At 35.8% G+C, this 72,089-nt stretch overlaps 1 long non-coding RNA gene across 1 annotated transcript; it reads right to left on the bottom strand.

Annotated features, from left to right (window-relative positions):
• Window positions 1–18,200: 18,200 nt before the first annotated feature.
• Window positions 18,201–55,453, bottom strand: LOC104668201. Its single transcript, XR_748784.2, has 2 exons — window positions 55,246–55,453; window positions 18,201–18,605 (listed from the first exon to the last, which is right to left on the bottom strand). It is a non-coding gene; the product is annotated as an uncharacterized LOC104668201 (long non-coding RNA).
• Window positions 55,454–72,089: the final 16,636 nt, after the last annotated feature.

Here is a 72,089-nt window from a genome sequence, read left to right as displayed (position 1 = left end):
AAAAGACCTTAGACATAAATGTTTGCTACTAATTTATTTTTAGCAGCCAAAAAAAACTGGAAACATCCATATGTCTGTCAGTAGGAGGATTAATAATCAACCTGCCACATCCGCACAATGGAACACTAATCAGAAATTATAAGAACACACAGTTAAAAATAATAAAATATTAACAAATTCTAAAGTAATTACACTGTGTGAAAAGACAAGTTCTTCCCACTCTCAAAAAGAGTTTATACTGTATAATTCTTTTTATATAAAAATCTAGAATTTTATATCTATCTACCCGTGTGTGTGTGTGTATATATATATATAAATGATATATATAGATACAGATATAGATATCTGATATATATATATCTGATATATCTATATATCTATATCAGACCAGGGTTTTCTGGGGGCATAGTGGAAGTTGGTGGATGAGTGGAAGCACTTTATAGCCTTGAATTATAAAAAAGCCAAAAATTGGAGGGCTGATATGCACACTTATTATCTTGGTGATGCCTTATGGATGTATACATGTGTCAAAACTTATCAAACTTGTCAAACCCTTTAAATATGTGCAGTTTGTTGTATATCAATTATACCTAAATAAATATGTTTTGAAGAGCATATGAAGTTTGTAACATCTCTTAGATTTTATGACCTTTCCACCAATTTTATGGCATAATGATTTTATCAATTTACCCTCTTTACATGTAGATGTTGTTTCTCTTAGTTGTTTAGTATTAGCTAATGACATGCAATTTGCTTTGATTTGTGAAAGTTAAAGAAAAGTATATTCCAATTCCAATAGGAAACTTAATTGAGTGTTTGTTCTTCCCTTTTCTCTCCAATTGTGGAAAAATATGTTAAGAATATTCAACAATAAATCATCTCATAGCGACACCTGTGGTAACAATGACTCTGCAGCCTGGCAGTGTTAGGATTGCACCTAGGTCCCTTTGGTTACATTTGCAAGATTCCATATCAATCCCTCAGTCTCCGCAGCTTTCTTCCACTTGCAACTTTCTTTACAATACTGTCTTTTCAAGCTGGTTCACCCATGGGAGCAAAAAAACTGAACTGCCTGAAAGTTTATATCCTCCAGGGGGTTGCCAATCGCCAGTGAATAACTTTTGTGGGATTCTAAATCACCAACTTATTTCCCTAGATGGAAGAAAAATTATGTTTGTAGCTTATGCTTCAAGATCCTGGTGGGACAGAGCAAAAGCTGCGGTGAATAAGAGTAGAAACCAGGTGGAGGAGGACGCAGCGGCTCTGTGTTAACCTTGTCATCTGATAGGCACAGTGGACTTAGAAGTTATAGCAATATACTCTGTAATTATAAGGACTATTGACATCAATTTTGTTATTCCTACACACCTGCAATACATTGAAAGAAAAAAGACTGCCTAATTACCATTTCGTAACCAAGCATGAAAAATCTAAAAACCTTACAGATACTCTCATCTCCTTTAACTGAGGGCTGACCATACTGGGGATCAGTTTTGAGACCATTGCAAATGTTGAAGAATTCATCTGGATTCAAATCCTCAGTAATTCCCCATCTAAAGATGATGGACCTAATAGAAAAAAGGTAGAACACTGAGTCGTGATTAAACACACTTTAAAAATCTTATTCTCCCAAAGTCCCTTGAAAACTTCTGTGCTTGAACCAATGATTCATTCCTTCTTCCTCAAGTATAGCTTTCTTTATGATTTGTCAGAGGCCTCATCTGATGCAACACAGTGCTTACCCTCCTCAGAATCGATTGCTACTTCTACTTTATATAGGTAAATAAATGTGCTAGGGAGATGTAGTCTGATGGCTGGGAACCATCAGAGTTCTCCCATTATGATGTAAATGATTTGAAAACTTTTTTAATGCTTTGATATAATATTACATATTCACTATTATTTTACAAAACCAAGTCAAGAGGAATATGATAAACTGAGAAGTTAACCAAAATACAGCTTCTCACAGTGGTAATAAATTAGCAGTACTTTTTTCTTTTTTTTGTATTTTTTCAATTTTTTTTTAGGAAAGTTGCTGTTTTCTCCTGGTCTAACTTTTCTATTTACTCTGCTGTCATGTGAATGCCCATGAGATTCTACTGCCTAAGAGAGTTTTTACATTAAACATTTAAGTATCTTGTCATCTACTTTTTGATCTTATAATATTAAAAAAATCCCTTCTGACATTATTTACTCTCCTGCCTATATTCATTGTTTAGTCACCATCATTCTCTTTTGATCTATTGTTTTTAATAGGTCCACCAATAATGTATCTTTCTAGCAATAAAAACAGAATAAAACTAAATAACATTTACAGGTGCGAGAAGAATCACTTTCACCTAGTGAATTATAACCAACAAATAGTCATTTTCATGATGAAATAAAAGTAGTATTTATATGTACAGCATGGAAGACTATACGATACACATAAAATTCCTGAAAAAAAAGGCTATATACTGATTCCCCCCCGTTCTTACACTCTACCACATACAACTTTAAAGCATTTGGGGATGACATGAGATATGAAAAGACAGTTGTTGAGAATTTTAAATTTCTGAATTTACTAAGAAAGCTTTGACAAATAAGTAATAACCAAAATGCCACATTCAATGAGATTCTGTTACCTTTCTGGGACATGTTTAAATTACAAGAACTCAGTGACTGCTGTGTGGGCTGCAACTCACTTACTTACAAGAGTCACTCAAGATGTCTCTTGTACATCTCAGCCAGGTGCAATGGCTCATGCCTGTAATCCCAGCACTTTGGGAGGTGACTTGGGAGAATTGCCCAAGCTCAGGAGTTCCAGATAAGCCTGGACAACATGCCAAAACCCCATCTATAACAAAAATACAACAAATTAACTGGGTATGGTGGCACACGCCTGTGGTCCCAGCTACTCAGGAGGCTGAGGCACAAGAATTGCTTGACTCAGAGAGTCCAATGTTGCAGTGAGCTGAGATGGTGCCACTGCACTCCAGCCTGAGCTACAGAGCGAGAATCTGTCTCCAAAAGAAAAGAAAAAAAAAACTCTTCCATTTGTTTGTGTCCTCTTTTATTTCACTGAGCAGTGGTTTGTAGTTCTCCTTGAAGAGGTCCTTTACATCCCTTGTAAGCTGGATTCCTAGGTATTTTATTCTCTTTGAAGCAATTGTGAATGGAAGTTCATTCCTGATTTGGCTCTCTGCTTGTCTGTTACTGGTGTCCATCTGTGACAGACTGGATTAAGAAAATGTGGCACATATACACCATGGAATACTATGCAGCCATAAAAAAGGATGAGTTTGCGTCCTTTGTAGGGACATGGGTGCAGCTGGAAACCATCATTCTTAGCAAACTATCACAAGAACAGAAAACCAAACACCGCATGTTCTCACTCATAGGTGGGAACTGAACAATGAGATCACTTGGACACGGGAAGGGGAACATCACGCACTGGGGTCTATCATGGGGAGGGGGGAGGGGGGAGGAGGGAGGGATTGCATTGGGGAGTTATACCTGATATAAATGATGAATTGATGGGTGCTGACGAGTTGATGGGTGCAGCACACCAACATGGCATAAGTATACATATGTAACAAACCTGCACGTTATGCACATGTACCCTAGAACTTAAAGTATAATAAAATAAAAAAATAAATTAAAAAAAAAAAAAAACTCTTCTGTACATCTCAAGATGGTCCCTTCCCCCAACCCCTCTAAGTGAATGTAATGTAGAGAAGGGATTCTAGCTGTATTATTCTTTGAATCCGAGAATGTCCATAGTTCTATGAATTTAGACTTTAGAAATAGAGTAGATTCATTCCAAATCCAAATGATTAACTTAATCTCTTCAGCAGTACTTAGTGTAGTGCTCCACCACTGGGGAGGAACTTCTTGAGTAGTCTTCCACCCAATGCACCAGGATAGTTTACTGTTTCCAGTCTAGGGAAAGTGATCAGATGCTAATTTATGTGTGAGTGTTGGGTTTCAATCCCCTGAATCCTTTAAGAAAGTTTTGTTTCTTTTTTCTTCACCTTGGATCATGTGACCACAATTTAGGTGTGAGTGTTGGGTTTCAATTTATGTGTGAGTGTTGGATTTCAATCTCCTGAATCCTTTAAGAAAGTTTTGTTTCTTTTTTCTTCACCTTGGATCATGTGACCTCAGTAGTACACTGGTGGATATATTAGATATGTATTAGATCTGTGTGGTGCTGAAACAAGCCAAAGACAGCTGATGTAATATTTCCAGTACCAGACCAAATCAATGTTTAGGGAAAATAATTATCATGGATAGAACGGGTGTCATGTAGAAAGAGGTAATTATTTACTTGTGATGGTTAATATTAGGTGTCAACTTGATTGGATTGAAGAATGCCTAGATAGCTGGTGAAGAATTGTTTCTAGGTGCATCTTTGAGGGTGTTGCCAGAGGAGACTGACATTTGAGTCAGTGGACAGGGGGAGGAAGGCCCACTCTCAATGTGGGTGGGCACCATTGGCTGCCAGCATGGCTAGAACAAAGCAGGTAGAAGAAGGTGGACGAAGCTGGCTTGCTGAATCTTCTGGATTTCATCTTTCTCCCATGCTGAATGCTTCCTTCTGCTCCTCCTGCCCTTAAACATGAGATTTCAGATTCTTCGACCTTTGGACTCTTGGACTTATGTCAGTGGATTGCCATGGGCTCTCGTGCCTTTGGCCACAGACTGAGGGCTTCAGTGTTGACTTCCCTCCTTTTCAGGCTTTGGAACTTGGACTGAGCCACTACTGGCTTCTTTCTATGTCCTATGATAGGTAATAGCTTGCAGATGACCAAACAAGGGACTTTGCCTTGTGATCGTGTGAGCCAATCCTCCTTAATAAAATTCCTTTCATATATAGGTCTGTCCTATCAGTTCTGTTCCTCTGAAGAACCCTGAATAATCCATTACTATAAAACTAAAACAAGCTGAAGCATGCACTCTAACAATACTCTTTCATAGTTCGCAAGGACATTTTCTGTTCCTATAGTTTTGACTTTCCAGAATGACATATGAATAAAATTATTTAGTATCTAGACTTTTGAATTTGCTACCTTACCAGCATAAGTAAAATTATTTATCATTTTGTTGTCTGAATATTCAGTTTATCACATTTTATTGCTGAGTCATATTTTATTGTGTCATAAATTGCAGATTGCTTATCTACTTCACCTTCAAAATCTCTTTGTTGTTTCCAATTTTTGGTGATGGATGATACCACTATAAAATTAACTAAAAGGCAGGGCATGGTGGCTCAAGCCTGTAATCTCAGCACTTTAGGAGGTCGAGGTGGGCAGATCACTTGAGGTCAGAAGTTGGAGACCAGCCTGGCCAATATGGCAAACCCAGTCTCTACCAAAATACAAAAATTAGCCAGGCATGGTGGTGGTTACCTGTAACCCCAGCTATTCACTAGGTAGGCTGATGCAGGAGAATTGCTTGAACCCAGGAGGTGGAGATTGCAGTGAGCTGAGATCATGGCATTGCACTCCAGCCTGGGTGACAGAGCAAGACTCCATCTCAAAAAACAAAAAGAAGCAAACAAAAAATTCCACTAATTTTTTTAATGTAAACATATGTTTTTCTTTATATGATTAATAATTATTTATAATTTCTATAATTATATCCAATTAATATACAACTACTATCTAGGAGTAGAGTGGCTGGATCACAGGGCACATGTATGATTATGTTATCAACTGCCAAACTTCTTTCTGAAGTTACTGTAAAGTTATTATTCTTCACAACGATGTATGAACTTCCAGTTTCTCTGGATTCTCACCAAAACTTGATAATGTCAATAGTCTCTTTCTTTTTAAAAAGCCATTTGTATAGATGTATAGTTGTATCTCATTGTAAATTTTGCAGCTTTTATTTGTATTAACGTGTATGTTAATTTGGAATACGTTAGGATGAGACAAACTAAGTTATTTATTTATTTATAGAGATGGGGTTTCGCCATGTTGCCCAGTCTGGTCTCAAAAGCCTGGATTCAAGTAATCCACCCGCCTCAGCCTCTCAAAGTGCTAGAAGTACAAGCGTGAACCATCACACACAGCCTACAAGTTATTTTTATTTTCAAATATTTAACAAGTCATACTAGAAATCAGTAGAAATTAGAATTACATTATCTGAATCTGTGGGATGCAGTGAATATGGAAATAGAAGTAAATTATTTTTCTATTATTTAATAAAGTGGCCAAATATTAGTAAGCTAAACATCTAACATAATTTTGAAAAAATAAAATAACAATATTAACCCATAAATTAAAACAATAAACTAAAATAAAGTATTTATTAATATATATGAAAATATGTTAAAAAATGTTCAACAGAATAAAAGTTTGAAAATGGATGAATAGGCAAGAGAAAATTTTGATAAGACAGAAATGTTTACATAAATAGAAAATATTAGGTAGGAAAGAGGGAGGATTGTAAGTAAAACAGATCAAATATATGAAAAGAATGCTGTAAAAATGAGTGAATAAATTTAAAATACGATAAAATGCTTAAAATGTTATAAACTGTAACCTACTAAAACTGGCTCAGGATGAAACAGGAAATTGTTTTCAAGCCTTTAAAATATTTCCACAAAGAGGATAAAAAATTCAGATGATTTCGGAAGTGACTTTTATCAAAAAGACTTGAGAAAGTCACTCCAATTTTTAATAAATTATTTCAGAAAAGAAAAAAGAAAAAATCTGAAACTAATTTTATATGTCTTGTGTAATAATAGAAAAACCAGAAGAAAGCAGTACAAGAAACTATAAATATTATACGATCTCATTAATGACCAGAGATCCAACAATTCCAAAAGAAAATGTTAACAAGGAGGAAAGAGCAATGTATAAAAATCACCGTATAAAATAAGGTTGTTATAACAAGATCATCTAGTAAGGCAATTTTCCACTTTTCCTGGACGATCAAAAAACTTTCTAGTGGTTTCTGTTTTTTTCTTATTTAAAACATATATTCTATGTTTAATTTTCAACACAGCAGTGAGGAATACTTTGAATTAAAGCACATAATCTTTTGTCAGGACTCTGGTTGGAATACTCCAATTCTGTTCCAAATCCAGTTTCTGAACTTTCTTGAAGACCTCATCAACTACTTCCTTTCTCTCTGATGTGGTTTGGTTCTGTGCCCCCACTCAAATCTCATCTCAAATTGTAATCTTCATGTGTCGAGGGAGGGGAGTGACTGGATTATGGGGGCAGTTTCCCCCATGCTGTTATGACAGTTAGTGAATTCTCACGAGATCTGAGAGTTTTATAAGTGGTAGTTTTTCCTGCATGCTCACACTCTCTCACCTGCTGCCATGTAAGACATGCCTGATTCCCCTTCCACCATGATTGTAAGTTTCCTGAGGCCTCCCCAGCCATGCAGAACTGTGAGTCAATTAAACCTCTATCCTTTATAAATTACTAGTTTCAGGTAGTATGTTCATAGCAGTGTGAAAAACAATGCAAACATTCTCCTTCACTTCTCTGCACCCAGGCTGGCAGCTTACTTCTTGATTTCACCTAGTACTTGATTGTATCTGCCACATGGATTTGTTACTTCTTGTTCCCTTCGCCTAGAAAGCCTCAACTCTCTGCCTGGTTGTTTTCCTTATCTCTTTCAGCGAGAATTTTGTTCATATATCTGCTTTGTACTGACCCTATTCCTGACTGCTCTTTTTAAAATGTTTACTGCCTCACCCCTTATTTGTGTGCAGGACACATTCTTTATTTTAATTATTTACTTATTTTATTCTTCTATTTGAACACAGAAGCCATTTGTATGTTTTGTCTTTTCACCATTTGGTGTCTTCTCAGTGCCCAAACAGCACCTGGCTCTTGATTCCTGCGACAACTGATTACCATTGTGGGCAAGTTTATCTCTCTGGCTTTAAATGCTTCTAGGATGGATGTCTTCATACCACTCCTATATCTTTCAACCAGACTACATTTCTCTTGTCATAATTACCATCTCCTTTAACTTATAAGTAGCCTATCTGTTGAGTGATATTTCTGAATATTTCTTTCTTTGAAGTTTATGCCATCCTGATACTTGTAAATTGAAAATGAAAAATCTATTATTTCCATTCAGTCATATGTGAAAGGCACTCAAGCACACTAAGTCAAAGGACAACTCTTCTGTGAGATTGTATATAGCACTACAGCAGGTAATGAGGTAACACTTTTAGGGCTGTGCCCTTAATTTCTTTATCATTTACTTCAAGCAGCACAATTCCCCTTCAGCGACTAGCACCTATCAATATCAATTGTGTTTCCAATTTTGTCTTGTACGTTGTTCAGTGATGAGCAACTGGCAGAAACAGATGCTGCCAGTTCAGCATCTATAGTTATAAATGTCTCTGGGTTTCTTTTCTTTTTTCTTCCTCTTGTTCTTCTCTTTGATGTCTGAGTATCCTGGCATTAAATTGCCTACTCTCGTTTATTGACAGTGTTCAATAATTTTCAATTATTTTAGAACAATTTTCCTTCTCAGGTTATGGTATCAGTGAAATTAACTCTGGATTCCTTTTAGAAGTATGAATTTAATACCACATGATGCTGTTGGAACTATGAAATAATCTGATATAAAAGCTTAAGAACAAGGACCATGTTTTAACTAAACATAGTAACAGTATATACGTGTGACATCTAGTTTGTTTCATCTCTATGTTCCATGTCTTAACTGATAACCCTGATAGGCTTGCATGTCTTGAATAGGTTTCTGTATTAATTCACAGATTTCAAAAAAAAATCTATCTTTGTATGTATGTGACTCAGCCCTTTAAAAAATAATCTACTTTTATCAAATGCTTAAAGTTGAATTTAATGTTTTATGAATGGTGTAAAAATGGACTCTTCACATCAAGAGTTCAAACTTTCTAGAACTGACAATTTAAGTTATCCTATTTACCAGTTTTCCAAGGACCACCGGGTTAGCCCAAGGCAATCCCAATTTTATGCCTTTTGACACAGTGAAATGATTAAATAATATTTCCACTTCATCATCTGCAATGTTCTTGTTTGGAAGTTAAGTTACAAGCTTACTCAGGCTAACATTTGTTAATTCATCGAGCCTTGTCTCCATTCATTTTTTCATTCTCTTAGTACATTTTGTGGAACCTGGTGGAAAACATGCATTCTCTCGTTTAGGATGAGAAGAAGAGACTCCAAATGATATAGGCAAGGTTTTCAGTGAAAACTTACTGACACAAAACTTCAGAGAAAAAAAACTATAGTATAATGTGCAGAGAGTCAGAATGTAGGGATGTGGTGGAAAGAGAAGTGGAGGTATTGCAAAATGAGGAAGAGCCTCCACTGAAAGGTTTATAATTAAATTTCAATGACAAAAATAAGAGGCAGGAGACAGGGGAAAGGTAATTTCTCCTAGAGGAAAAAAGTAAGGGCAAGTGCCGTAAGACTAAAACGAGTGGGGCATGGTGCTGGGAAGAAGAGTTCAGTGTGAATGGAGCATGGTAAATGAGTTTAGAGGAAGGCACAATATGAGTTTAGAAATGCTCATGTTAGCCAGAGTACATTTTGCTTTGTACCAGGATAATGTGAGTTATATAGCTCTTTAGTAAAAAGCAAAACAAAACAGACAAACAGAAAAACAGAACTGTTTCGGCAGGATATGGTGGCTCATGTTTGTAGTCATCACTTTGGGAGGCCGAAGAGAACAGATCACTTGAGGCGGCCAGGTGTTCCAGACCAGCCTGGTCAACATGGTGAGACCCCGTCTCTGCTAAAAGTACAGAAGTTAGCTGGGCGTGGTGGTGCGCACCTATAGTCCCAGCTACTTGGGAGGCTGATGAGGGAGGATCACTTGAGTCTAGGAGGTTGAGGCTGCAGCCAGCCAACATCATGCCTCTGCACTCTAGCCTGGGCAACAGAGTGAGACTGTGTCTCAAAATAATAATTATAATGATAACAATAATAATCATAATAGAACTGTTTATTTTAGATAACACTTTTTCATAGTAGCCAACAAAGTAAAACAATTAAGTCATTAAAAAAATGTGGCCTTGAGAGGCAAAAACTGATAACAAAGGATCAGGGATAGACTTTTTCCATTTAGAGATTGTGGTACAACCCTGGAAAGAGGATGCTTTTATGGCAGGACGAGCACTCACAATGATGTGTATAATACAGATAATAGGGTTCTTTTATTTTCACCATAATACTTTTGAAGATAAATATCTTTGTTCATAGGTTGAGTCATTTAATAAATACTTATGGAGATACAAACCCCATCCTATGCCATGTATATGGAGGCAAACAAGAGAGGAATGGCTCCTGCCCTCCTGCAGAAAAGGCTGCTGGATCCATCACGACAAAGACTGAGAATTTGAAATTAGTACAGTGTTTTCTGGATTTAAATAACCTGTTCTAAGACATGGGAGAGGCGAGAGAAAGTGTCCCTGAGAAACTCAGAGGTAATCATGTAAATAGTTGTTGAATTTTGAAAGTAAATTACTAGTATTTGTTAACCAATTGATTTACTATTGGAGTCATTTGGAATGTCAGGCTGCATTAAAAGTGAAGGGGAAAAAAATCTGGGACCCAGCTAAACATGACCATCGTACAATAGAAGTTCTCCTGCATCAGTTTTACAAATAAAGTCCTTGTCAATTATTCCCATACATAGTAATTTCGAAGCTGGCTTGTACCAAAAACAAGTGCTAAAAATCCTAGAGTAACTAGAGATTTGGAAACTGCACTAATTTATAAAGCCGTTAGGGTACGATGATTAAATAAATAATGAATAATGAAATAATGAAAGCCCCAAGGAACTATGAAGTTTTGAATGAAATTCTAAATTTTCTTAACTTAAGCTAAACACTTTCTTTAGCATTTTGAAACAGCTGTGCTATATATTGATGATTTTATAATAGATTGTTTACTGCACTACAAACAGTGATAATCAGCCAATCACTTGTTAATGCATAGTTTCGTAAAGCCTTAGATTTGAGCCATTATATGCTATTTCCATTTTGACAAACAACAATGGTTCATGAGATTTACTTTAGGAGTGGAGAAGAAAATTAATCTAAAAAATTGTTTCTTCACAGTTTCAGTGGCTAAGCAATAGACATGGTTTGGCATTAGTGAGTAGTGTGCTTGAAACAAGGGAATTTCATCAGTTGTATTTATTTAACGTTGTTCTTTCTTTTAAGTTTTATACAAAAAGTTTTCTCTGAAGGGTTATGGCCAGGCACACTGGCTCATACCTGCAATCTTAGCACTGGGGGTGGATGAGGAGGGAGGATCACTTGCACCAGGAGTTCAAGACTAGCCTGGGCAACACAGTGAGACCTCGATGGCTACAAACAACTAAAAGAATTACCTGGCCATGGTGGTGTGCACCTGTAGTCTCAACTACTTGTGAGGCTAAGGTGGAAGAATCTCTTGAGCCTGGAGGTCGAGGTCATAGTGAACTGTGATCAAGTCATTGCACTCCAGCCTAGGTAACAAAGCCAGAAAAAACAAAAGCAAAAACAAAACAGCAACAACTCAGGATACTTGTAGAATATGAAGTAAAATAAGAGAGGTGAAATTACCTTATATTAAGTAAAAGTAAAATGTTTATGTTACTTTTATGTTGAATAAAAGTGCAATGACTTTTTTACGTTGAGTGATAAGGTTGTCATTAATGAAATTTATGCATAATAGATTATTCTTTTCCATGGGCTTCAAGAATGAGGGCACAAAATATAAGGAGCTGACGTATGCATATTTCAGCCACTTTTCTATCATCCTCTACCCTTCTGTCCTTTCTCTCTTGAACAGACATTGAAGTAAATGCATACACTAAGTCATAGCTCTAATAGGGTTAGAAGAGAATGATAAATAGGACATTGCACATGTACAAACAGATCTTATAAGTAAACAGACGTAGCAGATAAAGAAAGAAAGATATAGGCCAGGCACAGTGGCTCATGCCTGTAATCCCAGCATTTTGGGAGGCAGAGTCGGGCAGGATAACCTGAGGTCAGGAGTTCAAGACCAGCTTGGCCAACATGTTGAGACCCTGTCTCTAATAAAAATACAAAAATTAGCCGAGCATGATGATGTGTGCCCATAATCCCAGCTACTCAGGAGGCTGAGACACAAGTTTATTTTTTGAAGCCTTTTGCATTTTGTAGACATAGCTATGCTTGTGTTTGTAAGGAGAGGGGAAAATTAGAAATAGAAAACAAACAATAACAACTATGTCCCCTAATCTAAATTAAGTATTCAAGTATTCAGCTGACAGGTAAGTAGTTTTCATTATCTTGGAAAGCATCCCCAACTTCTCTATTTTTTAAGGAAGAATGAGTGTTTTTTCAGGACCTAAACTGTCAATGATACTGTAGCTTTTGACCTCACTTGTTTATTCTCCCCCATGTGCCTTTTAAAAATTTCTTTTCTCATAGTTTCTTTCACACATTCTATTGTTCTGGGATAACCCATATTAATTCTTCTTTGGTAATACTTCTAAATTTTCTCAATATCCAATTGTTTTTAATTCTCCAAACATAGTCCTTAACTATTTGGTTATTCATTTATCCTGAATCAATTGGACATATTTTACTTTTTGACTATAAACTTCAAATCAGTGAATACACTGCTCCCCCCTCCTCGTTTGGTGTGTTTTTAGATATACTTCTATATTTTTAAATGCTTTTCAGGACATCTGCTAATATTTATCTTGTTATCAGTTGTACATCTTGGTACTAAACTCCTAAGTGTCCACATCACAGCAATCGATACTGATGAACTGTCTTATAACCATCATTGACATTTTCCTTTATCCTTTACATATCTGAAATTCCTATGTCCTTCATCACATGCTTTTTCTTCTCCCTTCCATGGATCTATCAATAATTACCTAGAACCAATTTTTTTCTAATAGATCCCTATTTTCCATTTTTTTTTCTCCCACACTTCTGTCATCCTAGCAAAAGTTTGTTTACTGCTGGTGAAATCACTACACAGCAGATTCCTATCTGCGGATCATGCACTGTTTCAAATTATCATTCCCAATTTAGTTGCAGTAAACATAGAATAAGTAGCACTCTATGTCCTCCATATGTGTTATTGTAACAGTAGACTGAAGATTTTAAGGTTCAAAACCATCTAGATGCTTAACTATAACCTCAAGAGAAGGGACCAATCTTCAGATTATAGTTGCAATAATGAGAAGAAAAAAAAATCGACCATAATGAGCATGTGGGGAATTCTTATGACTGTGCCTGGAATTTACTGACTAGGATCTCTTCCCATAAATGGTGCATCCTCCATGTAATTTGAAGACTTTACAGGCAAACCATATTCTATGTTTTAATAATGGCAGAGCGTTGAGAACCATTCTACATCTACATCTATGTTATCCTCTCATTATTTAAATCATACACAAGACTGAAATTCTAGGTGAGGTCTAAACTCCTTTCAATGACTTTGCTAACAGTCCCAACACAAAGACACTCAATTACCCTTTTACAGTTTGTGTAGGCTTTCACCCCACACACTTTTATAACTGTAAATATTCTCAGATACTCTTGCTTTTCCATGTGTTTTTAAGTACTCTGTTTTTAAGTAGCATTAAACAAAATTCACCCACCTTCACTTTCAGTGTAATATTAGTCACCCATAAATAATTTATTTAAATTCCATTATATAATTAATACATATCTACTACTCACACTAATAATTACTTGGAGTTATTATGGAGAAATGTTAACATTTTAAAATATTTGAAGTTTCTGAAGGAAAAGAGAAGGAAATAGGAGTTCTTCCCATTACGCCACATCTCTTTCACCTTCAAAATCTTTATCAATAATTTAGAGCATAACATTTGTCTTTTCCTCTTGTACTAATGCATTACATTGTCTCCTAGTGCCCTCAAATGTCAATGTGCCTCTCTAAGGTATAAAATTAGCAACAGGGGCTTAGACAATTTAAAATTTGAAAGTCTTAAAAAGTATAATTAAACATAGGTGTGGAAGGTTAAGCCATCACTTTTGGAGAAAAATTTACTTCAGCCTTTAATAGAAGACATTGGTAGTACTTACACGAAAACCATATTCTGGGCTAAAAGGGCAAGAAAAACATGAAATCCCCGTGTATTTTTTCTTCCTTAATTGCTCAATAGCCACTTTTTTCAAATTGATTCCATCATAACCATGCAATTTAACATTTTTAAAATTTTAATTGATTTTAATATTGCAAGTTTCTTAGCTGGTTCATTGCTCCCAATGGCATTGCAGAGATATATCTCAATAAAGGCTGTTGCTATATTAAACCAGTATATCAATACACCTTACATTAAGAAGCAAGAGCCTTAGAGAATGTATGAATCAAAGCAGAAAGAAAAATGGTTGCTGAACTTCATCTTTCCTAAAACAAACACATTAATGGAAAAACATCATAAAAAGTATTTTTTGTGTGCTGAGGGATACATAAAACAAAAATGCATGGCAGAGTAAATATTTCCCTTCCATATATTGATATAAAGCACTAAAATATTTTCTCCAGGGCAGGAAATTCAAATGCTTACATCAAAATAATGCATAAAGTATGTGAATAAAAAAAGTGAAGACCCTGTTTATGACAATCACTTCCTCAATAAATGAAGAAAGTAACTGCAGTACCTGTTTTTCTCACAGGGATATAGACAGTTCCAATTTATGACTTGCTTAGGCTCAAAACTGATATGTAAGGAAATCTGTAGACCTTTGATTGCACTTTCACTTATGGGTTAGAAGTACTGGTTTATGAACAGATTCTCCAAAAACAGACAATGTATTCCTGATCAAGTGAAAGCATAATACAAATTACACTACCCTATGTTTTAATCAGGATTTACTGAAGAAAAATGCTTAGCAAAAGGAAAAAAAAGGAAAGAGGAAGGAAGGAAGGAAAGAGGAAGGAAGGAAGGAAGGAAGGAAGGAAGGAAGGAAGGAAGGAAGGAAGGAAGGAAGGAAGGAAGGAAGGAAGGGAGGGAGGGAAGCAGGGAGGAGGGAGGAAAGGAGGGAAAGGATGGAGGAAAGGAGGGAAGAAGGGAAGGAAGGAAGGAAGGAAAGAAGGAAGGAAGGAAAGAAAGAAGGAAGGGAGGGAGGGAAGGAGGGAAGGAAAAACACTTTCTATGCAAAACTGCATCTGCAATTGCCCTTCTACCTATTGTGACTCTGATAATGGTAACAAGATTAAATATCTACAATCTATTTTCAGATACTAGAATACTTCCCACACTTTTTTTCCCTCATGATGCCCATTTGTACTGGCATTATTTTATTTATGAGAAAATGCTTGATTTGAGTAAGTAACATGCTCAACTGCAAAGGGTGGAGCAGTGTTTTTCTGTCGAGTCATTAACAGGCTTATTATTAACTGGCTATGCTGTTGTGAATAGGAGACTAGTCTCTCTCTGCTGATTGATGGAGTTGACAGAAAATAAGGCTCAAGTGGAACTGAGAAAATCTTTCCTTGGAGAAGATGTATTCCTCTGGTTGTTGTTCAATGATGACTTACATGACCATACTAGGGGTGGAACAGAAATTGGTGCTGTGAGCACAATTTTGCCAAAGTATTCACATAAGTGCTCCCAGAAACTGTGAGACCATGAGGGTGAGAGAAAGGGTAAAATTCTGCTGCTAAGACTAAGCAAAAAAAAAAAACAGACCAAAAAAACCCACAAAAAAAAAAAAAAAAAAAAAAAACAAAAAAAAAAAAACAAAGGAGAAATGGCTGTGTGTTGGAGGGATGGCAACAGCCATGAGAGATATTGAATATTGGTTGTAATAGTGCTTCAAAAAGTTGTATGAGAGATGGAACACACAGTTATAAACCAAACAAACATGGACAGTTTTTATTAAGAATGTGTAATAGGGAATTGTTTCAAAATGAAATGTATTTTAAATGTAGGATGAACCTTCTCCAGATAAAGTATTGATACATTTAATGCTTTCTATCAATATATGCAAGAGAAATATTTGTTACTGTAGTATCAGGGAAAAAGTATTAGGCTTATGTATCTCTCATGTTTTTATTTATATCTAAAAGTTGTTAATTTAAATTGTTAAAAAACATGTAAATAAGGAAATGCCATGTTTTAATTAATGAAATTGGTGTTAATTTCAGATCGATAGATAAAAGCATGTTTCAACATGGGAACAGAAAGACCATGAGGCCAGTAAAAGGAGGAAGAGTTGTTATGGTTGGAGTAAAGCATGTGGACTATTTACTTAAACAACTAGGTTTTATTTGTATAATCTGTGTGTGCTTTTTAAATGGCGAAAACTGTTGAGAAAATTGTACAATATATTACATAATTACCATAGAACCCTAATAGGTTGCCTTATTACAATCATTTTGTAAATAAAGTTGCTAGCTAGTTAATGGCAGAACTATAATTTAGAACTAGTACTTAGAAATTTTGTAGCTCATGGTCTTGCAACTGTATCGTAAAACTGCAGGGAACATTTCTTTATTAATAGCTCAGACATCATACACTAATTATTTTTAAAATACCAAAATAAAACCAGAAGTTGGTCAAGAGCCAATATTTAAGAAAAAGTGTCAGTCTTCAAAGCTACAGGTGGAAAATACAGTCATTTTGCTCATCAGTAAGAAAGAAAGCAGAAGCCAGGGTACGTAATGATCAGTCCAAAAGATTGGATGAGATTCAAGGTCAGGACTGGCTGGACAAAATGAAGCCGAAGAAAAAAATGGCAGAAGAAGAGACATAGTTCAACCCATTTCCAGTGGAAGGTATCTTGATACTGGATTCTACATGTTTATTTGTATTTACTTACCTACTGTGTGCAAATTTTTAAAATATATGTGTGTATGCACATTTATGTTTATAAAAGTTTCCCTCTAAGCTTGAAAATTATTCTACGTTTTTATTTGCACTTCTGAAAAGTCTTACAAACAACCCTGGTCTGCTCTCGTATCTCCAGAGTCTGATTTGGGGTAGAAAAATGCCCTGATTTTAAAGCATGCTATCTATTTTATTTTTTAATTTTTATTTATATATTTATTTTGAGACAGAGTTTTGCGCTGTCACCCAGGCTGGAGTGCAGTAGTGTGACCTCAACTCCCTGCAACCTCTACCGCCGGGGTTCAAGCGATTCTCCTGCCACATAGACTGCAGAGTAGCTAAGATTACAGACTCGTGCCACCACACCCGGTTGATTTTTGTATTTTTACTAGAGACAGGGTTTCACTGTACTAGCCAAGCTGATCTCGAACTCTTGACCTCTGGTGATCCACCAGCCTCGACCTCCAAAAGTGCAGGGGTTACAGCATGAACCACCACATCCAGCCAAAAGCCTGCTATTTAAACCTCCACGACTTTCTTATTTGGCTCCATTCTTTGTCTTTATTCACATATTTTATATCATTCTTTCCATATCATATATATAAATGCAAATTAACTGTTTGCATTTCTTAAAATATGCCTTATGTTTTATAGTCTCTGTGATTTAGCTCAAACTATTCAATCAGTAATGTCTGTCTCGCTATTTACTTTTCACCCAAGCTCTATGAATTTGAACAGTATCCTCTTATATAACAACTACTTCTAGTTACATATATTTCTTATTTGCTCTTTCTTTTTTTTTTTTTTTTTTTTTTTTTTTGAGACGGAGTCTCGCTCTGTCGCCCAGGCTGGAGTGCAGTGGCGCGATCTCGGCTCACTGCAAGCTCCGCCTCCCGGGTTCCCGCCATTCTCCCGCCTCAGCCTCCGAGTAGCTGGGACTACAGGCGCCCGCCACCACGCCCGGCTAGTTTTTTGTATTTTTTTAGTAGAGATGGGGTTTCACTGTGTTAGCCAGGATGGTCTCGATCTCCTGACCTCGTGATCCGCCCTTCTCGGCCTCCCAAAGTGCTGGGATTACAGGCTTGAGCCACCGCGCCCGGCCCTTATTTGCTCTTTCTAACACACTCTACTGGATATCAATTTACATGCACAGTTGTCTGTATCCATTCCAATTTTAAGCGCTTAAAATGTAGGTTCTGAGTTGTTTGGTTCCGTGGAACAAATGTCCCAATAATTCAGTTATCTTTGCGACATTTTTGAAGACTTGGAATTAAAAATTCAATGAATAGAAACTGATTTTGCAAGTAATTATGATACAGCACCTGCAGGAAGTGGGTAATATACACATTTACTTCATAAAAGGTAGATATCAAAATTCAGCAATCTGATAGGAATATTTGTGCATCAGAAGCTTCTTTATTTTAATCAATTCAATTAATTATCCCTGATAAACCTAATATCTAATTTTATGTGTATCCCATGTAAGCTAATACAAACAATATTATCCTTTTAATTTCTGGAAGAAGCATGTAAGAATGTAAGATTTAAATATGTCTGCTAAGTTCTATAATTTCATACTTGGGCTAAGACAGCCAGATATCAGTGTTATTGTTGTATATGTTACAGGGTTAGTCTTCCTTTCTACTACTTTTCAGCTGAGTTGTTACTGTACTGCCATTGCTTGGAGTGGATTTTACAGAAGCGGGAGTGAGAAGGTATTTTTCTTCTTTTCATCTTCCCTTCTTCCCTGCATCCCTCCCTCTTCCCACTTTCTCTCCGTCCCTTCTTCATTCCTTGCATTTTCATTTCTGGGGAGTAAATTACATACATGGCACTTCTTACATGAGTGAGCTATGCCTATGCCCTTAAAAATTAATTATTAACCAGAAATTAAACTATATTTTACTTATCATTTTCAAAAATCATGCATTGGGAATTTAATTTTACATGTCTTACATCATCTCTTTCAACCCTATATTTAATTTACAAAAAGTAATAAAACTTTTATTGAAGAGTTTATAGGGTTATTTATCTTAAAAGGCCCTAGAACATTTGTTCATCATTTTGACTACATAATCTGATTAATTAAAGAGTATACATGTGTTTGCTACACATTGATTTTAATTTTAGATCATTTACAGAAATTCAAGGTAACTTCTTATTTTCATTCAAGTAGAAAAATTATTAATAAAATATGATAAATATTTTATTTGTAATGTATTGAAAAGTCTTCACTAAATCACACACTATAAAACTTTATTGACATAAACATGTTTTTAAGATCATTTTCCAGAGATTTCCATATAGTGTACAAGTTATAGAGAACTTTATTCGTGGACTTTGTCTTACATAGAATAATGTGTTTGGGAGGAAGGCTTTCCTAAGCATCTTGGAGTTGGGGTGATAATTATGATTATTTATATCTGCTTCCTGAGTGGACTGTGTTGGGGATAAAAGAAGATAACCAAAAATATGTTATTATTAGATGTTAATGGCATCACGTCTGTTTTATAGCTTATGTGTGTTAATGATAAATTACTGTAAAACGGATTTGATGATATGAACACCTAATAACAAACAAATAGCTCTTAAATGATTTTTGCCAGATTGAGGAATAAGTAACCTATGGCTCCCAAATAAAAGTAAGAGAAAAAAAATTCTTGTTGTATTTTCTCTTTATCATATTGGAAAAAATTTCACAGTCAAGAAACAACAAAACAAAAAACAAACAACAATTCCCACAATCCAAAACTCTTTTACTCTTTCAGAACTGTGGTCTCATAATGACCAAGGAGTGCTACTCCACAGCGCTTCATTTCCATTTGAGCAGCAGCAGCCATTTAAGAGCGTGCCTCTCTACACTGATACACAGATGGAAAGAGGAAAGCCATTGTATTCCTCTTTGTATATTTTCACTGTCCCCTTGTGGGTTTGTGATACCCTTCATCCTCTCTCTTCGTAACAAGTGTAAATAGGCTTACATTTCATGCCCCAGTCAAATCAATCAAGAAAACAAAACAAAGTCACGCATTGAAAATAGAATGGGACATTAGTGTTGGGTCAGGCTTTCTCTATTTTTAGGACAGCCTAAGGGAAATGTTCCTGGCAGAATCAAAACGTATGAGATCAATGGATGTTTTCTTTAAAAAAAAGAGAGGCAGTACTCACCTTCATGCCTTCATGCAGAGTTACCGGCTGTCACTGACAACTAATTGTCATTAAATTCTCCCTTTGAAACATTAAATGGAGTACAAGCGTGTTGAAGATTATTGGGAAATTAAAAGCATGATATATTTGAAACCTGTGATTAATATCACATTTATTGCAAAACTCAGTTAACAGGGCTCTTTGGAAGAAGTTTTATATCATATCAGGTTATTGATGAATAGCAAATTGAAATTTTCATTATGCTGAGATTATATTTAGAGTTAGGGAAAATAATTTGCTATTCATTATTTAACCTCTCCAATGGTAAGTCAAGAACAGTAATTCTGAAAAGGTACAAATTTTATAAACTTACACAGATAAATCTGCGATTTTTTTTTAACCAAATTTAGTGTAGAAAAACTTACTTTCATTCCAAGTCTGTCATGTAAAATGGGCAATATATTTTAGGAGAAAAACTCTGAACTGAATGATTACAAATTGAAGTAAAAAATAGAGGATACAAAATTGAATTCAAAATTTGTTTCTAAACTTGTCTGAGCACTAAAGACTTTTTTGTTTCTGTGAGTCAGAAATAAAAATATGCAATATGAGCATAATATTAATAAAGACTTTGCAATATTATTGTGAAAATCAAACAAGGTAACACAAGCACAAAAACTTTCATCAGTAAAGCTCAACATAAACTGCACCAATATCTTCAATCTGTTCTAGTGACTGCAAATGTATGGAATTGCTATTACTAGGACTTACTTATAGGATTACATACACTTATAGACTTTAGACTATAATTTTCGTTTGTGGGTCAGTTGTGGCTTTGTTAGTTGGTGTTTCTAATTTTTTATATTTCTTCAAGATACTGAAATGCATTCTAGTCAAAACAGCTTTAAATGGACTAGAAACAAAGACATCTGAGGAAAGTGTTTCTCCTTTCTAATGTAATTCATGCTGCCACATGAGTAAGATAATATAGTTCAATATTCTGGCAAAGGAGAGCTAGTTTCAACTGATTATGTAAGCAGACAGAAAACATATAGACACCACCAATGCTAGAGGGGAGATGTCCAGAGAAAAAACAAATGTCCAAAGTACATATAGAATGTAAATGGAAATGAGATGATCCAATTTTAAATAACACATGTGTCCAAATAAATAACCAAAAAATTTTAGAAAATATTTTCATTGAATGATTTTTTAAATTCTGTCTATCAAAATTCATGTAATGAAGGTAATGCAGTACTCTTAGAGAAATTTAAGACTTGCAAGACTTGTCTTCAGATGAAAGAGATCCTTAAAATTGATTATCTGCTATTTTATCTTAGGATTATAGAGAACAGCCAAATGAATCTAGTTAGATGAAGCCAAGAAATAATAAAGATAACAAAAAGCATTAAACAGAAGAATACACCACTTCATGGGTGATGGGTTTAAACACACTCCAAACCTCAGCATCATGCACTATACCTTTGTAACAAACCTGCAATTGTACTCCCAGAATCTAAAATAAAAGTTGAAAAAATTACATAAATTAATAACACCCAACAATGGTTTTTAAGAACATTAAAACTGAAAAAGATATATGTAAAATGATGAATGGAAAAAGAAAAAAATAGCATTAACAGTAATAAAATAACCTTTTAATATTGTTTTGTAAGCATTCATAAAATGATGACAAAATATGACTAACTTCGTATCATTGAATTTCTCAATTTTAGTGAGGTAAACAAATTCCTTGAAAGATATAACTTAACAAATTAGACTCAAGAACATATTGCAAATATAAACAGCTTTCTTTTATTAGAGTAATTACATTCATAAATAAAACCTTCCTTTTCCCTTCCCAATAAAACTTGCAACACCAGATGGTTTTATTGATGAATCCTATTTAACATGTAATAAAGATATAATAACAATCTTACATAAATTTTGGGGAAACTCTTTTCAACTTACTTTATAAACTAAGATATTAATACCCAAACTGCAAAACAAAAACAAAAACAAAAACACTAAGAAATGACAAAAGCCACTAAGAAATGAAAACCACAAGTTTGTTAATTGAAAGAATAAACAAGAGTGATAGAGTACTAGCTAGATCAGTGGTCCCCTACATTTTGGCACAAAAGATCGGTTTTGTGAAAGACAATTTTTCCAAGGATCGGAGAGAAAGTGGGTGGGGTTTGTGATGAAACTGTTCCACATCAGATCATCAGGCATTAGTTAGATTCTCATAAGGAGTGCACAACCTAGATCCCTCATGTGTGCAGTTCACAGCAAGGTTCACGATCCTATGAAAATCTAATGCTGCTGCTGGTTTGACAAGAGGCGGAGCTCAGGTGGTGATGTTCACTTGCCCCCACACTCATCCCCGGCTGTGCAGCCTGATTCTTAACTGGTTGGGGACCTCTGAGCTAGATTATCAAAGAAAACAAGAGAGAGGATCAAAATATGGACATTCGGAAACGACAAAGGTGAAATTATGACTGATAACACAGAAATACAAAATATCTTCAGGGACTATTATGAATACCACTATGCACATAAACTAAACATCAATAAAATATGAATAGATTCCTGGAAATACAGTCTCCCAAGATTGAATCAGGAAAAATTGAAACCCCGAACAGATCAATATCACGTTCTAAAATGAAATCAGTTAAAAAAAAAAAAAAAAAAAAAAAAACTACCAACCATACCATGTAAAGCACTGGACCAGATGGATTTACAGCCAAATTCTACCAAATGGGCACAGAAGAGCTGGTACCAACTGTATTGAAACTATTTCAAAAAACTGAGCAAGAGGGTCTCCTCCTTAACTAATTCTATGAGGCCAGCATCACCCTGATACCAACACAGGATAAAAAAGAAAACTGAAGGTCAAGATGAACATACATGCAAAATTCTTAACAAAATACTAACAAACTGAATCCAGCAGCAAGTCAAAAAGGTAATTCACCACAATTAAGTTGGCTTTATTTCTGTGATGCAGGGTTGGTTCAACATACAAAAGTTAATAAATGGGACTTACCACATGAACAGACTTAAAAACAAAAATTGAAACACCATCTCAGTAGACACAGGAAAAGTCTTCAATAAAATCCAGCATTCCTTCACACACACACACACACAAACCCTCATGAAACTGGGCATCAATGGAACATACTCCAAAATAGTGAAAGCCATCTATGGCAGATACACAACCAACAGCAAACTGTATGTGCAAAAGCTAGAAGCATTACCATTGACAACTGGAAAAAGACAAGGATGCCTACTGTCACCACTCTGCTTCAACATAATACTGGAGGTCTTAGAGCAATCTGGAAAGAGAAAGAAACAAAAGGCATCTGAATAGGAAAAGAAGATGTCAAATTATTTCTCAACATATGATGTGCTTCTATACGTAAAAAACCCAAAGGATTCTGCCAGAAGGCTCCTGGAACCAATAAACGACTTTAGTTAAGTTTCAAAAAACAAAATCAAAGTACAAAAATCAGTAGCATTTCTGTACACCGGTAATCTTCATGCTGAGAGCCAAATCAAAAATAGAATCTCATTTACAATGGTGACGAAAATAAAATAAAGTAAGTTATCTAGGAATATAGCTAACCAAGCAAGTAAAACATCTCTACAAGAAGAACTACAAAACACTGATGAAAGAAATTATAGGTGACACAAACAAACAGAAAAATATTCCATGCTTATTGATTGCAAGAAATAATATCATTAAAATGGGCATACTACCATTGAATCTACAGATTCAATGCTATTCAAACTACCAATATCATTTTTCACATTTTAGAATAGAAAAGATACTATTCTAAAATTCACATACACCAAAAAAGAGCCCAAATAGCCAAAGCAATAGTAAGCAAAAACCACAAAGCTGGAGGCATCACATTACCCACCTTGTACTACATGGCTACAGTAACCAAAAGAACATGGTACTGTTACAAGAACAGATACATAGAACAATGGAACAGAATAGATAATTCAGAAATAAAGCCACATACCTACACCAATCTGATCTTTGACAGTCAACAACAACAACAAAAGCAATGGAGAAATGATTCCCTGTTTAATAAATGATGCTGGGATAGCTGGCTAGCCATATGCAGAATAGTAAAACTCAGCACCTACCTTTCACCATATACAAAAATTAACACAAGGTGGATTAAAGATTTAAACTTAAAACATCAAACAGAATCCTAAAAGGAAACATAAGATACACTATTCTGGACATTGGCTTTGAAAAGAGTTTATGACTAAGTCCTCAAAACCAATTGCAACAAAAATAAAAGTTTGCAAGTAGGACCTAATTAAACTTCTGCACAGCACAAGAAACTGTCAGCAGAGTAAACAGGCAACCTAAAATGGGAGAATATATTCACAGGCATATTCATATTCATATGCATTTGACAAGTGTCTCATATCCAGAACCTACAAATAACTTAAACAATTCAATAAGCAACAAACAAACAACCCCATGAAAAGGTCTGCAAAAGACATCAATAAACGCTTCGCAAATGAAGGCATACAAGTGACCAACAAACATAAGAGAAAATGGTCAACATCACTAATAATCAGAAAAATGCAAATCAAGACCACAAAGATGTATCATTGCATTCCAGTCAGAATAACTATTATTAAAAACTCAAAAAAATATAACAAATGCTTGTGAAGCTGTGAGGAAAAGGAAACCCTTCTACACTGTTAGTGGGGATATAAATTAGTTCAGCATCTGTGGAAAGCAATTTGGAGATTTCTCAGAGAACTATCATTTGACCCAACAACCCCATTACTATATATATATCCAAAAGAAGATAAATTATTCTACCAAAAACACGTGCACTCATTTGTTCATCACAACACTGTTCATGATAGCAAAGACACAGAATCAACTTAATGTGGCTATCAATGGTGGATTAGATAAAGAAAATGTGGTACATATACCCCACGGAATACAATGTAGCCATAAAAAATTGCCAGAATAACTGAGAACATTATGTTATTTTACAATAAATGCACAGAAAGTATTTAGCAAATGTTGACAGCTATAAATGATTGTTCAATATCAGAAACTATAGTTAACATCGTTAATTGTTAAAGACTGAATGCTTTCCTGTTCTCCCCAATTGGACTGACAACAGAAAGGTTTCCTGCATTCACATTTTTCTTCAGTATTGTATTAAGAGCACTAGCCAGTGCTGTACAGCAGAAAAATGGAAAAATTGGAATTAAAAAACTTAAATGGAAGGGAAAACTGTCTCTATGTGCACATGGCATGTGCATAGAAAATCCCAAATGATCACCAACTAATGCATACAATAGAATTTTTAAATAAATTTAACATAATTTAAATACATACTTATTATATAATACCTGCAAAAATAGAAAATGCAAATAAAAGTACAATTAATACTAGCATTAAAAACATATAATATTTTCGTGTGAATTAAATACAGATTTGTAAAATACACTGAAAAGCACACCACATAAATTTATAAATGTAAGACCTTAAAGAATCACAGGACATATTTTGTTGTTAGATTTGAAGGCTAAACATTTTTAAGTGCCTATTGTTCCCCAATTTTTTTAAATTAGTCACAATCAAAATGAAAAAGGATTTTTTTGTATAAAATGATAAGCTGATTCTAAAATATGTATGGAATTGCAAAGATCCTAGATTAGTCCAAACAATTTTGAAAAGGACGATAAAATTTGAAGAACATATGCTACCTAATTTAAGTCTTTATATATAGCTTCACTTATTACCACAATATGGCATTGGAATAAGCAGACAAAGAGAAACGAAATGCAGATGTGGTCAGTAGATTCTTGACAATGGTACTAAAGTAATTCAATGGAAGAAAATATAGTCATTTTTTGGCAAATGATATTAGAACAACAGGATGGTCATATAGAGCAAAACGAACTTCTACTACTATCTTACACTACACAGAAACACTATATTTATAAAGAGTTGTATATTTAGAGACTAGCCTAATACTTATACTGAGTAAAAGTACACAGCAATACAAAGGAATAAGCACAGCAATATGTATGAATCACAAAAACATGCTGAGTGGCAGAACCCATAAAAAACTACAGTATAGTGTATGATTGCATTTATATGACAATCTAGAACAACCAGCACAAATCTACAGTGAACAAAATCAGATCAGTTGTTTCCTGGGGCAGAGAATTTCAAGAATTGTATAGAGAGGGTTCAAGGGGAATTCCTGAGTGGTGTAAAAGTTCTCTATATTAATGGACATGCATCTGGTATATACTTTTATCAAAACTTATCAAATGATATATATATGTAATTCTGTATATAAATTATAATCAATATTTTTTTAATTTGAAAAGAATATAAATATAGACAAGAAAGGTATCTAATAAGTTTCTTTGAGAGCATACACATACAAAAGTGGAATGCAAAGTATTGACTCAAAAAAAAAAAGACTAGATAAACATACTTTCAAAAGCATAATATCCAAATAAATGGTTTATGGTGATTTATAATGTGAAATTTGTGAAAGCTCTTTGATATGTTTTGGCTCTGTGTCCCCACCCAAATCTCATCTTGTAGCTCCCATAATTCCCAGGTGTTGTGGAAGGGACCCAGTGGGAGATGATTGACTCCTGGGGGCGAGTCTTTCCCATGCTGTTCTCATGATAGTGAATGGGTCTCACAAGATCTGATGGTGTTAAAAGTGAGAGTTTCCCTGCACACGCTATCTTTTTGCCAGCTGCCATCCACATAAGATATGACGTGCTCCTCCTTGCCTTCTGCCATGATCATGAAGTTTCCCTAGCTATGTGGAACTGTAAGTCCATTTAAACCTCTGTCTTTTGTAAACTGTCCAGTCCCGGGTGTGTCTTTACGAGCAGCATGAAAACAGATTAATACGCTCCTATAATATGGTAGATCAAATTCTGGTTTATAAGTCCATTTTATGTTCTTTGCATTTTATTAAAAATATTTATTCCTGGAAAACACGAATTTATGGCCATTTTAAAATAATTGACTAGGTAATTTCTGAAATCATTACAGATGTCCTAAATTTGTTTCCTGGTTGGCTAATATTATTAATTTATTATTTATGATACTAATTTATCATTAACTATTAGTGGTATCTAAAGTTTCTAATACTTAGTTTTAGATATCTTCTCTAATTCAGATATTTGTTTTTCTATAAGCTTTTCATTTCTCTGATTGCTTTCAAGATGTTGTTTTTAGTTATAAAATTTGTTGTTTTCTGAAATTCTGAAGAAATGTGTGACTTGGTGTCTGTTTTTCAGATGACCATTATTTTTCACATATATTAACACACATCTTGGCCATTACTTCTTCACATATATTTCTGCCAAATTTTAGTTCTTGAACTTCTAGACTTTCAATTACATATAAATTTTAACATTTGATCTTGCATGCTCTGTTTTCTGTGTGCATGTGATTCATTTTCCTCTTTAACTTTTATGTGTGTGCAAATAAAACACTTTGAATTGGCCTCTTTTCAAGTTAAATGACTATTTTATAAACTACTAAAAATATATTGATGAACCTGTGGTCAACATTTTCCATATCCTTTACTATGGTTTTCATTTCTAGCATTCCCATTTGATTATTTCTAATAATTTCCATCTTTCTGATAAAGTTAGCTATCTGGTTATTCACTATGCCCACTTTTTCTGCTATAGCCTTCAATATATTATTCATAGTTATTTTACATTCTGTCTTGGATAACCCCAATAGGTTAGTCATGTTTCAGTCTGGTACTATTGATTGCTTTCACTCTTGAAAAGATTTTTCAGTTACTTTTTTCTTGTTTCAGTTTCCAAAATTATTCTTATTAATTTCTATTGATTTCTAGTTTTATTACATTGTGGTTAGAGAACATCCTTGATGCTATGTCCATTTTTTCTTTTTTTTCTTTTAACATTTTCAGACTTGTTTTGTGACTGGTATAATTTGGCTCTGTGTCCCAACTTGAATTTCACCTTGAATTGTAGTAATTCCTACATGATAAGGGTGAGGCCAGGTGGAAATAATTGAACCATGGGTACAGTTGCCTTCATACTGTTCTCCTGTTAGTGAATAAGTCTTATAAGATCTGATGGTTTTATAAATGAAAGTTTCCCTGCACAAAGTCTTTTGCCTGCTACCATATAAGACAAAACTTTGCTCCTCATCCACCTTTAGCCATTATTGTGAGGTCTTCTCAGCCGTGTGAAAAGGTGAGTGAATTAAAAGTTTTTTCTTTCCAAATTACCCAATCTTTGATATGTTTTTATTAGCAACATGAAAACTGACTACACAGTAAATAGGTACCAGGAATTGGGTGCTGCTGCTAAGATATCTGAGAAAGTGGAAGCAACTTTGGAACTGGGTAAGAGGCAGAAGCTGGAACAGTTTGGAGGACACTGAATAAGACAGGAAAATGTGGGAAAGTGCAAAACTTCCTAGAGACTTGGAGGGCTCAGAAGACACAAAGATATGGGAAAGTTTGGAACTTCCCAGAGACTTGTTGAATGACTTTGACCAAAATGCTATGGTAATGTAGACAATAAAATCCAGGCTGAGGTAGTTTCAGATAGAGGTGAGGAACTTGTTGGGAACTGGAGCAAAGGAGACTCTTGTTATGCTTTAGCAAAGAGACTGGCAGCATTTTGTGCCTGACCTAGAGATCTGTGGAACTTTGAACTTGAGAAAGATGATTTAGGATATCTGGAAGAAGAAATTTCTAAGTGGCAAAGGTTTCAAGAAGAAGAAGAGCATAACATTTTGGAAAATTGACAGCCTGATGATGTGATAGAAAAGAAAAACCCATTTTCTAAGTAGAAATTCAAGCATGGTTCAAAAATTTGCATAAATAACAAGGAGCTGAATATTAATCAACAAGACAATGGGGAAAATGTCTCCAGAGCATGTCAGAGACTTTCCTGTCAACCCCTCCCATCACAGGCCCAGAGGCCAGGGAGGAAAAAATGGTTTCGTGTGCCAGGCCCAGGGTCCCCTTGCTGTATGCAGCCTAGGGACTTGGTGCCCTTTGTTCCAGTTACTCCAGCCATGTCTAAAAGGTTCCAGAATACAGCTTGAGCCATGGCTTTGGAGAGTGCAAGCCCCAAGCCTTGTGGCTTACATGTGGTGTTGGACCTGTGAGTGCACAGAAGCCAAAAATTGAGGGTTTGGAACCTCTACCTAGATTTCAGAGGATGTATCAAAACACCTGGATGTCCAAGCAAAAGTTGGTTGCAGTGGCAGAGCCCTCTTAGAGAACCTGTGCTAGGACAGTGTGGAAGGAAAATGTAGGGTGGGAACCCCCACAAAGGGTCCCCACCAGGGCACTGCCTAATAAAGCTGTGAGAAGAGGGCTGTCATCCTCCACATTCCAGAATGGTAGATCCACTGGCAGCTTTCACTGTGCACCTGGAAATGCCACAGACACTCAAAGTCAGTCTGTGAAAGCAGCCGGGAAAGGGGGTATACAGTGTACACTGCAAAGCCACAGAGGTGGAGCTGCCCAAGGTCATGGGAGCCCACCTTTTGCATCTGTGTGACCAGGGTGTTAGACATGGAGTCAAAGACAATCATTTTATAACTTTATGGCTTAATGACTGTCCTATTGGATTTTGGACTTGCATGGGGCCTGTAGCCCATTCATTTTTGCCAATTTCTCCCATTTGGAATGGGTATATTTACCCAATGCCTATGTCCCCCAATGTATCTAGAAAGTAACTAACTTGCTTTTAATTTCACAGGTTCATAGGTGGAAGAGACTTTCCTTGTCTCAAAAGAGACATTGGACTGTGGACTTGTAAGTTAATGCTGAAATAAGTTAAGACTTTAGGAGATGGTTTGGAAGGCATGATTGGTTTTAAAATGTGGGGACATTAGATTTGTGAGGGGCCAGGGTGGGAATGATATAGTTTGGCTGTGTCCCCACCCAAATATCACCTTCAATTGTAATAATCCTGAGGTATCAAGGGCAGGGCCAGATGGAGATAATTGAATCATTGGGGTGGTTTCCCCCAATGATTCTCATAGTAGTGAATTCTCATAGTAGTGAATAAGTCTCATGAGATCGGATGGTTTTATAAATAGGAGGTCCCCTGCACAAGGTCTCTTGCCTGTTGCCATGATGTAAGACATGACTTTATTCCTCATGTACCTTTAGCCATGATTGTGAGGCTTCCCCAGCCATGTGGAACAATGAGTCAGTTAAACCACTTTCCTTTATAAATTACCCAGTCTATGGTATGTCTTTATTAGCCACATGAGAACAGACTAATACAGTGACCTAATAAATGGTCTATGCTTGGGAATTATGTATGTGCTGAGAACAAGAATGTGTATTCTGTAGCCACTGGATAAAATCTTCTGTATATTTATATTAGATCTACTTGTCTATAGCTAATATAAAGTCCAGTGTTCCTTTGTTGATATTCTGTGTGTAAGATCTGGCCAATGCTAAAAGTGAGTGTTTATGTCTCCAATTATTATTATATTGGAGTCTACCTGTCTCTTTAGCTCTAATAATGTTTCCTTTATATATCTGGGTGCTCCAGTGTTGGGTGCATATATATTTCAAATTGTTATATTCTCTTGCTGTATTGACCCCTTTATTGTTAGTCACCTTCTTTGTCACTTCTTAGATTTTTTGTCTTGAAATCTACTTTTTCTAATACAAGTAATCCTGCTCTTTTTTGGTTTCCATTGGCATGGAATATCTCTTTCCATCCCTTTATTTTTGCTATTTGTGTGTCTTTATAGCTGAAGTGTGTTTCTTGTAGGCAACAGATCAATGGGTTGTTTTTTTCTTTATCCATTCAGTCACTCCATGCCTTTCAATTGGAGAGTTTAGTCCATTTACATACAATGTTACTGTTGCTAAGTAATGATTTACTTCTGTCATGTTGCTATTCATTTTCTGGTTGTTTCATGGTCTTTTCTTCCCTCTTTCCTTCTTTTACTAGAGGTGGTTTTCTCTGGTGATATTGTTTAGTTTCTTTTTGCTTTTTTGTATTCATTGTGTGCTTTTTGGTTTGAGGTGAACACGAGATTTGCAAATACTCTCTTATAACCCATTGTTTAAGCTGATAACAACTGAACACTGTTTGCATAAACAAACAAATAAGCAGAAAGAAAACTAATAAAAATATTTATGTCTTAACTATGTCACCTGCTTTTTAACATTTTGTTGTTTCTATTTATATCTGATCATACTATATATGTCTTGAAAACTTGTTGTAGGTACTATTTTTGTTTATTTAATGGTTTAGTCTTTCTACTTAGCATACAAGTAGTTTATACACCACAGTTACAGAATTATAATAATCTATGATTTTTCCGTGTATTTACTATTACCAGTGAATTTTGTACTTTTAAGTGATTAGATATTGCTCATTAACATCCTTTCTTTCTGATTGAATTATTCTCTTTAACATTTCTCCAAGTCTGGTGTTAATGAAATATCTCAGCTTTTGTCTTGGAAAACGAAACAAACTTATTTAAGGGATATTTTTGCTGCATATACTATTCTAAGGTAATTTTTTTCCTTCAGTACTTTTATTATGTTGTGCCACTCTCTCCTGGCTGTAAGATTTCAACTAACAAGTATGCTGCAAGACATATTGGAGCACAATTGTATGTTGTTTCTTTTTTCTTGTTGCTTTTGGGATCCATTCTTTATCTTTGATCTTTAAGAGTTTGATTATTAAATACTTCTGGTAGTCTTCTTTGGGTTAAATCTGCTTAGTATTCTATAACCTTCTTGTACTTTGATATTGATATCTTTCTCTAGGTTTGGGAAATTCTGTTGTCGTCCCTTTGAATAAACTTTCTACCCCTATCTCTTTCTCTACCTCCTCTTTATGGCCAGTAACTCTTAGATTTGCCCTTTTGAGGTTATTTTCTAGATCCTGCAGGTGTGCTTCATTTTAAAAATTCCTTCTCTTTGCTTGCATTTTATGGAAGATGATATGTGTTCAAATTAATTATATAATGTATCAATATTTTATTAAATGTAAGAAATAGAGCTCATGCCAATTAGAGAATTGAATTACTTTGAGCTAAATAAAAATAATCAGCACATCCATCAAAAATGTGCTTTAATGCAACTCTACCTGTATATGTATCTACATATTTATTTACATATATAAATTTAAGTAGAGAAATTTATCTTTACTGAGAAAAAGTTTTAACATTTTTAAACTATACAAACTGTTGGGAACAAGCTCCCCCAAATCTGTCCATAAACTGGCCCCAAAACTGGCCCTAAACAAAATATCTGCAGCACTGTGACATGTTCATGATGGCCATAAAGCCCACACTGGAAGGTTGTGCGTTTACCTGAATGAGAGCAAGGAACACCTGGCTCGCCCAGGGCAGAAAACCACTTAAAGGCAGTCCTAAGCCACAAACAATAGCATGAGCAATCTGTGCCTTAAGGACATGCTCCTGCTGCAGTTAACTAGCCCAACCTATTCCTTTAATTCAGCCCATCCCTTCATTTCCCATAAGGGATACTTTTAGTTAATTTAGTATCTATAGAAATAATGCTAATGACTGGCTTACTGTTAATGAATACACGCGCAAATCTCTGTTCAGGGCTCTCAGCTCTGAAGGCTGTAAGATCCCTGACTTCACACTTCACACCTCTATATTTCTGTGTATGTGTCATTACTTCCTCTAGTGCCTCTGGGTTAGAGTCTCCCCAACTGAACTGGTCTTGGCAACAAACTAGTTGATTTTTTTTACAATAAAAATATATAACATTCCATTATTTCTCAGCTCTAAATTCCAGAAAGAGTATGTAAACCAAAAAATATATATATATTTTAAAAGTAAAATTATTATAAATATGTTCTTTAATTTTCTTCATTTTTATTCCTGACAGAGTGATATGGTTAGCCTTTGTGTCCCCACTGTGTAATCCACAGGTGTTGGGGGAGAGACCTGGAGAAAAGTGATTGGATTATGGGGGTTATTTCCCCCATGGTGTTCTCATCATAGTGAGCAAATTCTCACAAGATATGATGGTTTTATGAGTGGTAGTTTTTTCTGTGCTCACACACACTCTATCTTGCCTGCTGCCACGTAAGTCATGCCTGCTCCCCCTTCTGCCATGATTGTAAGTTTCCTGAGGCCTCCCCAGCCATGTGGAACTGTGAATCAATTAAACCTCTTTCCTTTATAAATTACACAGTCTCAGGTATTTCTTTATGATGGTGTGAGAATGGACTAATATACAGAGAGAACAAAATTTGTCTCTCATAGAGACAAGTAAATTTAAAATTCCTAGACACCCTGTGGCTTTTTAGTATACTATTTTGAGACTTTGACAGTGTATGAAATGTAAATGAATTCTTGATAATAAGATTTTATGTATTATCAGGTGCTAATGGTTGATAATCACTTGTTGCATATGAATATATCAGACCACAAACTAGAATTTAGTATTATTTCATCAATAACACAATATTGTTTTTCTTTAAGGTATTCCTCGTGTTTGTTAACTGTTTATTATTTTTAAGGTATTTCCCTTGGCTTTAATTGTCATATCATACAGGAAAACATTACCTTTTCCTTTTCCCCCCAAATAGGAAACCAAAGCTTAAAAAGGTAATGATTTGCCTTACATTATGCAATTTAAAATTATGTGAGCTACAATTTGAACCAAAAATATTCAAGTCAATCTTCCGAACCATTTCTAGAAAATACCACATTTTAGTGATTCTGAAATATATTCATTTACCTCACAGAAAAACTCTGACATTATAAAGCAATGATATATCATCTCTGTTTTAAGCATGATTCAAACTAACTTATGTTAAAATATAGAAAGTCTCTCTCTCTCTCTCTCTCTCTCTCTCTCTATATATATATATATATATACTTTTAAGTACAAAAGTTTTCTATTGTTTTTAATTTGGAAATTACCTTTTCTTCTGATTTTAATTTTGCTAGTTGTTATTAATCAAATTAAAACACAAAAATTTAATATTTATGTGTCACTCAAGAAAAATAAAGCCTAATCAAAAAATGTTAATATTAGCACTCATATAAATTTATTTCAGCCACAACCTAGAGATATTTTAATATAATATGAGATTTAATATTTAATGTAATGTTTTATCTATACTTTTGACAAATATTTTATTTATTTTGGTTGATAACACCAATTTTTCAAGTTAATGTATTCCAGGTACCCATGTAGCAATCAGGAGACTATTAGATCTACATAGTTTTTCTAGCCAAAGATTGATAACATAAGAAACATTAGGAATGGAAGTTATATTAGTTACCTACTCAATGCTGTTCCTAATAAAGGAATGTTCCCTTTAGGGTGTTGTTAAGTGTTCAATTTACTCATTAAATGATTCAGAGTTCAAAAATCTACAGCCATTCCCTGAAGAGCTCAGTCTGCTGCCGAAAAAATTCCACAGTAGTACAAATTATCTCCAGGACTTGATCTATTTTTAATAATTGAATTAATTAATTAATTATATTTAATTTTCTACTTGAGTACCTGTTTGGCATTTCTTTCATTTTTATTGGGTTTATTATAGCACCTTCCTTTTAATGATTAAGTACTTTGCTGTCATTCCTAGTCATTTATATTATTTTTAGAACATTTTCCCAAATTACGCTGCCAAAGTGAGTCATGCTGTATACATTTGTTTAATATTCCTTTAATTATTCAAAAGATTTTTAAAATCCTGCTTCTACAAAGTAATTAGAAATTGTTTTGAGAAAAATTTAATTATATCCTTTTAATTTCACATCATTATTGCAATACATTTTGGAAGTTCAGTCTATACTTCTAACATGAGTCCTAACTGGCTTATTCCCTGCTGATTTAATCTTCCATGGTACTCCTCTTTAACTGATCAATTCACGTACCTCCTCCATAAGGATTTACTGAATAAATACTGTTTTATAAATATTGTTTTATAATATGGGGACACAGTACTCAGGATGATGGGGGAGAATCACAAATTGCCTAAATTCACGTGAGGGAGCATAAAATAAATCACTAAATGTATCAACAATTTTCTTTTAGGAAGTGAGAATTCATATGATAACTTCTCTGTCCAATCTGCAAATTCTCTCTTTCCCTTGCTCTGTTTCTAGCACTTGTGTTTGGAAACAACCATGTCGGAGTGCTGAAAGTGTTTCTCTGTGGGTTCATCCACACAGCATTCAAATCCATTTTCCTTTCTGATCTCACCAGTTTCTTAGGGGTATTAGGTTTTTGCTGTCAAAATGGTATTATGTGTGACGTATTATGTGTGACATATTATGTGTGACATGGGCATTATGTGTGATGTTTTCATATTGACTATCATTATTTATTCGAAACATATGCGGTATCTATGAGAAATCTATGTTCTAATCTATCGTATCACAAAACAACAACAACAACAACAACAAAAACCTCAAAAATAATTGTCAGCATCCAATAGAAGGAAACCATTAAGGGAAAGCACAAGCAGTTCTATGTGATGACCACATCTGAGAGTCCACACAGAGCTGATTCTCTCCTGCTTCCATTTTAAGAACATGTGTTAAAATGTGTCATATCTTTATGTAATGTTTATAGCAACATTTTAAAATGTTGCTTTTCTAACCTCATATACAACAAAAATAACTTTATAAGATGAAGTGTTTGAACACTGATTTCCTAGAACTCTAGATTTCTCCAAAGAATATTTGGGAATATCTATTACTTTCAACAATTATGTTCTTACATAACAGTGCAAGATGCTTCTCATAGAACAACAAGATTCCTCAAAGATTTATTTTTCATTTCTACAATTTAGAAATAATAATCAGGTTTCCATAGCACTTCTTGACAATAAAAGCCTCATGATTTTCTAAAAAGAGCATAGTCTTATGGAATCATAGAACATTACAAACCAAAGGGATCTTATAAATCATCAATTTCAGCATTTCTGTTAGCATACATGATAATCTCCTCCAAGGGAATGAATGGAAAAGACAATACCTTAAACTCTTCATTCTATGTATTTGTTACTTGCTAATGGTCTATTTGGAATAAAACATTCTAATGTATTTAAAACAAGTTTGAAATGTACTGATGTAAAGTGACCACTCATTTTATATGTTAGGGAATTAAATAGAACTTGTACATCATTTAAAAAAAAAAGCTTTTTTTTTTAATCAGAAACCAAAATTACAAAATGGAACCTTATTACGTATATGTATTTTATGTGATACTAAGTTTTAGGAATCTCTAGAAGGTACCCTCTATTCTAAATTTATTATTTAGGCAAAAGTTTCTTGTCTAAAGACTTCTTATATGAAGGATTAAAATCCATTCAGATTTTTGCTGTTGTTGCTTAGCACGCAAGTAATCAGCAGGAAATTAAAATTATCAGCTGAACTAATGTAACTATGAGGGGCTGAAAGACACCTGAGAAGCAGACTTTGAATAAACATTATATAAAATTTAACTCTACTTTTGGGTGAACTCGAGTGAACTTGGGATCAGATTAATTTCAATGCTTGGCCAGTTCTAATGTAAGTCCCTCCCCTAAATAAATGGGGAGGGGCTGGGAGCAGTGATTCACACCTGCAATCCCAGCACTTTGGTAGGCTGAGATGGGTTGATTACTTGAGGCCAGGAGTTCAAGATCAGCCTGGCCAACATGGCAAACCATGTTCTTTACTAAAAATACAAAAATTATCTGGGTGTGTTGGAACATGCCTGTAATCCTAGCCACTTGGGAGGCTGAGGGAGGAGAATCTCTTAAACCTGGGAGACAGAGGTTGCAGTGAGCCAAGACTATGCCACTGCATCCAGCCTAGGCAAAGAGTGAGAATCTATCTCAAAAATAAAATTAAAATTAAAAAAATAAAAATAAATGAGGAGAGACTCCATCCCAGATATTCATTCTTTAAATGAGTCTTTATTGAGATGACCTCACTTTATAACAGTGATTACTCTCGAGACACTGGGGATAAATCAAAATACAAAACCCAGAAATTTACTGCTATTATGAAGCATACATTCCAGGGCAGAGGTAGGCAATTTACAAAGTAATTAAAATGGAGGTTATTTTAAGTATATTATCTTGCTGTGGCACATATTTCAGAAACAACAAGAATGACAAAACCAAAACGAGGAAGAAGTCTGAGTGACTGACAAAACAAAGTTATATTTCCTTGATCACATGTAGTTATGAACTAACTGCATGTACTAATATAAGGGAGCATTTCTTTAATTGGAGGAAAGGGCTCTCATGGCAGAACAAAAAATTAATAGTGAAGGCATATAATTGTTCTTATTGTTTCTACTTAAATGTAATGTATGTCACCTTCTCTTAAACCCCACTGGACAAGTGAGGCCACTGGAACAAATGGAAGGGAGAGATGCATTCTCCAATCATGGGAGACTGTCAAGCACCTGGGAGTAAACAGATATATATATAGATATCTTCACACCAGGAACACTGAAAGTTTGCAAACAGTACTTCAGACTAGTGGTAACAAGTTTTCGGGTAAGAGCTTTACAGAAAAAAAAAAATGGAGACGGGACTGAGGCATACCAGGAGTTAGGCATTGTGGTATTAAAAATTAAGTAGATGAGTCAAAGGAGACCCAAGATAGCAGCTTTGGAGTGAAGTCTTGAGGGAGGTGAAGGAGTGGAGCAGAAGCACACTCTGCAGGACGAGCCCATGTGGAGCCCAGTGTGGGTGAAGCTGACTGAGAAAGGGTGGGAAGAACAGGAAACAAAAAGAGGTTCAGAGAAAAACTGTCTGAGGCAGATCAAGTGGGATTTGGAAGATCAGTTTGAGGGATTTGACTCTTACTCGTAGTGAGATGAAAAGACATTGTGGGGTTTTGATCATAGAAGTGCCAGAGTGACTTAATTTTTTATAAGACCACTCTGGATGCTTTGTGAGTAAACTAAAATTTTCAAGAATCAAATAAGAGGACAATTGGGAAGTTATTTTTTTACCAGCTAGTAGAGATGACAGTGAAATATGCCAGAAAGACATCAGTGAGAAGAGGAATTTTTTTCTGCCTGTATTTACCAAGTGTGTTTATAGAAGTAGGATATTAAGGAAGGCATAGTGTCAAGCTTCCAAAAGAATGGACATGAAAGTGACTACATCAATAGGAAACTGTATATAAAAGTTGGAAGTTCAGAGGAAAGGTCTAGACTTTTAGGAAACTGAAATATATATATTTTTAATATAAACACACACATACAAATATATATAATTTGTATCTATATTTTACTTTATTTTTGTCCCTCCTTAATAGTTTAAGGATGTGGCCATAGTGATCATATTTTTCAAAAAAGATCCAATAATAAATGTCTTCTTCAAAGAAGATATGTAACTCAAGTTGAAATCTACCAAAAAAAAAAAAAAGTAACTTATTCATAGAGAGAACACTATGTATTAGTCTGTTCTCACACTACTAATAAAGACATACCTTAGACTAGGCAATTTATAAAGGAAAGAGGGTTAATTAACTCAGAGTTCATGACTGGGGAGGTCTCAGGAAATATACAGTCATGGCAGAAGGGAAGGCAAACACATCCTTCTTCACAACATGGCAGGAGCAAGAAGTATGAAAACCGAGCAAAGGGGGAAGTCCATTATAAAACCATCACAGGAATCACATGAGGGAAATTGTCCCCATGATTCAATTACCTCCCACTGGGTCCCACCCACAATGGGAATTATGGGAACTATAATTCAAAATGTGATTTGCGTGAGGACACAGTCAAACCATATCATTCTATCCCTGGTCCCTCTCAAATGTCTTGTCCTCACATTTCAAAACAGTCATGCCTTTTCAACAGTCCTTTAAAGTCTCAACTCACTTCAGCATTAACTCAAAAGTCCAAGTCGAAGGTCTCATCTGAGACAAGGCAAGTCCCTTCTGCCTATGAGCCTGCAAAATCAAAAGCAAGTTAGTTACTTCCAAGATACAATGGGGGAACAGGCACTGGGAAAATACACCCACTGCAAATGGGAGAAATTGGCCAAAACAAAGAGACTACAGGGCCCATGCAAGTCTGAAATCCAATAGGATATTCATTAAATGTTAAAGTTCCAAAATTATCTCCTTTGACTCCATGTCTCACATCCAGGTCACACTGATGCAAGAGGTAGGGTCCCACAGCCTTGGGCAGCTCCCCCCAATGGCTTTGCAGGGTATAGCCCCCTTTCTGGCTGCTTTCATGAACTGGCATTGAGTGCCTGTGGCTTCTCCAGATACATGGTGCAAACTGTCAGTGGAGCTACCATTTTGGGGTCTGAAGGATGGTGACCCTCCTCTTACAGCTCCACTATAAAGTGCCCTTGTGAAGACTCTGTGTGGGGGTTCCAACCCCACATTTCCCTTCCACACTACCCCAGCAGAGGTTCTCCATGAGTGCTGCACCCCTGCAGCAAACTTCTGCCTGGACATCCAGGTATTTCCATACATCCTCTGCAACCTAGGCAGAGGTTCCTAAACCTCAATTCTTGTCTTCTTTGCACCCACAGGGCCAACACCATATGGAAGCTGCCAAGGTTTGGAGCTTACACCCTGTGACGCAATGGCTCAAGCCTGGATATTGACCCCTTTTACCATGGCTGGGGCTGAAGTAGCTGGGACACAGGGCACCATGTCCTGAAACTGCACAGAGTGGGGGTGCCCTGGGCCCAGGTCATGAAAACATTTTTCCTTCTAGGCCTCCAGGCCTGTGATGGGAGGGGTTGCTGTGAAGGTCTCTGACATGCCCTGGAGACAATTTTCTTATTGTCTTGGTGGCTAACATTTGGCTCCTCATTACTTATGCAGATTTCTGCAGTGGGCTTGAATTTTTCCTCAGAAAATGGGTTTTTCTCTTCTATCACATCATCAGGCTGTAAATTTTCCTAACTCTTATGCTCTACTTCCTCTTGAATGCTGTGCCACTTAGAAATTTCTTCCACCAGATACCTAGATCATCTCTGTCAAGTTCAAAGTTCCAGGGATCTCTAGGGCAGGGACAAAATACTGCCAGTCTCTTTGCATAGTGAGAGTGAACTATACTCCAGTTCCCAAGAAGTTCCTCATCTCCACCTGAGACCACCTTAGCCTGGGCTTTATTTACATCACTATCAGCATTTTGGTCAAAGCCATTCGACAAGTCTCCAGGAAGTTCCAAATCTCCCTACATCTTCCTGTTTTCTGAGCCCTCTAAGTCTAGGAAGTTCTAAACTTTCCCACATTTTCCTATCTTATTCTGAGCCCTCCAAACTATTCCAGCCTCTCATGTTATCCAGTTGTAATGTCACTTCCACATTTTTGAGTATCTTAATATCAGCACCCCACTCTCTGTGATACCAATATAGAATATTAGTCCATTCTCAAACTACTAATAAAGACATGCCTGAAACTGGGTGATTTATAAATGAAGGAGGTTTGGTTGACTCATAGTTCTGTATGGATGGGGAGGTCTCCCTAATCTTACACTCATGGCAGAAGTGAAAGCAAACACGCCCTTCTTTACATGGTGGCAGGAGAGAGAAAAATGAGAACAAATTGAAGGGGAAAGCCCCTCATAAAATCATCAGATATCATGAGAACTCACTCTCTATAATGGGAATAGCATGGGGGAAACCACCCCCAAGAGTCAATTACCCCCCACCAGGCTTCTCTCACAGCACATGGGGATTATGAGAACTATAATTTAAAATGTAATTTGGAGGTCAGGTGCAGTAGCTCATGCCTGTAATCCCAGCACTTTGGGAGACCAAGGCGGGTGGATCATGAGGTCACATATTCGAGACCAGCCTGATCAACATGGTGAAACCCTGTCTCTACTAACAATACAAAAATTAGCTGGGCATGGTGGCACATGCCTGTAATCCCAGCTACTTGGGAGGCTGATGCAGGAGAATTGCTTGAACCCAGAAGGCAGAGGTTGTAGTGAGCCAAGATCGTACCACTGCATTCCAGCCTGAGTGACAGAGTAAGACTCCATCTCGAAAATAAATAAATAAATAAATAATGAAATAAAATGTAATTTGGGTGGGGACACAGCCAAATCATATCATTGCATCCCTAGGCCCACCAAAATCTCATGTCCTCACATTTTAAAACACAATCATGCCTTTTCAACAGTTCTTTAAAGTCTCAACTCATTTTGACATTAACTCAAAAGTCCAAGTCCAAGGTCAGACAAGCCAAGTCCCTTCCGCCTATGAGCCCACAAAATCAAAAGCAAGTTAATTACTTCCTAGATACAATGGAGGAACAGGCATTGGGCAAATACACATAGTATGGGAGAAATTTGCCAAAACAAGAGACTACAGGCCCCATTCAAGTCTAAAATTCAAAAAGGCAGTCATTAAAATTTAAAGTTCCAAAATGATCTCATTTGACTCCATGTCGCACATCCAGGTCACACTAATGCAAGAGGTGGGCTCCCATGGCCTTGGGCACTGGGAAATTTATAAAGGAAAGAGATTTAATTGACTAATAGTTCAGCATACCTGGGGAGGCCTCAGGAAATTTATAATCATGGTGAAAGCAGATGTGAACATGTCCTTCTTCACATGGCAGCAGTAGAGAGAAGAATGAGAACTGAGAAAATGGGGATGCCCCTTATAAAGCCATCAGATCTCATGAGAACTTACTATCTCGATAATAGCATGGGGGAACCACCCCCATGATTAATTATCTTCCACCGGTCCCTCCAATGATAAGTGGGGATTATGGGTACTACAATTCAAGATGACTTGGGTGAGGCCACAGCCAAGCCATATCACACTAATATTCACTAACAACTGTGTTTGTTATCTTCTTGCTGGGAAAATGTCAGTCCCGTGTATTTCACTGATGATTATTAAGTGGAGCTGGAGATCTGATTTCTGGATGCAAAGAGAAAAGCATGGGCAGTCTCCAAGTCTGGCCTCTAAAGTGCACATTGCACAGTCCTCTTTTCTCACCCCAATTTGCCCTCTCTGATGCAGAAGAGCTGGTGGAAAAATCCGGGGATTAATGGACAAAGAAACCATAGGATGGAAAGAATCCCGTTTGTCATCTTTCATTGGACATCGATACAAGATAAACAGCAATCTTTGCTGTGTTAAGCTGCCAAGATTTTGGGGTGAAGGTGGTTGTTTCTTATAGCCTCTGGTGGTACACACGCGGAATAAATAAGATTATGTATGAAGAAGCAAGTGATAACAAGTATTGGTGAGAATGAGGAGGAAAGGGAACCCCTACACTGTTATGGAAATGTACCTTGTAATAGCCATTGTGGAAAACAGTATAAAAATTCCTCAAAAAATTAAAAAATAAAGCTCCAGTGATCCAGCAGTCCTACTACTGGGTATATATTCAAAAGATAATAAATCAATATGTTGAAGAGAAAACATCTCTTTCATATTCATTGCAGCATTATTCAAAATTTCCGAGATATAAAAACAACGTGAGTATCTCTAGGCAGATAAACGGATAAAGAAAATGTGGTGTGTATATATACACACATATATACACACACATGTGCTGGAATAATATTCAGACTCAAAAAAGAAAACAATTCTGTCATTTACAAAATCATGGGTGAAACTGAAGGACATTATACTAAGTTAAGCCAGAAATGGAAAGAAAAATACTGCATGATGCCACTTATATGTGGAATCTAAAACAAAACCAAAAAAGGTTTAATACATAGAGACAGAGAATGAAACAATGGTTAACAGGGGCAGGGAGGGAAGGGAATTAGGAATGTGGAGATGTAAGTCACAAGGTAAAAGTTGCAGTGATGTGGGTTGGATAAGTCTGAAGATTAAATCTATACATAAAGACTGCAGTTTAAAATATTGTATACCTGAGATTTGCTAAGAGAAGATTTTAGGTGCTCTTACCACACACATTCACTTTCACACCCCCACATACACACACACAGTTACTATGTGAGCTGAAGGATTTGTCTATTGCATGATTTAAAATTTCACTATGTAAATGTGTATCAAAACTTCATGTTGTCCACATTAAATATATGTGATTCGAAAATAATAAAGGCATGCATGCATAGTGTTCATGGTGGTGCAAACTGGTGCTAACAATGTGGCACTATTGCTGAAAACCTTGCAAAAGTGTCCTTGCCCTTTGATCAGTTACATATTTTTAGAAATTTTTGGTAAAGGATAAAATCAGATATGTATCTAAGGTTTTAGCTCAAAGTCATTCACCTCAGATAGTTATAAATATTCTTATAGCACAAAAAATATAATAATGTCCAATAAAAAAACTGGCTGAGTAAAAAAAGAAAATAAAGACTTTAAGATTACATCTTATTCTGAAATATGTTTTGAAAACATGTACAAATACTTCATAAATAATCATTGTAATGGTTTTGTTTACATTAATTTGCTTTGGTTAAACATATTAGTGCGGTTATTGTTTTTTCAGCTATGAATAATGAAATCCTTAAAAAACTGTATTTGAATTATAAAACAGAAAGAGCAAGGTAGACAAAAACCAATGTAGCAGATTTTCCAGGAACAAATTTATACAAATACACAAAATAATCCATATAGAACCATGGCTCTATATTTTGTATAATATAATATAACACTAATTATAACTATTAACAGTCATTTTATTTGTGATGTATTTTTTAGTACTTTCTTTGCAATATGCAATTTTCCTTAAGAACAACTTTATGGATTCTTGTGTTATTTAACGTTGGAAGAATGCTTTGACAGTCTGAATATGTGGGCCTCTCTCCCGTCATTTTCGGTAGTAAAGTGAAATCATTTTCAGTTTCCAGTGAATTCACTACTCTCTTAATTGCCCCCTGAGGAGCAAAGTGTCAGCAAGAATTTCTACCGAATCTTGCATAATGATTAAAAATGGAGAAACCAAGGCAGCTACAGAAAAGGTCACTGTATAATCTCCTCTTATTGAAACAGATAGATTTAATGGAAGTACTCCATCTTTTCGGTAGATACTGGCGACTTTTCTCAGTCTTGAAGAAAAGATCCCTTCCGATTTTATTACGCTGAATTAAATGCTATCTTTATGAGTTTCTTCTTTTCAACAGTAATGGGGTGAGAGTCTTTAACTTCCATTTTTTTCATCATGAAAATTAACTTAAATAAGGCTTAATTGTACTTTATCAAAGACTAGAAAAATATTCATTTCCACAGAAAAAGATTTGTATTCTCTTTTAGTTTCAGAGCTTAGGAATAAAGCCTGCTCAGCCTCTGAAAATAGCTGCCCACATTCCACTGTTTTGAGTGTGATTGAATATACACTCTTTTCCTTTAATATTTAGAAAATGTTTTCTATTGCAGAAAATGTAATTAACATGAAATTGTAGACAGTTTATTATAGGAAGTTACCAAGTATACCTTATTCAAAACTCCTATTTATAGATGAGAATTAAATTGAGTAATTGTAGAGTCCCCTAAATAATAATGATCATAATAATGACATTGTCAACAGCCAATATACTTTCTGGATACTAACAATCTTCTGGCCAATCTGATAAACACTTTTTGCACGTATTCAACTAATTTAATCCCCATATGTCTTTTACATAGCAGTTTGTTACTCCCATTTTAGAGGGAGCAAACTGATTTTTATCAAGGTTAAATAATTTTTCTAGATCCCACAGTAGGCAAACTAAACTCTAAAATCATGGTTCAGGTATTTGAGGAAATTCATGAAATTTAGAGGCTGAAAAATATAGAACTTAAATTTTTTCATAATAAAAGCTACTCATCGTGAAAAAATATTTGCCTATGAACATACATATTTGTGCTTTGGGCACTGTAAACTTTAAGCTAACTGTATAAAAAAAATTTCTGAGAGGCAAATAATGTCTACAGAAAAAAATGTTTGCAGTAATGGTGTCATTTTACAGTATTTTACAAACTAGCAGTCCTTTCATTTGAGGTTTAGTATGCTTAAATCTAAAAACCAAAATGGAATTCTGTAAAATAATTCTATATAAATTAGCTTACTTTAGTTCACTAAGATTTTACTGATTGCTTTGTTTTATAAGGAAAATAAACTCATATATGAAGTTCTGGCTCATAATTCCTCAAGAGATTTGCTTAAAAAAATTGTTCAAAAGACTGTGCTTAAAGTTTGGTTTACTTAGATATTGTGAAAATAATTTGAAATCAAAACACTTCATATGTAATAATAGTTATAAGAGTCCCAATGTTAAAAGAAGCAAATCTATTTAAAACTTGTACATATTTTTCATGTGTTAAACAAGCTTAGAAAATCATACTATAAAATTAATTCATATGGCTTAACTTGGTTATAAACTTACCTTTTTAAGAAAATTGAGTTTTATTCTCTTGCATTAAGACAACACATGATCTTTCAGATAATTGTAAGTAGTTACAAATATGTAAGCCCCAAGTATATATCTTAAATACATAATATATATTACAGATTATAAATATGTATATACATAATTTTGTAATGCTTATTTTAAATATTTTAAAGTTAGCATATGTTGATGTAACTAGTTTCTAAATATATCAATGGTAATTTTCTAGTTTTTCAATGTCCCATAAATTATTTAGCCAGTTTCTCCTTGTTCGGATATTTAGAGAGCATCATTTGATGCTATTGGGGAAAAGTCTAAGACATTTTTCTACACTGAGCAAAATAAATTTTAGGAAAAGCTTAATGGTAAAGCAAATGTGTTGTTGAGATAGTATCTTATATCTAAGATTAGTCGAATGACTAAAATTGTATCATCCCTTTTTACATCCATATGTTTAAAAGGGCCAAGAGGAAACTTCCTAATGTATGAAATTGTACTTGTAAATGTTACCTCTCTTCGTCAGCTTTCATTTCCCTGATTAACACTCTCTTACAGGTGGAACGGACTATCACTTACAAAAAAGCCTGAGGCTTGAAATCCATGGTTCTTTGAATGTCAGATTGAGTTTATTCCTCAAACGTATGGTTTCTTATTTCGAAGAGAATATATACTTACATTAGTCACACAAAATTCTTACTATGATTTTTAATTGTTTCTTTGTTTTGACAGGCCAGAATAACAAATTCGGGTTGATTTGTACCAGTTATTCTACAGAATCTTATCTCTAAGAAACCTTCTCTACCTCCTAAATTTTAACTTTGTTCATCTCCTTAATATTTATAGAAAGCCATGCTTCCATTCTGCTACATTGTGTAAATAAACATAAAAAATTTCTTGCTCAGGCACGGTGGCTCACGCCTGTAATTCCAGCACTTTGGGAGGCCGAGGTGGGCGAATCATAAGGTCAGGAGTTTGAGACCAGCCTGGCCAACATTGTGAAACCTCGTCTCTACTAAAAATACAAAAATTAGCTGAGCGTGATGGCGAGTGCCTGTAATTCCAGCTACTAAGGAAACTGAGGCAGAAGAATTGCTTGAACCTGGGAGGCAGGGGTTGCAGTGAGCTGATTGTGCCACTGCACTCTAGCCCAGGCAATAGTGAGAGACTCTATTTAAAAAAAGACAAAAAGCCCAATAAAATGTCTTACATAGTAAATAAATATGTGTATCAAAAATTGATATTTTAAAAACTATCATAAAATTTCTAAGTTATTTATATTTTAACATCATAGGATAAAAAATTCTCCACTAGGTTTGTTGATTTAGTCAATATAGTAGATATTTGCCTTTATGTGTTGTCTAGCATATACAGTACTCATATTTCACAAAGGTATCAAGTTTCATTTGAGAGAAGTTGTTTCTTTCTGGCTCTGTATTGTGTTTGGTAACTATTTATCCCATTTTTTATCCTTCCACTATGGAATCACAAAAGTACCGGATCCTTCCCCTCCTCAATTTCCAGGAAAATAAATGATAGATGGGCAGTAGTGGGGGAGAGGGGTCATAGTAATGCCCAGCACATGCTGTCTCCCAGGTCTGAATTTTGATTAAGCAGCTAAGGATAAGGTAACTCATCCCTGAGTCTTATCAGTGGCTGTGATGGCAATGTTCAATGCAGCTGTCAGATAATTGCTATTTGCAACATGAATCAATAATTTGAAAGAGCTCATACATTCTTAGCCCTTGGTTGTAATTTATGACCTCTAGTTTATAGAAATAGTGCAGATAATTATACTGTTAATTCATCATAGTAATGTAATATTACTTAAGACTTACCTTAGGCTATGTTCCCTGACAACTATTTTGCATGCACTATCTCACTACCTGTATTGCGCAGTGTTTGAAATAGTATTTAACTCTCTAAGGGCACGCATGCTTGGATTCATAGCTCTAAATCTAGAGTTCCAGCTCTAAACCCTTCACTGTCCTATCTATTGTCAACCTATTTAGTTTCTTATCTATTATTTTCAGCTCATGCAACATCTCTTGAGGACTTCATTTCTATGAGACAGAGCACTATACACTGGATTTACACAGTTTAATTTGATATTATCCCTGCCTTCGTTGCAGTTTATTAAGAAGAGACTGACATTTAAGCAATGAAGTGAAATTGAATATGGTACTCACCATGATAGATGTCAGGGATAGGGAGAGGATTAATTAAAGATAATGGTCAGTTCATGGATCAGGGTCAGAATAGGATTTACAGCAAAGTGGCCTGCTAACACTTTAAAGATTATGAGGTATTTTGTGGCAGCCAAAATACAGGAGAGATTTTAAGAAAAGGTAACACCTTGACTAAATTTTTGTAGCAAGGAAACAAAGTGCCATATGTTAGAAATGGAATTTAGATTGTCCTGAATAGAGAGAGGGGAAACACCTATGTAGGAAACAGCATGTGAAAGTTTAAAAGGTGGGCAAAGGCCAGATCATGGAAAGTGTCAAAGGTCATGACAACAATTTACACTATTTTGCTGCATTTAATAATAATATGCAGATATTTTTGAAAATAGATAATAAAATGATCAATTAGAAATTTTGGAAGGTGTGTTTATATTTTAATTATATACTGAAAAGATTATAAAATTATGATTAATCTTTGCAACGGTAGCCAGTATTATATCTAGTGCATTATGACTTACAGATTCTAAGAGATTGAATGTAGATCCACTCCAAGGAACTAAGAGCTTTTAAATTAAGTATAATATTGCTTTTTATTCAAACTGTTGTGTCTTTCTGAGTTGTAGAATTAGCTCTGGGTAAATCGTTTGTAGAGATTTGTCTTGACAATATTTTCATCTTCTGCATTCTCTGAAGTGCCCTCTCCCTCATCGTACCTTGTTTTCTCAAAATTCCTTTTGTAGTTCAATGATACTTTTAAGCATTATCCACATATAGTTCTCTTGGCACATGGGTTACTCCCCAGTGGCAGCAATCACAATTAAAAAAAAAAAAAACAACTTAGGTTAACAGTAGAGGCTATGTTTATTGGGGCTTTCTTTGTTTTTGTTTGTTTGTTTGTTCTGAGACAGAGTCTCACTCTGTCGCCCAGGCTGGAATGCAGTGGTGCAATCTCAGCTCACTGCAAACTCCACCTCCCAGACTCAAGCAATTCTCATGCCTCAGCCTCTCTAGTAGCTAGGATTACAGGTGCCTGCCACCATGCCCGGCTAATTTTCTGTGTATTTAGTAGAGACAAGATTTCAGCATCTTGGCCAGTCTGGTCTCGAACTCCTGACCTCAAACCATCTGCCCTCCTCAGTCTCACAAAGTGCTGAGATTACAGGGAGGAGCCACCATGCCTGACCAAATCTATGTTAATATAGTATCTCCATCTGAGTTTTATTATTTGGATAACCTAAAAAGTAGCCTTAATTGTTGAAATTTGAGTTGCAGCATGTGATTTGATAAGTTGTGACCTTATTAATAAGAATTTTTCAGCAGCAATTAAGAGTGTAGACATATCCAGAATATTGTGTTGAATCATTTATGGCTCCACAGTTTTCTGAGATTTATTATGCATCATACTTCACTGTCCTTAAAAAATTTCTTCCAGAAAGATTAATATGGCAACATCATGAAAAGCTGCACCCAGACAGATTGGGTAGTGTGATCATAATGTCAGGGGAAATGAAACAAAATCTAGTACTTTGAGGGTCCAGGATTGAGGAAGTGGTCATGGGAACAGAAAGAAGCTAAAAGTTGCAGACATTACAAAAAATACATATACATAGGTAATCTCTTTCAACTTACTGAAGGGGAGATAAGAGCCAAAATTTGTTCTACATTTTTGGTCCTAGGCTAATTAATTGAGAAGTCTTTAGGAGTGACAGGGGTAGGGGAGAGCGTACGGGTTTGATTTTAAACATAGATGAATGGGGACGACCACCTGGCAGAAGGGCAATGCCATGGTGAAATAGAGAAATTTGGAAGTACTTGCCAATAGAGAGACAAGACTAGAGGGATGAAGGTATAGTTTTGAAAGAAAGAACAAACTAGTATTAGAAAATGAAATAGAAATAAATTAGAAAGGGAAAGCAATTCCTGAAAAGTATCCCGCTAACAAAGACAGAATACTAAAATCCAAGGGAATAGGATATTTCTTAAAGGAGATAGTGATCCATCTAGACTCTAGAATGTTGTTGTTGTCATATCAGAGTGTTCGGAGATTGTGGAGAATGAATAATGAGAAAATGCTTTGGATTTTGCTAGACAGGTGTCATTAATTATATTCAAAAGTACATTTTCAGGAAGCCACAAGGGCAACCGCTAAATGAAAAGAAGGAATCCATCCTGAAAGAACAGAATAGATGGTGAAATAATGGATGTAGGTAGGAATGCTAACTAGACTCTCTTTTGGTTATCATTGCAATACATATTGAAAGTATTTATTTTTGCCTCTGCAGAGAGTCTGGTACTCAACCAAGGGCCTCTGTGTCATTATTTTGTATATCTCTGGAGCCTGACACAAAGCCTGCACATAGTGAGCATTTCAGGCATGCTTTAGAAGGTCGTCACAGAATGTAAGGAGAGAAAAGGAGAGGAATAATGGGGAGACATTAAAGGCAGCCAGCCAGTCAGGTAGCTAGCTTCTGTCCTCCTTCCCTCTCTCCCTTCCTTTCATCATGTTGTCTATACTTTTCCCAATCCGGGTCTGTTCCATCATCTTATCATATTTCATTTTTTTGGGGGGGGGGGGGATGAGGTCTCTCCATCGCCCAGGCTGGAGTACAGTGGCGCGATCTTGGCTCACTGCAACCTCCGCCTCCCGGGTTTAGGTGATTCTCCTGCCTCAGCCTCTCGCATATCTGGAACTACAGACATGAGCCACCACACCCTGCTAATTATTTTGTATTTTTAGTAGAGGGAGAGTTTCACCATGTTGGTTAGGCTGGTCTCAAACTCCAGACCTCAAATGATCTGCCTGCCTCGGCTTCCCAAAGTGCTGGGATTGCAGGCGTGTGCCACCGCGCCCAGCCATCTTATATTTCTAACTGCACCTGAATATGAAATGTTTCATCAAATCAGGGCTTCTTTATCCAACCTCCAATTATCAATGCCATTCTTGTTTCTTTGCCTTTGAAAATTAGATAAAGCCTGAAATTCTTATGCCACCAATCTTAAACCTGAAATTCTTGTCCCACTAGTCTTTGCAAATTTTTAATCAATGCTCAGCTGAAACATTACCTCCTTCTTGTTAATTTCAGCTACATATCTTTTTCCACAACTCCCGAAATACTTAACTGCCCTATAGATTTGACTGCCCAGCATATACTTAACACATATTCCTGCATACCTGCGGAATGTCAGGCTTGGTAACACATCATTTAGCATAAGACAGTCTCACTCTGTTACCCAGGCTGAAGTGCAGTGGCGTGATCTCAGTTCACTGCAACCTCCACCTCCTGGGTTCAAGTGATTCTCCCGTCTCAGCCTCCCTGAGTAGATGGGACTACAGGTGCCTGCCACAATCCCTGGCTAATTTTTTGTATTTTTTAGTAGAGATGGGGTTTCACTGTGTTAGCCAGGATGGTCTCAATCTCCTGACCTCGTGATCTGCCCCCCTCAGCCTCCCAAAGTGCTAGGATTACAGATGCAAGCCACCATGCCCGGCCCTTACTTACCTACTTCTAAGTCAACAGTAAACTCATAAACCTTGTATAATGACTGTCTGTTATCAGCTGCCAAAGTGAAACACTAAATAACTACCATGGATTGATAAGTAATCTAAGCTGGGCTGATAAGCAAGAAGGGGATTGGTCTGCTTCTTCACAAATTGGCTGTAAAATGAAATCACCTGAGGAGCTATAAACATCTTGAAGCCTGGGTTCCACTCCAGAGATGGATTTAATTGAAGAGGAGTGAGGCCTGGACATAAAGAGTGCAAGATCTTCCCAGGTGATTCTAGTATTCACTAAAGTTTGAGAACCCCTCAATTAGTGCACAGTCAAGAAAAAGTTTTCAGTCTAAGAAAATCTTCGTGGTAAACACTGAAAACATTCTGGAATTCCCCGATTTAAGCTTTCCTTGGCCCAGAGCTTCAATATGAAGAATTGATTGTGATAACTCCTTTGCATTCCTTGTTTTCAAGAAGCTTTTCTATGAATGGTTCACTAGCTGCACAACTATCCACTCATAGTTTGCAGGCACCGCAGGCAACTACCACCAACTGTAAGTCATACCGAGCTACTCAGTCTTCTTCATGAAGACTGTTAGATGCTGATTCAGCTCTCTAGCATCCTGCTTGGAAAGGCTGGGGCTTGCTCACTAACCAAAAGGTAGTACACATTGCTATAGGTAGTACACACTGATTTAATAAATTATAATTAATAAATCTACTCTGACATCTATAGAACATTTAAAGTTTTTTTTAAATCCCCTGTGACTTCATTTAGTAAAACAAATCATTTAGGTAAACACAATAATTGTATGTGAAAAATGGAGAAACTGAAGCTAAAAGTGGTTAAGTGACTTTGCTTTTCAGCTAGTTATTTGTCAAAGTAAGATTAGAAGTTGGATATCTTCACCAAACTGCCAATGCTTTCCTGATTTCACAAGACTCCTTCCTTAATATCACCTACCGTGTGCTAGAGGACTACGCCAAGTGCTTCAGGAGAAGAAAGAAATATATAAATCTCATTGTTCCTATTCTGATACTGTTTAAACTTACACTAGGAAGATAATATGCATATATCACATACTTTAGTCATAATTAAACAGACAGGAAGGCAGAAACACAAACACCAAGCTAGACATCCTGTTTTTCCCAAAGTCTAAAGCATCAGAGTTCTAAGTTTTGAATACAATATCTCTTTTAGACAATTGATTTTTGTTACTTCTTTAAATATAAATGCTATCATAAGCCTGCTGTATGTGAACGCACCTGAGAGCAAAAACTTACGCATACCCCAAGAATGACCCTGTATGGCAGAGGCAGCTGAATGTGTTTGCTGAGCTAGGGAATCTGGGAGTGGCCACTCCAGAGAGTCATTCCTTGTTTATGAGTAACATCTGAGCCCCCAGCCCAGCCCGTGGAACATGCGGTGTAGAGGGGATGGGGGGGGGGGGGTTGATGAAGGTTGCCAGGTGAAGGATGTTAGGTAAATGGTGCTACGTGAAAGTGCTATATGAGCTGCGTGCCTCTCACAAATGGTTGTGGTTCTTCGGCCCAGCCTGCTGCCACTGGACTTCTCCCTGTAGGTAAGCCCCCCAATAACACTCCCTGTCTCAAAAAAAAAAAAATTCTTCCAATTTCTCAGTATTAGTCATGGTATTTTCTTGATGTAAAATGTGTCCGAAAAACAGAGATTGAAAGAATAAATAAAAAAGTGTCAGAAAAACAGGGCCTGAAAGAATAAATAAAATAAAACAGTACTTCAGAAACAGGCAAGCGGCATAACACTTCCCATTACTGGTCCTTTGTTCTTCAGGATCTATTTATTAGCTCCCTCCCTCTGCATTTAGAGTAGAATGAGAACTAAATATCTTATAAAATGGAAAATAAAATGAAAAACATGAAGTCCAAGATAAAAAAAAAAAAGGTAACTGCAGTGTGAATTCATCTTTCCTCCTTGTGGTTTACTTCAATTGCCACTAAAATGAGTGCTTGTACTGCAAATAATCTCTTCATTCTTTATCCCTTATAGATATGTTCTGTACCTTTTGGGAGCATTGTGAAAATAATATTTATGTTGGGAAAGTAATCTGCTTTGACATTACAGAACCAAAGCATTTTTAATGAGCACCAAGGGTATGTCTTTCTATAGGAATTTTGTTATAATACATATTGTTAGAAAATCACTAGGACATTGTCTCATAAGTTCAAGGTAAAACCATTTATTATATATACCAGTTTACATATATCTAGTTAGATGTATGATTCATAACTTGATTACAATAGGAATAAAACATATCACTAAAGAATTAGATAACTTTTCTACAGCATAACCATATTTTGATATTATTAGGTCTTTTAAAGATTTGTTACCTCTCGTTTTTTATATTCATTTATGCTGCTCAGATCAAACCAAGTAGGACATTTGCTGCTCAGTTACTAAGGAAGAAGAAATTTTAACAACTTGCCAAGTGTAGAGCTCCATTAAGTGACCGTGGGACTCCTTAGAATTGAAGAGGCTCCAAAAAAAGAGTATAGCATCCTGCTTTGATAAGCAACCTAGAATTTTTAAAAAGAGACTTTTACTTATAAATTGTTGCAGGTTTTATTTAGTTTACAGTGTTGAAATACTATTTGTATTTCGAAGTGTTGTATACAGTCCTGTAACAGGTACATTTACTAAAAATCCGTTCTTCAAGATGTTATACAGTCTTAAGCCATAAACTAACTGCTGTGTTCCAAACTTGCTACCAAAAAATAAGTAAAATAAAATAAGACCCAATTATCCTCCTTTACATTTGAGGTTTTAATTTCAGAAATATTTCATTCAGATTACTTAGTGGAGAAAAAAAAATCCAATTTGTAACTCTACCAGGACAAAATGTGATTTTACTTTTCACACGTTTGCATGGCAGCGAGATCTCACCAACAATGCTGATGATGCTAGACGGTGCATATCCCAAAAGCTAGGACAGCTTAGTGCATCAGAATCTCACATTTTCTCAAGGTAGTTTTTCCCAGAAAGTGATCATTATTGCCTCGTGTTCTGCTCAGGGATCATGAAGTCCTTCAAGAACATAGCTAGGTCTAATTGACTGTTATATCATTGACAATAATCATAAAAGGTATGTAAAGGTGTGTTAAATAACACAGTATTTGCTTTTTTTTTGACTTTTGTAATCCAGAAATACATGAATGCCTTAAAAGTAGTTTTTCTAATGAATGCATAAACTCATCAGTGTGATTATTTGTGTAAGTTACTAATTTACTTTTTAAAATATTTTATTCATTGAAAATATATATTTTTAAACAATCACTTATATAATTTACACATTATTAATTTGATTGATAGAAACATACTCCTTAAGTAACCTTTTATTCATACTCATTTTTTATCCAAACTATAATAAATATTTATAAGTAACATTTCTCTGATGGGAAATATTGATAAATATTTTTAAGACATTCTTTTATTCTGTAGGTCATTTAATTATATTTCACATGGAAAATGCCTTTAGTTCCAAGACAGATACCTGACAAGTAAACAGTTTTAATCTGATCTTTTTTAGCTACATTTATTAGAATTCAGAATTGGAATAGTCTAAGATTTCCTATGTCTATGACGGCTATTTTCTACCCTGACTTCTCTCAGAATTCAACTGGTCTTAGATTTAATTCAGCTTTTCATATTCCCATCATTTTACTGTCAAAGTAGGCTGACAGATTCATTTTATCTAGATATATGCAGACTTGGTGCAAGGCACAGACGGAAAGGATCTGGACTAATGCACTCAGCTATCAGGCACCTTCTATGCACTGCTGAACAACCCATTCCAGGCAGGGTTCAATGTCATGATTCATTGAGAGTTTGGCCCACCCAGGAATGGGGGCAAGGCAAAAAATGACAATACTTTTAACAATATTTCAAGAAGACAATTGTTGAAATGAAATACTCAAATCAGTTTCTTTGAATTCGTCCCAGTGGATTGGTGACAGGTAGAATGCTGCTCTAATGAATTAGGGGAAAGTGATGGTTGCTTGAACTATATTGATGTGGTGGAGACACAGAGAAGAAGAGAAATTGGAAAGCTATTGAGGAGAAAAATCAATAGGACTCGACCAATTGATTACGCAGGTTAAGCGAGAAAAGAGTCAATGATGACTTTTAGATTTTATATAAATTTTCATCCATAATTATCCATAAAATTGTCTGACAAAACAAAATGATCTACTCAGTAGAACCTGAAATATAGCTCTTGTGCTCCAATAAAATTCTGTTCACTATAATGCAACTTACAATAATGTGAAATGTTGGAAACAGGAATACTACTGGATCATCAAGGAGTCAGTCTTCTGAAAGAGTTCAAATAGTTTCCCTAAAGAGTAAATAAGGCGTGAGTGATGTTGGGGCTATTCTGGTACAAGTGAGTCAGGCAATAAAGGCAGGGCCATTTGCTATCATGTGCTATCCACTCACATTCACATCGAGTGCTCACAGAAGTGTCTTCAACTCGGAATGTACACGATGCTGTGTTTCAGTCTCAAAGTTCTGATACAGTGTTTTAGTCTCAAAATTCTGTCTCTGAACACTTTTGCAGTCTTAAAGAATATTGACACCTCCAAACCATTGTTTTTTTTAAATATTATGTCTCTTTATATTTCCCGTATTTAAAATTAAAACTCCACACAAACACACACGCACAAACACACACACACACACACACACATTATTATGTATGTCAGTGAGAGCGGTGACATCTTCTCTCACCATGTAGCCTCAAAGAAACTCTACCTGTGTGAGAGAAAGAGAGTAGAAAAATTCACATAGCAAGCAGGTTAGTACGAAAGTAGCACAATCCTTTAAAAGGATGGCATGGATCATCAGGCGTCACCACACAACACTTTGAGAACCACTGCTACAGTATTAATAAAATGAATGGTATTTATTGACCATCTACTGTGTATGACAAAATATGCTAGAGCCTAGTCATATATTGTTATTCGATTTTCAATAGCTTAGAGAATGTTATTTTCATATAACATTTGGGCAATTGATGTCTAATGAGAAAAATGTTATTTGTCTAATGTAATGTTAGATAGGAAAAGAATTTCAAAGCCAGATCAATCTGCATCCAGAATCCATCTTTCCCCTATACATTATAATTTTACCAAGTAACAATTAGTCAAATGGTGTTTGTTTAGAAATAATTATGAAAATTGCATTGGGAAACAATGTTGCCAGTACAAGATCTCTAAGGTTTCCTCCATATGTTTTTTTCTGCTTCTTATATAAGTGTCCAGTACTTTTTGGGATTAAAAAATCAAGTAATTAACTAGGCATCTGGAACTGACATATTTAGTTTTGTCTAACTAGTGGAGGTTTATATATGAGAGTTTCTTCATAAATTTATTTCAAATTTCACTTACTTTTGTGATAAAAACTCATTTTTCTAGAATCACATGTTACAGCCCCCAAGTTGAAAATCCAGGAGTGTGTGTTTGTATATGTGTGTATATTTTTAAAACTTAATTAAGAAAAATATAGTTTAAAATTTATTCTAAAATACTGGTAATAATGCTAATATAAGACATGCCATGAGCAGAAAAAAAAATGATTTCTTGAAATACAATTTAATAAAGTTTGGTCTTAAGTTGATTGGCCTAATTTTAGTGCTAACATTTTAATTTCTGGATTTCAATTTAGAAAGACAGCCAAAAATTATTCTTCTTCTATCATAAACTGTTGAAACAGTGTAAGATTTACTGGTGAGAGAGTTTATTAAGTATTAACTTATACGATCACAAGGTCCCACAGTAGGCTGTCTGCATGCAGGGGAGCAAGAAGAGCAAATCCCAGTCCCAAAACTGAAGAACTTGGAGTCCAGTGTTTGGGAGCAGGAAGCATCCAGCATAGGAGAAAGATGTAGACTGGGAACCTAGCCCAATCTTCACGTTTTTCTACCTGCTTTATATTTGCTAGAAGCTGATAGATTGTGCCCACCAGATTAAAGGTGGATCTGCCATCCCCAGTCCACTGACTCAAATGTTAATCTCTTTTGGCAACACCCATACAGACAAACCCAGGATTAATACTTTGTATCCTTCAATCCAATCAAGTTGACAGTATTAACCATCACATTGTCTGTTAAATGATATACATATTCTGATGATTTAACCGTGAGCACACTCAAACCTTGACCTCACAAAGCACACCCTAGTTGAAGACATAGGCATTAAGCTAATAATCACAAAATAGGTACATATTTATTATAGCAGTGGTGTACTGCTACTAGAAAATACTCTAGGTTGAGAATCACATACTTTTACTTTAGAGATAATTTAAATGTGATGATATACACCAGATTGTAAATAAAATTTGAGAAGATTATGCTATCAATTTTGAATTTGTATTTATAAGGAAGATGACAGTAAATTATAGCCAGGTATTTGGTCATTGTCATCTGTATTCAACAATTTTTGTCTGCTTTTCTGTTGATTTTTGCTCTATTATTTATGGGTTTTTTGTTTTTTTCTTTTTCCTCATTTCCATGTGTGATTTCCTTGAAACAGGACTCAAACTTTGGGGACTAGAACTAGTTACTTTGTGATCTTGGATTAAAGTCTTGACCTGATATAAAGACTTGTGGTGGATTAAATTCAATGGATGAAAAAGCAAAGGTTTGTGGGAAGAGAAACCTAGCACATTCTATTTTTGCATCTTTAAATAGTAATAGTTCTGAGTCCCAGTTTTCTATAAAATTATTAATGGATTTATTGTGTTTGTATATATTCAGAAAGAATAAATTGGGATTTGGAGACATAAATTACATTTACATCATGTAATAGTGATGTGATCGTAACGTTTCTGAATTAATTGAAAAATTATTAGAGTGCAGGATAATGAATAGTCAACTACTAAACAGATCTTTTGTTATTAATATCTATGTATTTCTTTAAGATTGTATCAAGTTCAGATTTCTTACAAAGAATTTACCATTTTTATAGGACATATTAATAATAATACTAATGATAATGTATTTAATCCTGAATGATCTTCATGTTACATACTCAGTGCTTTCTTCACATGTGTGCAGGGGCTTTATTTTAAGAAATGCTATCAGAGAAAATGTATGTGAATCTAGGAAGAATGTTACGGAAAGGAGAAAGGCATCTTTTTTGTAGTCATTTTTCCTGGGGTTTATCATAGAAGGACAAAATGAGCATCTCTGTGGACAAGTGGACTGCAGTCCCTCTGGGAGCCCTCTGAGATGCTGTATAGAATGCTCTCCAGGCCGGGGGCAGTGGTTCATGCCTGTAATTCCAGCACTTTGGGAGGCCGAGGTGAGCGAATCATGAGGTCAGGAGATCGAGACCATCCTGGCTAACACGGTGAAACTCCGCCTCTACTGAAAATATAAAAAATTAGTCGCGCGTGGTGGCGGCGCCTGTAGTCCCAGCTGCTGGGGAGGCTGAGGCAGGAGAATGGCGTGAACCCGGGAGGCGGAGCTTGCAGTGAGCTGAGATCCGGCCACTGCACTCCTGCCTGGGCCACAGAGTGAGACTCCATCTCAAAAAAATAAATAAATAAATAAAAATAAAAATTAGCTAAGTGTGGTGGCACGAGCCTATAATTCCAGCTACCCGGGAGGCTGAGGCACGAGTATTGCTTGAGCCCAGGAGGCAGAGGTTGCAGTGAGCCGAGATGGCGCCACTGCACTCCAGCCTGGTGACAGAGTGAGACTCAGTCTCTAAATAAATAAAATAAATAAATAAATAAATAAATAAATAAATAAATAGAATACACTCCAGATGGGAAAGAATAGGTGCTCATCCACGGATTCTCATAACGCTGTTCAACTCCCTCACCATTTCACACTGGCCCACGATGAAATGGATGAACAAATTCCAGCAGGCAGAATACCAGCTGTAGGCAGAGGAGTCCAGGCAGAAAGTGAGCTGTGTGCGTGGGCTGCTGCAGCTGAGGTGAGGTGCTGTCGGTTCATGCCTACCCACAGACGGTTGCCGTGGCAACACTGGAGTCACTTTTTTGGTCAAGAGAATGTGAAGTGGGTGCAAGAGATTTGGCATTTAGTAGAGATAGGGTTATTTCAGCATCTAGGCTACATTAAAATTGAATCCAGTTTATTTGACCCGTTCTCTTGCATCTTGCTTCTATCTCAGGGAAAAGAGCTTCTATTTTGGAGAGCAGTAAACTAAACTTCTACTCTTTCCTGTCAGCCTTCCAAATTTCCCCTTGCTTCACGCTTCTGGCAGGATTGGGCTTAGGAAGATTATTCACGTCTCCATCTCGGGTGGGAACACTGGGTTCTTGATGAGGACCAGACCTGAGAATGGAAGATGAAACACTGGTAATCGCTTTTGGCATAGATGTTCAAGGAATTTGTGTTAACACTCTCATATTGACTGCCAAATACTTCATACTAAGGCTTATGGAGAAGACAGCAAAAATTTCATTTTTGATGCTAGAAAAATGAGTTTCATCTTCACCAAACTGATCAGGGCAGTGAAACTATGTTTAACAAGATGAGAAATTATGTGTGCCTACATTGTCTGATTAATAACTAGGATCTATCTCACCTCTTATGTTGGCTATATATGAAAAACTTAACATTTCGTTTACTTGCCATAATTATTAGCCGTGAAGATTTTAGTGCCAAAAATTTAGCTTTATGCTTATTGAATTTATTTTATATGTGAAGTAAACCTATATGTGTGTGTGTGTGTGTGTGTGTGTGTGTGTTTATTTTCATTTCTTAATTGTCACCTTGGTTCAGAGCCTTCATACATGATGCCTTTTCTGCTCAGAATTCTTTCTCCAACCAAACTCCCATCATGCCCAGTAATTACTATTCTTCATTGATGTTTCAACTCAGGCAAGATTTCTAAAAAACCCTGCCCATTCCCCCAATAGAAGTGGCTATTACCCTGTATTTCTCTTTATTATATATGAGTTTTTACATTTTTTAGTAATATATGTTTTCCCTACTAGCATAAATTTCATGAGTGCACTGGCTATTCAGTTCTGAACATAGTGCCTTAAATTTCTTGGTAAATATTTGTTGAATCCAATAGTTAACATACAATATATTAAAACAGAATAATACAAATTCTAAGTACTTAATTTTAATTTATTTAATAAAATTAAAATGATACATGTCAAACAAATTTGTTTGAGTTCTTTGTAGATTCTGGATATTAGCCCTTTGTCAGATGGTTAGATTGCAAAAATTTTCACCCATTCTGTAGGTTGCCTATTCATTCTGATGGTAGTTTATTTTGCTGTGCAGAAGCCCTTTAGTTTAATTAGACCCCATTTGTCAATTCTGGCTTCTGTTGCCATTGCTTTTGGTGTTTTAATCATGAAATCCTGTCCATGCTTATGTCCTGAATAGTATTGCCTTGGTTTTCTTCTAGGGTTTTTATGGTTTTAGGTCTAACATTTAAGTCTTTACTCTGTCTTGAATTAATTTTTGTATAAAGTGTAAGGAAGGGATCCAGTTTCAGCTTTCTACATATGGCTAGCCAGTTTTCCCAGCACCATTTATTAAATAGGGAATCCTTTCCCCATTTCTTGTTTTTGTCAGGTTTGTCAAATATCAGATGTTTGTAGATGTGTGGTATTATTTTTGAGGGCTCTGTTCTGTTCCATTGGTCTATATCTCTGTTTTGGTACCAGTACCATGCTGTCTTGGTCACTGTAGCCTTGTAGTATAGTTTGAAGTCAGGTAGCGTGATGCCTCCAGTTTTGTTCTTTTGGCTTAGGATTGTCTTGGCAATGCGGGCTCTTTTTTGGTTCCATATGAACTTTAAAGTAGTTTTTTTCCAATTCTGTGAAGAAAGTCATTGGTAGCTTGATGGGGATGGCATTGAATCTATAAATAACCTTGGGCAGTATGGCCATTTTCACAATATTGATTCTTCCTATCCATGAGCATGGAATGTTCTTCCATTTGTTTGTGTCCTCTTTTATTTTGTTGAGCAGTGGTTTGTAATTGTCCTTGAAGAGGTCCTTCACATCCCCTGTAAGTTGGATTCCTAGGTATTTTATTTTCTTTGAAGCAGTTGTGAATAGGAGTTCACTCATGATTTGGCTCTCTGTTTGTCTGTTATTGATGTATAAGAATGCTTGTGAGTTTTGCACATTGATTTTGTATCCTGAGACGTTGCTGAAGTTGCTTATCAGCTTAAGGAGATTTGGGGTTGAGACGATGGGATTTTCTAAATATACAATCATGTCATCTGCAAACAGGGACAATTTAACTTCCTCTTTTCCTAATTGAATACCTTTTATTTCTTTCTCCTGCCTGACTGCCCTGGCCAGAACTTCCAAGACTATGTTGAATAGGAGTGGTGAGAGAGGGCATCCCTGTCTGGCCAGTTTTTAAAGGGAATGCTTCCAGTTTTTGCCCATTCAGTATGATAGTGGCTGTGGGTTTGTCATAATAGCTCTTATTATTTTGAGATACATCCCATCAATACCGAATTTATTGAGAGTTTTTAGCATGAAGGGCTGTTGAATTTTGTCAAAGGCCTTTTCTGCATCTATTGAGATAATCATGTGGTTTTTGTCTTTGGTTCTGTTTACATGCTGGATTACGTTTATTGATTTGTGTATGTTGAACCAGCCTTGCATCCCAGGGATGAAGCCCACCTAATCATGGTGGATAAGCTTTTTGATGTGCTTCTGGATTCGGTTTGCCAGTATTTTATTGAGGATGTTTGCATCAATGTTCATCAAGGATATTGGTCAGTCTAGTTGGTTTTAAACCTGGATTGATGAAATAAGATAGTATCTGATAAGGTGACAGAATTTTTCTGTTGTTAATATCTGTATTACAGGTTTTAAAAGTATAAGAGGGAAATGTCATCTTAAAAAGAATATTTAGCTCTCTAAAAGAGAGGATGGGTGACAGTAATCTATCTACAGATTGTGGAGACCCACAATTAAATCTAAACTTATCTCTGGTGATTATTAATTATAAACATGACATTTTTGGGGTCAATAGAGATGGTTGACAGCTGAACCATAATTGACAAACTGCTTAGGTTGAGATAACAATATTTAAATTAAAATCTATACTTGAAATACCATAGGACAAAGCATCTTTTATAAGTGGGATATCAGGTCTTTTAAAATGACTCTAATACTTCACTGATAGTACTGGATTAGAAAACACTAGCTATTAGTTTTGGAGACAGTGTCAATAATCTGCCCAAAGGAAAGTAAGTAACATTTCTGGGTTTTAATTTCATGCACATGAAAAGAAAACAAATTGAAGGGTTTTAACATGTAGGCTGATTATGAGGCTTAAATTAGTAAATTTCTATAAAGTCCTTATAATCTTAGTTCTAACTTGTTAGTAAGTACCTTATAATATAGTACGTAATATGTAAAATACTTTTTTCAGAAGCAAACTATTACAGAGGTATTTATAAATGGGGCTGAACCCATCAGAAGAGAGAAATGGTATATTTACCAGAGTTTACCAGACCCTCTGAACAACCTGCATTTAGCTTATCACAAGGGAAAATGGCCTGGGAAGTTAATCCCACTGGGCCAAGTTGTAGTACCTGACCTGGGAAAATGGCCAATTGTTCTACATCTGTTTGCATATGTGTCAGAAAACTATGACAAACAGAACAGTTTAGTATTGAGTAATACAACTCTTAAAAATATCAGCATATGCATTCTACAACTTACAGGCACAGGTTGTGTCCTACTGATAATGGTCCAAGAGTCTCAACTTCTGTTTTGGAGTTAAACCACATTGTTCTTTCAGCATCTACACAGATTTCAAATCATGAGTGTCTTGAGTCTTTCAAAAGCTTAATTAACACAAACCAGAGCCAGTTATTCTAAATTAGGGTTTAAAGGACAGTTTTAATTATATATCCCACTGAAGGAAAATGTGATGCAGCTTGAGAATATGGTTCACACACTGCCCAAAGAGAGGCGGAATGCTGCCATAACCTAGTCTTCATCAAGGCACCAATGAATAATCTGTGAGAAGCATGCAATGGAGTGTGGATTCAAACTGACGAATTGCATATACATAAAATCCATAGGTAAATCCTCAACAGTGAGTGAAATATTTTGAATGAAAAAAATGGGAAAAGTCTTCCCATAAAAAATAGTTCATTGGAAAAGGACCCTGATTGTCCTCAGAGAAAAGCAGCTTCTCAAAGATGTGAAGGAAGATCTCATTCTCTGATCTCTGAGACTCATGCCATGATACGTGATGGAACAAGAAAAGGTTCACTACTTTCTGTTGTCCTTATTCCCATTCCTGGATCACTTTCACTTTAGTCATTAAGTAAATTTTCAGCAGTAAATTAGCTGTAGTTCGTGAAAGTTTCAAATGGATATAGAAGAATAGAATACTAATGTGATTAGATTTAAATTGAAAGAATCCACAAAAATGGAACGAAGGAGAAGAGGAATGAAACTACATTTTACTTTAAATAGCAGTGTTATCAGGTAAACCATGTACCTTACAAATTCATGGGATAGCCCGTAAAGGAGACTACAGCAACAAGGGTAGGAGAGTCCATCCTTCTTCAAAAGCAACCCAGCATGAATTTTCTGTTCAAAATATTTTTCCTATCATACTGAAGTCACTGAGATAAGCTCTAATGTTATGAGAAACTAAATTTCCTACGTAATATCATTTGACATGATGAAAGTGGTTTGCCACTTGCCTTTTTTAACTTAAATTTTTTGAAATAAGATTGATTTATTTATATTTTATTTGGATAAATATCTATCTGACCCTGTCCCATGTGGGAAACAGTTTACAAGCTCTGTTAAGTTTTAGGAAAAATGTGCTTCAGTGATTAAGGGACAGCATGTTTTAAAACTGTTTCAGTTGTAAAACAGCAGCAGTATAAAGCAACAAAGAAAGAGATTCATTGTTTTTGATTACAAAACCACATAAGCCATTGTAGCCAAAAGTACAAATCAATAGTTCAGAAATTGGCATTAAGATTATATGGGAAAGAGATCAACTTTCCTTAATCTGAAAAGGAATTATGGCGATCGTAGTCAAACTATGCCTGGGAAAGATAGACAGAATTAGGAAAGAGAAAGACACCTGGAATGCATTTGTTTCTACCAGAAGGAGTTATCAAAGGGTTGTCACTTCAGGAACAGTGACAATGGCAATAGCAATGGTATTTCTCACTTATGCAACATTAGAGGTAAGAAAGTAGAGGCATTGAACAATTATTATTTCTTAACATCAGGCAGACATCTAGTAGCAAAGTCAAGATTCAAAACCAGTGCTAACTCCACTCTACATGCTTTAAATACCACATTCAAGAAACAGGTTCTCCACAGATACACCTCATCCACATGAACCGGAGGACAAAAGGAAAGAATAGACATCATGTTGGGAAGCTTTACGTTGGGTGATTAAAAAAAAAAAAAAAAGTTCTGAATTTGAGCTGCTGCAGCCTCTATTTCATCTGAGATGTGGTTTTTGAATTAATCAGCTGAGAGTGAGGATGAACTGAAAACTGGATTAAGAGTTGATATATTTAGCACAGTTATAAAATTTGTCTTCTGCAGCACGCTTTTGAAATCTTATAGACATGGAAAGAGCGGGCAGTTGAACTTCGTGTAGACATAGTCAAAGCAGCATGATGGCAGGGGAACACAGAGGGAATTTGAGAGAATCTGATTAAATGTTGTATTAAAGGAATGAAATTGTAAGCTAGGTACATGGAATAAAAAGAAGTGGCTAATATGGAAAGAAATAAAGCATTCATTGGACAAGAAGGGCTGGTTTTAGTGAGTTTATAGAACAGTTATCATTAGACTAAATATAGTGAGACACTGTGAATAGAAAAGCATAGATAGAGAATATATATTTGAGAATGTTTCCAAATGTTACAAGACCTGCAAGTTGCAAATTTCTGGGCAAGTAATGTGTGAATTTCTTTCAGTTCAAATACAGGTCAAAGGAGATGAGGATGCCAAGAAATTGAGAAGCCAAGCCTTTATAATAGTCATGGGCATGAATGTTAAATCTCATGGTGAGGGAAGAGAGAGACTCTCTCATATTGTTTTATATTGTTTTATACTCAGAAAAGGAAAAAGAAGCGAAACTAAAGGCAGGTAGCCCGGCGCCTAGGAACCAGACCCGAAACCAGGCCTGGGCCTACCTGACCAAGCCTGGTAGTTAAAATTCGACCCTTGACCTAGCAACTGATGTAATCTATAGATTTCAGACATTGTATGGAAGGACGTTGTGAAACCTCCCATTCTGTTCTGTTTCACTCTGACCACCGGTGCTTGCAGACCCTCTCACTTACCCCGCTTGCTCAGTCGTACCCCTGCTTGCTCAGTCAATCACAACCGTCTCATGTGGACCCCCTTGGAGTTGTGAGTCCTTAAAAGGGATAGAAGTTGAGCACTGAGGAGCTCGGATTTTAAGATGCTAGCCTACTGACACTCCCAGATGATTAAAGCCGCTCCCTTCACTATCTCAGTGTCTGAGAGGTTTTGTCCGCAGCTCGTCCTGCTACACTGGAATGAAAAAATAACTGGGTAGAAAGAAAAATGTAGACATTGATGTTAACAGTGTTTGTCAGTGAGTGATGGGGAGAAACCTCAAGTTTGAAAAGTGACCTTAAATTGGATAAGTAGATACTAGATTTAAATAAAGTGTCAACGAGGTATAGACAGTTGAGTTTTAGAGTTCAATAACTTTTCCTGGATTCACAGATAAGTAAGGTTTACAAAATATTAGTGATACTTAGAGTAGAACCTACAAGACTTGGTAATTGTATGTGATGTGTTAGGAAAGAAAGAGTGGAAGATGCCTCAGAGATTAGAAGAATGGGGATTGTGTCAGTATAATTGAACTCTGTTACATTTTTTTTCAGTTAGGCATTGGGAAGAGATTTATCTGCGTAGTAATAGAAAATACGTTGCTAAAATGCGGTTGAACATTTCTTCTCTGTATCAGGAATTACCTGGCTGAGGTGCTGTCTTTGGCATTACAGAGCTCAATAAGAATTTCTAGATGAGTGGGATGTACCTGCCCAGTGTTTTTTCCATTTTCTTGATAACAGAATCCCACTTTTGCTTGGGTAACAGTGTGTCCAGCCATACTCAAAGCAATACACAAAATCGCATGCTCTACCAGTGACTTGTCTACTGATGAACATGTGGCCAAGCTCTGATCAACAAAATATAAGAGGTTATCTCCTGGAGGCTTCTGAGAAAGTCCTTCCTGAGGGGCAGGGGATGAGTGAAATAGTCATGTGAGGAAAAAGTTATTCTTCCTCATTCCCACCGACACCTCACCCTGCAGCTGCGGACATTGAATCTGGTGTCTAGAGGTCAGCAGCCCTCCCATGAATGTAAGAAACAAGTGTGGGCATAGAAGCCAAAAGCTGGGATGTGGAGGTTAGTAGAATGCAAGGATTTTAAAGATTTGGGTCCTTGTTTACATGACTGAGACACTGAACCAACCCTGGGGCAGCCTACCTCATGACTTTTCATTAAATCAGTCAGGATTAAACAAAACAAACCAAAAGAATTACCAGTCTGGAGCACCACATTCAGAACAAGAGCTGCTCTGCAACGTATAATTACCTTCAAACTGAAAATAAAATAAAGCTACTGACTAACATACTAGTAATCCATCTCTTAAACACCACAAAACTTTGATGTGGACTGTCTCTCAAAGAGTGCTTTCTGAATTCTCCACACAACTTGAATCATAAAGGTTTCTCTTGTCAAAGCATTGTGCCGGATGGCTTTATTCAAGGCTATTGCAATAGCAAAGAGGGGCCATGTCTATCAATTGTACAAAAACAAAGAGCTAGTGGATTTTTAAGAGCTGGTTGTGCGGAACTTAGCCCATATGTGCTTATTAGTTGGACTGCCACAAAGGAGCAGTCATCTTCACGGTGAGAGGTAGTTTTAGACCTTGCAGCAAGGGCCCCAGGAAGTTAGGCTTCTACCCTCCCATGGAGACAAGACCAGGGAGGCGCTATCTTCCTTGATGATTGCATTTCAAAGGGACTGCTCCCAGGTCCTTAAAAAATAAAGTCTTGGGTTTTAAAACGTGAAAGAGGCTTTTTAAAAATTACCATTTCAAGGGGGTACAGAAAATAAAAGTTTTCTAAAGTAAATATTCTAAGAAAATTGAGGGTAAGAGCAATTGTGGTTAGGCCATCTGGATTCTAGAAGTTTTGGTGCTAGGGAGGCCAGGAGCCTAGAGGCAGGAAGAAGATCTTGTAGGTTATAGTCCAGCTGCGGGAATGCAAGGCAGTGCCAGTCATTCCTGATTATCATTTAAGGAACAAGCTTTCTTTTTTAAATATTTGCTGGCAGGGTGGTACAAAAGTTACTTCGATTGTTGGCATTTCTTTCAATGGCAAAAACTGCAATTACTTTTGCACCAACCTAGTATTTAAGCTAATATGAAATGTATTCTTTATTCAACAATTTATTTTTAATTTAGTCAAATAAAATAAATCACACATCTTTCAAGTGTGTTCATTTAGGCAATGTTCTCAGTGCAAGAAATATTACAGTGAGACAAAATTCATCATTTTCTAAAAACCCCTTATACTGAGGGTGAGAAAGATGTAAAAAGAAAGAAATAAGTAATATGTCAGGTGAACTATCTATGAAGAAAATAATTTACAATTAAAAAATAAAGAGTGTCGGAACCTTGGAATGGATCTCTGATGATATGACAGTTGTTCATTATGATTCAGGACATCCCTAGTAAAACCTAGCAACAGTGGAGAATGTTTGCCTTGGGACTAATGTAACTTCAAGAATTCTTCATATAAAACTCATTTAACCCTTCTAGAAATACTATGAAGGCATATTTTTCCACTCTCAGATGAGAGAACTGAGTTGCAGGAAATTAAATAATTTACTCAAGTTCACTCAACTAATGAGTAATAGGTCTGAGAATTGAACCCAAGCACTCTGACACCAGATCAAAGATTTTAATCACTATACCATACAACTCTCAACTGAGGGAGTTCATATTTTATATTTGCCTCTGGTGATTCCAGTCTTAACAAAAGTTTGGGAAATAATATATTCCTTTATGCAAACCACTACATTAAGTCATACTTGGAGTGGGATGAGTGTGTACAATAAGCAAGAAGTGGACAATGCCCTTTCTCAAGAAATGGGAAAGCTTGTTAGTAGAAGATACATAAATATCAGTTTAATTCCCATTGTGTGCACCACAGCACTTAATAATTCGCGCAAATAAGCTTTAGTGAGTCTTCCCCAGTAGACTGCTAGCTCATCAATTGCCCAGGTTTGATGCTTTTCATTGTTTTTTTTTTTTTTTTAATCTCAAAATCTGGCCCCTTGCTTGACAAGGTGAGGAGGCAGTCAGTATTTTAACGCATGAATGGGAATGTTCTTCCTGCTGTCCTCCTTCTCATCTTAGCAATGATGAAAAGAAGGGACAACGTGTGTTCCAGAACAAGTGTGCTAATATAGGCTCTAAAGTTAGTGTAGAGAAGTGTCATTCCACATGGTATAGATTATATCAAAAATTAATGCATGTTACATGTTGGGTTATGTTGCCAGAATATTGACATAAAATAAAATTTCAGTAACACAGGGTTAGTGGGAGGGAAGAAAAATCTTTTTATTTGAGATTTTCAGGGAAGGACTATGCTTGTCTGTGATTTAAAAAAAAAAAAAAAAAGATCTTGAGGGGATAAACAGTTCTCCCATTGAAGTCTCAAATAGCTGAGACTTTGGTGTTTTTCTATCTTCAGGCTTCTCCAAACCTATATCTACTAGAAACGTGTATAAAAAAAGAAATAGAACTCTAATTTGTATGAGTGTTGAGTACTTTGATATATTACTTTTGAACCAAATTTCCTTTTTAAGGTAGAAAAGTCAGAGGAAAATCAAATAGGCACCTTAAATAAAAGGTTATTAAGAAAAAAATAAAAGTCAGTAGGTTAGAGTTGACCAAAACTGCTGTAGGGCTTTCCATTCGTATTCCAGTGGCTTCCTTAAAGGAGCCTTTGTTAACAGATGACTGACATGGATTTGCATTTAATTTCCTTGGAGGAAATCCTAAACCATCAGTTATTTTAGAGTGTAGTGATTGATCAATTAATAATTGAATTCACAATGACATAACATAATCTCGGTTCATTGCAATACTTGATGAACAGTCAAAATATTTTTCCAGTGGGTTTTCAGACATTATTGCCAATTACCCACACTAGCACAGGGGCTGAAGAGCTTTCACAGGGATATTTCAGTGAGCAGTTGGCTATTTGGGTATGACAGCTGGAAGAACAAATAATCCTCTCTTAACCAAAATAAAATTTATTTTTTACATAAGGAGATATTCCATATTAACAAGAGATTTGATGAGTTAGCAAAGTAAAGACATTCATAAAAAAATGCTGGAGATTTTAGACCTGCTTCATGCATAAAACTGTAGGACCTTTAAACCCCTATGTAGTATATTTTATGAGACAACCTATGTTGAGAGACCATAATGTAAATCATTCTTCAAAGATGCTTTATTTAATCTACTACACAATGAACAGATCTCTGTTTTTGCCATTGAGTTTCTTTTTTTGCATTTAGTTCAGTTGTATTGATGTCTTTTTCTCACTTATCTTTTCCCCTTTTCCTTCTTTGTTTTCTTTACCTTTGCTCTTCTCATTTCTTTGTTTGCTTAAAGTTTAAATATCTCAGGGTTGAGTGGTATCCTTTACTCTCCTTATGACATTCAAGACTTTTTAAATCACCTATTTTATCAGTAACAATGTTAAACTAAAATCTCTCCTTTGGCTAAGGAGTTGCCACAGCACAGGGATGTATCAACATCTGGTGGCTATTCTTCAACCCTCCATCATCATCACCATAGTCACGTCATTTTCAAATTCTATTCTGCTTTCCAGTACTGAGATGAGTGTAAACTGATGCTTTAATCTGAAGCACCATCTGAGATTCAGTATATACTAACTCAATTATGTTTTCATTATTTAGATCTGTTCAGAGAAAGAAAATTCTTAGGCTTTTATCGAGCTTACTTCCTAATAGAGGAGAGTAGCAAAAACCAGAAACACAAAAATAAATGGAGATGTAATTTGCTGTTAATGATAATTTTTAAAAAGGCCTATGAAACAAAATAATGGAATAGGATACCTACTCTTGGAGTTAACAAGACCTCTTTGGGAAGAAGTGATATGTAACTCAAGCCTTATCTCCTAATATGTTGAATGTTTATGTCTGAAGTGGTGTCTGGCGAGGGCTCCTCTCTGTTTCCAATATGGCCTTTTGTTTTAGCATCCTCTGTAGAGGAGGAGTGCGATATCTTCTCATGGTCCAAGGATCTGAAGGGCAAGAGAGCTCCCTTCAACCTCAAGCCCTTTTATGAAGGTGCTAATTCTATTCATGAGGGTGGAGCCCTCATGACTCAATCACCTCCCAAGGCCATGCCTCTTAATACTGTTGTATTGGGAATTAATTTCAAAATAAATGTTGGAGAGTACATCATCATTCAAACCCTGGCATTTCACGAAATAGTGTGCTCTATTTTGTTCAGGGGAAGCGTCACACAACAGCTGCATAATGCTAGACTTGCTCAAGAAAGTTAAAGTTACCAAAAACTACCCGGGAATTAATATCTTGTCATGGAAATCTTAGATACAAATAGATACCTACAGATTAGATAGAGATGGGTATAGATATCTAGATATAGATATGTACTGACACCTGCAGACTGGAGTTAGTGTGCTCATTATTAAAATGATCTCACATTCATGGAGTCATGTTCTTTGAGAAAAAGAGGTTCTACATCTGTATTGACAATCAATGGTATATGCAGAATAAAAGAAAAGATTTTTCTTTTATTACTGTGTAAAGACTTACGTAATCTCAGGTTAGGTTAGTTTTAAACTTCTGGAGTTCCTTTTTCAAACCGATATTTAATCCAACAAAATAATATGCACTTACAAAAACAGAATTGACAAATTAAACTTAATTACCTGGTGATTAAGTATGCTGGACATGTTGACACCTGCAATTAGAGCTTGACATTGATCTAATATTTGTGGATGTTTTGGAAATGGTAACTTTTCAGGAAAATTTACAATTCTCTCATTGAATGAACTCACATATAAAGAAGTAATACTTTTGTATACATCCAATTCTAGGTTAAACTTATTCAGAGTCTAGTTAGGCAAGTAAGTTATAATTTGATCAAACTACAAGTCAAATTCTCATGACTCATACTTTTTGGTCAAAGGCATAAAAAGTAATCTGATAACAAAATTTAACACGATATATTTGAAAATTATATAAAAGTGATGAACTGTAAATGTTAAATTGAAAGGTAAGGTAAACCTAGTCTTAACATTTAAGACTAAGGTTTTAAAAAATTGTGAAATTTGCAATTTTTCTCTCACAGCTGTTTCTTTTAGTATCCAAATACTATAGTACAAACTATGTCTGCCTGACTACAAGAAATCTTTGTTCCTTATTAAATCATTTCTGGTCCTGAGAATTTCTGAAAATGCCAGGGAGTATTTTGAAAATTTATCTTAATTGTCACCTGTCACCTTCAATTTAGAATAGTTTTTCAGTGCTTTCTGCATACTATTTATGTCTGTCTCACAAAAAATCCTCCAAGATATCTTAGCTCCACTCCTAGATACACTTTTTTTCAAGTATGCCTGCAAGCTGTTTTCTTTAATTCTCAAAAGCACAGTCATCATAAGAATGAATTAATAAAAAATATTTTGAGTGATAATATGAAAATAACAGAAGATCAGTGAAGAGATTTCATTTCTAAAAAGCACATTATTTTGCTTTGTTGAGGGAATAGACATACCATATTGGCATAAACAAATGGAAAGTTGACAAAAATATAAAATGATTCGCTTTGGACATTGTACCACAGGCTATGCAAGACTGTGATTCCCAAGAGAAGACAAACCAAATAAAATAAATAACATGATTTCCCTAGATTATCATTTGGATACAGTGCACAAAAATCAGACTGAGAGCAGACACCCAAACAGAGTCTCACAGTAACCTTGATTCAAGGAGACAAAAGTTGAAGTTGGAAGATGTCAAACTGGCTAGCATTTGTAGGAGAG

The sequence above is a fragment of the Rhinopithecus roxellana genome, chromosome 21 (genome assembly GCF_007565055.1).
Source record: "Rhinopithecus roxellana isolate Shanxi Qingling chromosome 21, ASM756505v1, whole genome shotgun sequence".
Taxonomy (NCBI): domain Eukaryota; kingdom Metazoa; phylum Chordata; class Mammalia; order Primates; family Cercopithecidae; genus Rhinopithecus; species Rhinopithecus roxellana.
This window is presented reverse-complemented; position numbering and strand designations above follow the sequence as displayed.